A 71900-nucleotide genomic window follows, 5' to 3' on the forward strand; every position below is an offset into this window, starting at 1 on the left:
ATATAACACCCAGTGCTCCATGCAGAACGTGAAGACTGGTTAGCTTTAGAAACAAACACCTTCCAATGGCTCTTATTATAATAGCTAATCCTTACTAGGGGCTCATAAGACACCAGACACTATGCACGGCCTAATTTAATCCTCACAACAATCCTTGAAGGAAATACTGTTATCATCCCCATTTTACAGATCAGAAAACTGAGACACAGAGTGGTTAAGTAATTTGCCCAGTCACACAGACTGCACTTGCACCCAGGACTCTGACTCTAGGATCCATAAGCTTAACTTACACCATCCTATTCTAGAAAATCAATAAACTCAGATCCAACGTCTACACATTTGACTGAAACATCTAGAACTGAGAAGAGCATTTTCACCCCCTCTTTTTACAGTTGAGGAAATGGATGACCAAAGAAAGGAAAGGGTTGGCCTATGGGCACCTAGCCAGGACTGAGAGAGCCAGAATTTGAAGCAAATTCACCCCTCAGGACAGTGCCCAGAGACTGCACGTACAGAAAGATGGCACAGCCATGTTCCTCAATTTCCATATCAGCCTTTCCTACTATCTCTGAGGCTCATTAAAATAGGACAGTGAGACCTTAGCTTTTGGATAGATTTCCACAAGAAAATTTAGAGGGGAGTAATTAGCTACTTAATTAACTTTTTAATTTATCAGTCAAGGAGCAGGACCTAATTGAAGCTTCCTTTGGGTGACAGATTCAAGAAACCAACATAATAACTAGCATTCATTTAGCACACACAATGTGCCAAGCCTTACCCTGAGCAATTTACACATTTTCACTTAGCTCATCCTCACACAACTTGATAATGCAGTACTGATAAGATTATTCCCATTGCACAGGTGATAAGATAGAGGTGCAGAGAGATTACACTTGCTCACTTGCTAAATTTACCTAATATTTGTCTAACACTACTTCCGTATCTATTTTCTTCTTTGTTGTCATAACAACCTGAGGTCTCTTGGCTTAAATACAGGGAGGTTGGCATCTCCTTGGTGGTTGTGAATGATTATGTGGCCTCATTATCTATGTGCCCGAGGGAGCAAAGGAGAGTGGGTGCATTTTTACACAGATCTCATCAAAGACTGTTTAATTCAGGATGAGGCCTCTCAGATGGTGCAACCAGTCTGTTTCCATGGGCAACAAGATGGATGGTCTGGGGCCAGCTTCCCTTGAGGTGATGTTGAAGAAATGCCACAGGGAGTTCACGTGTGACAAGTCCGGGGGACGTTAACAAGGAGAAAGCCACGTGGTTCTCAATACAGTCCCTTTTGGTACGGAGGGTGGCAAAGAGGTACAGCCATCAGGCCACTCCTCTCAAGGTCCAAAGCAGCAGGGAAACTTCCCAATCACATGTGCATGACAAGATCAGAGGCTGAGGTCCTCCTGTTTTTCTAGGTATTTTTGGTTTGGTTTGGTTTGGTTTGGTTTGGTTTGGTTTGGTTTGGTTTGATTTGGTTTGGTTTGGTTTGGTTTTGCTTTGTTTTAGGCACTCAGTTCTGCTTACATTTAAAAGGGCACTGTGTTCTGGCAGGATTTACTTTTAAAATAAAAGGTGGGGAATAGATAAGAAATTAATAGGCCTCCCTCAGTACATGATGACCTGTCATAGTTTTGACACCCAACATTTGGAGAGTGGGGACTAGATGAAAAACAACACGGTAAGGCTTTCACTGACTCAAAAGGTTCAGAGGACTGGGTGTCTTGTCAGAAGCTATCAAACAGGGGCACCTGGGTGGCTCAGTCGTTAAGCGTCTGCCTTCGGCTCAGGTCATGATCCCGGGATCCTGGGATCGAGCCCCACATCAGGCTCCCTGCTCAGCGGGAAGCCTGCTTCTCCCTCTCCCACTCTCCCTGCTTGTGTTTCCTCTCTCGATGTCTCTCTCTGTGAAATAAATAAAATCTTAAAAATAAATAAATAAAAAGAAGCTATCAAACAACTATAATGTATTCAATTTGGAGAGATCTGGCTTTCTACCTATTACTAAAGTTATCTTTTTCTACCCAACACTAAATCTTCCTGTTCCAGGACCCCACTAGGAGTCCTGGTGTAAGGCAGACCCCACCTACACTATAAAAGCCTAAAAGGCCAGACATTCATCATCCCAGCTTTCCTTGTGGTTAAGTCACCGACCCACGGGCTTTCAATCAGAAGCCGGTAATGCGAAGAAGTAGGGCCAGTGGAAAAGGCCTTCTGGTGAGGCCAGTAGCAGTAGCAGCAATGTCTGGTATCCAGGCCAGTGATGGTACCAGTGTTATGCTGGTAATGTCCTCTGTGCCGGGGGGAGGCGGGGAAGTCAGCCATGTCCTCACTAGGCTGCTCCTTAGGCATCATTTTGGCCTTGGTCCCAACCGCCATCTTGCCTCCCTTGTTCCAGCTCATTTCGTAAGCCTGGGTCTTCCTGGTGATTCTGTGCACTCCCCAACAGGCTTTCCATAGTTCTTTTTCTTCTTAAATCAGCCAGAGTTGGCTTCTGTTGTTTATGATGAAGAGCTGTGATGGACACACTAGTTGCATGACTTAGACAAGTTAATCTCCCTAACCCTCAGCTTCCCTGTCTGTAAAATGGGGATCATACTCTTACGTCTTCCCTTTATTATGTAATCACTGAACACCTACTAATCATTAGGCACTGTGTAAGCTCTTCTGCACTCATAGATTTACAGTCTGATGGGAAAGACGGACATTAACAAATTATCATGGAAATAATTTATTAGAATTGTGTAAGATTCTGTGAAAAATGCATAGCAGCATAATTCGTAACAGCCCAAACAAGCCAAATGTATATCAACTGATGATTGAAGAAACAAAATGTGGTATGTGCATACGAGGGAATATTATTCAGCTATAAAGAGAAGTGAAGTACAGAAACATGCTACCATATGTATGAACCTTGAAAACATTATACTAAGTGAAAGAAGGCACGCACAAAAGACCACAGACGGTATGATTCTATTCAGATGAAATGTCCAAAATCGGCAAATCTATAGAGATAGAAAGGAGATTAGTAGTCTTCAGGTGCTAGGAATGGGGAGGAGTATTTGGGAGTGACTGCTAAAGGTGACAGAGTTTCCTTCTGGGGTGATGAAAACGTTCTGGAACTAGATAGTAGCGATGGTCGCACCGACGTGAGACTACACTAAGAACCACTGAACTGTACACTTGAAAAGGGTCCATTTTATGGTATGTGGCGTATATCTCTAAGAGGGCTCTCATTCCTATTCCATTCCTCATCACTGTTCGCTTTGTGCCCTGCCTTCTTTCTCTCTTAATGCTGATCATTTTTCTCAGTGCTGCTAAGAGAGCCTCTGGTATCCCTAGGTGCACACACTTCTGGTTTAGCAGACTCATCACAAGGACCCTCCCTCTCTCAGATCTAAGTCAATTCCAGAGAAGACTCTGATTGGCTCCACTTAGGTCACATGCCCAATGCCCATCTATGGACTAATCACTGTGCAGGACAGGGGGTGGGGGATAGGGACTATGATTGGCCCAGCCTGGTTACCTGGCAACCCCTATAGGAAGGTAAGTGGGCACGGTGAGTAACAGCCCCACTGGAACCATGCAGAAAGGGGGGAGTTTGCCCCAAAAGGAAAGTAGGATCTGTTACCAAAAGGGCGGGGGGGGGGGGGGGGGGATGAGATGGTGTGCTTGACAACCAATATCTATCCTGCTTCACCACGATTACTACGGAAACCAAGCTGTTCCAGGCATGCCAGTAAAAGTTCCATAGGAACATTTAATAAAAGACCTAAAGAATAAGTGGAAATTAGTCAAATAAAACCCAGTACCTGGGGAAGAATGCTACAGGTGAAGGGAATACATATGTTAATATACGTTAAAAGGTATCATCAACTCTTAACCACTAAGTAATGAAGTGCTTACTCTAGGACCCAGGAATCCTGCCTCCCAGACAAGGTCTCTCTGTGCTCCGGAGAGATGTGGCTTAGAACACATTCTGCCTCAGGTCGCCTGCAGAAGCTCCCCACTGAGACCTGTCACTGTGGATGAGCAACACACCTGATTCATGAAGACTCTCCGGCTGTTTCGTATCACAAGCAAAATAAATACCATTTCATGCCTAGTGTTCCAACCCTCTTCCCACATAAAAGTTGCAAGGAGATATTTTAATAGTCCTCACTTTCATCTAGGTAAAACCGTGCCAAGGGACGATAACATCAGCTCAAGCACATTGCTTGAATCTTGGAACACTCTGCACAGCAGGTTTGTTCTGTTTTGTTTTGTTTTGATGTTAAGAGGTTGGGGGAGGGAGGTTGCAAGACTGGGCTGACACAGATGCATAAACTTTATGGGGCTGGGAGAGGACATAAAAGTCATCCAGCCACTCATCTTAAGGATGGGGAAATCAAGGAGTACTGGAAGACTTCAGTGATTTGGTCTAAACCACACAAATGCTCCTGTCCCCTAAGCTGCCCATTTCTAGCTCAGGCAGGACCTATTTGGTTGCAAAAGACAGAAGCCAGGGAAAGTCCACAGGCAGGGCTGGGACTTGGGGCTCCAATGATGTCATCAGGACATACCTCATTCTGTCCTTGAGGACAGAATGTCCCAGTCTGCCCAGACTGAGGGGGTTCCTAGGATGTGGGACTTGAAGTTTTAAACACAGGACAGTCTGGGATCAGTTGGTCACTCTAGTCTGTATCCTCAGCTGGTCATCCTCTGTGTTAACTCCATTCTCTCCAGCTCCTCTCATGGAAGCAAGAAGGCTGCCAGTATGTCCCACCCTCTCTGCAACTCAGGCAGAAAAGAGACTTCTAGCACCATGACATGAGTCCTGCAATTCACTCTGTTTGGGTCACATGCCCTGAACGCCTCACTATATCCAAGTGGATGACTGGCTAAGGTTGTGCTCAGCCCCTCCCAGACCTTCTAGAAAAATGGCTACAGAAGCCCACACACTGGTCATCATTTCATGGCTGCCATTTAATGCCCATGTGTGATGCCTGGAAATACATAACAAGTTATATTTATGTAAGATGATTGAGAGATTTAAAAAAAAAAAACTATATAACAAGATGGTGCTGGTGGCCCAGTAAGAAATTGTTCCCAGAACCTCGATGTCAGATTGACACGAACTATCTTAACAAAGGCACTTTCTGCAAATCAGGAGTTTCAATGGGACCTCACCCTGGACAGGCAGAATCCCATCACCACAAATGTAAATGTATCTCTTAAGAAGAAACGGGGTGCCTAAAGGTGGGGCTCCCCCAGCACATCCTCCAGCCTGAAACCTCCTGGTCCTCTTTGCGGAGAGTGTACCTTCGGTGCTGGTCATAGGAAGTTGTGACATTTTGAATATTTAGGGTGGGGCCAACCCTCCAACCCTGCCCTGCGGAGACCTGCTTCACTTGGGCCACATGCCCACCTTATCACCTCCACACGCACACGTATTAAGTATCAAGGAGGGGTACTGTACCCCAACTTTCTGTACTGTTTAATCCTGCTGACAGATATTCTCCAGGTAATTGTGAAGGTGGGCCATGTGTTAGAAGGCTGATGCTTTAACATGGTGAGTGGAAGTCAGAAAGTCAGAAAAAGTGGGGGGTTCAACCTCCTCTTGATGCCTTACCAGTTGTGCTGGCTATTTCCCATTTGCCTTTCCAGACTCAACACTGTGCCCTTCTCTGACTTGCTCTGGGCTCCAGGAGGCTGCATCAGCGGGCATTCTTGCCCTCTAGCTTCTGGTTGGGTTTATCAATGGGAGGGATGGGTGGGAGATGGAAGGGCAGGAAGAGAGTCAGGTCAGGGTATTTATTCCCCTTTGGCTCCTTTGTCCCAAGTCTTGGGACTTGGCCATATCCCTTACCAAAGGCCACTGCTCCTCTCTGGTGTCCCTCTCCTACAACCATGGCTCCTCAATCCAGGTTCCTATAACTACTCCCTCCACTTGCCCCTGGAGGCCTTGCAGTGGGCATATTCCTCCCCACCTCTGTCCCCACACTGCTCCACCATCCCTTGTTGGTTTCCCTGCCCACAACCATTATAAACTGTCCCTTTACTAAACTGTTCTCATGTACCCCATCTGAGTCTGTTCCTTGCAGGGATCCTGAGTGATATCCCAGCTATGAGACCTCAGGCAAATACCTTAGCTTCCAGAAACTTTAGTTCTCACAGCTGAGAATGAGGATGACTATACTTGCTTCTCATGGTCATTATGGGATGACATATGGAGCCCAACACCTTGCCTGACACAAGGCAGACACTCAGTCTAAGGACACAACTATCTCCTTCACTAGTCTGTGAGCTCCTCCCAGACCAGGGACCTCATTTTATTCATCTTTGAATCAACAGCACCTAGCACCGTACATGGCCCACTCCATGTACTCAATAAATGTTATTTCATAGAATGTCGATCTGTTTTTTGGCCCCTGTTCCTTCCCTTTGGTTCTGGAAGATAGATAAGAAAAATAAGGCAGCACTTGACTCAATTCTCTGACACTCCTACCAATCCCAGAAGCTTATAGTGGTGGTCTTCATGTTGTATCTTATATTTTTGCTATGTCGCAAATATAGTGATTTTGTCACACATGATCTGATCTGTGTGTTTTCTCTGGAAAAGTCTTGCTGAGGAAGGACGCCACTTAAACATGTGATCCTGTACCATATTTGGAGACTGTACTGTGAAACAGCTCTCTGGATCCATTGGTCTCCCCAGCTTTAGGGGCTCCTAATGCTGCTGCAGCCTTTAAAACTGTTGAAAGCACAAGCCCACAGAGTGCCCATCAACAAGGAGAGACGCACTGGTTCCAACATGTCTCCAGTGCTGTAGGGTTTATGCAAGATGCTCACCTCACTTCTGAAAGGCTCTCTGCCCTCCATATTGTAGAGGAGGGTCTTCACAATCACGCTCTAACTTGCCTTCCAGTTTCGTTTCCTGTCTCCTTCCATGCAACCTCTGCTCCAGCAAGACTGAGTCAACACCTTTGCCCAAACACCCCGGGCTCTCACACTCCTGCACAGCTTTGCCCTCTGCCTGAATGTCATCCTCCCTTGTCCTTTCTACAGTGAAGTGAGGTTTGTCCTTCAGCTGTCTCCTCTCCTCTAGAACCTTCCATGACTTCTCCATAACAGAATAAGTTCCTTCCTCCTCTACACTCCTCTACTCTTTTGCACAGATATACCACACATTACATTTTAGCGCAATGGGTCTGTCTCCCCAATAGATGCTCATAATCTCTAGCATTTATTAAGCATCTACTACATACCTGCTGCTCCATGAACATCTCATTTTACCCTCATACCAGCTCTGCACTAGCTCCCTGAACTGTAAATGCCATGACTGAAGAGACCATCTGAGTATGTGGTTTGGGGTGTTGGTTTTTGGGGGCAGTTTTATTTGTTTGTTGGGTTTTTCCTTTTTTGCTTTGTTTTTCTTTTGTTTCGTGTATTTTGGAGAGTTTGTTTTTTGCATTTTTCCTTTCAGTCTTATACCTCCAATACCTAGCATTGGCACAATTGAAAGTGTTCAACAAACACTAGTTGAATGAATGAAAGTTAGCTTTTTATTTTTTGGGGTTTTTTTTGGGGGGGGGCTTTTTTTTTTTTTTTTTTACTTATGGAGACACTCAAAAGCAGAGACTGGAATGAATTTACCCATGTTTCTCTCCCTGCGCTTAGCCTGTGTCTGGTGGGCAAGGGCCACGCCCCTTCATCTTTGTTTCACCAATGGCAGGACTTTGTTTAAGTACAAAATAAAAACTTGAAGAAGGAATAAATGATGGAATAAATATGATTACTGTATATCCCAAAGGATTATAACTTGATGAGAGGCATCTGAAAAAGAAGAGGTAGAGTAAAAGCTAAATTCTACCCCATCAACTTTCTCATTTAAACTATAAAAATGATGTTGTCATAAGTAATGCTAGGAGGAAAGTCTATTTGCCTAACTTTCTTAGGTAAAAGAGACTTTTAAAATAGCTTCCCTCTCTTATTTTGTATTATTTCTGGCTTGCCTTCTTCCTGGAAAGCTTCACATAAATTGAACATTTGTAGATCAAATTGATTTAAATATTGTAGGAACCCTTGCTTTTTCAAGAAACACCACCTACACAGCTTCTGGGAAAATTCAGACCACTTCAATAAAATGAATAAAATGATCATTTTATGCTTCAATAAAATGAAATCAGCTCCCAATTTGTATCACACAGGGGCCCAGCAGGTTACTAAACTCTGCTCAAATGGTTTAACTTAAGAGGTTTTAATGAAGGGATCAGTTACAGAGGTGCAGATAGAGTTATGGGAGCCCACAAGAGGCGAGGGCAGCAGGAAGCAGCTCCTACCTCTGGGTCTTGGGGGCAAGAGGAAGAAAGTGATTTTCAGAGTCCAGTCAGAGCCGAAATCAGGCCAGAGCAGCTGCCTGGCAGGAACTAAAGTCGTGGAAGGGCTAAGCCTACGGTGCGGAAGCAAAGAGGGAGGGAGGAGGAAATCTTTCTCTCTCTCTCTCTTTCTGTCTCTCTCTCTAATTTTTTGCCAGTAACTTTCATTGACCAAACTCAATCAGAAACCAGAGCGCAAGGAAGCCCAGGTGAGGGGGTCTAGGTGCATTCAAGGGAAGGGAAGGGGAGCGATGCTGGGAGTAACCTGCACGATTCACCCCTTTTGCATCTACTCAGCATCCATCTTGCCCCTCATTCAGATGAAGACTGATAAAAGTCTCGTCCCCAACATTCTGGAGACCCAAAGTCCCATAAACTGCTATGTCATGGTAAGGAGAGGTCAATACAGTCACACTTTCTCTTGGAACCTATATTGTAACATACCCTTCCCATGAGGCAGCAGAAAGCTAAACCCCAAAAAGAAAATTATAATCAATTAGAGAAGACATGCATAACACCACCAATCCAAACTTCACTTGCTGCTCATGGGATGAAAATCAGCAATCCCTCCACTACCACCATTCCACCTTTTCCCTCAGCACCTCCACTCATTGGAGTTTTGTTACCTGATAGGATGAGTCAACTCTTCAGTTCCTGGAGATCAGCCCTTAGTGACCCCGTACTGACTGGATTATCACGGGTTTCCACTAACCATTATTATTGTATATGGCTAAGAAGTGCTAAGAAGTGACCCAGTGAGCCTTCTGGGCTCTGGATATGGTTTCTCTTGCCTTCATTGGGTAGCAGTAACCTATTTCCCTTGATAATTAGGATCAGTCACTCCAGTCAATACAGTAACCTTCTGTCTGCTTGTTGGTTCCATGGCAAGAGGAGGCTCAAATGGCTAGGGACAGTTTCAGCTTCAACTTTAATGGAACCGTGTCTGTGCTCGCTGGTGGAAACCAGAACCTCCAAGCCCACCAACCCAAGATTTCAGGGATGGGAAGCCAAAGTGCTCCAGGTGGGGCTTGTTAGGTATAATGGATTAAAAAATGAGATGGGGTTAGTCCCACCTCCCCCCTTCTGGACATGGGGGAAACACTATATTTACTGCATTCTGTAAGATGGGAGCCCTGAACTTTTAGAACATTATTCCCCAGCAGTCTTTAGAAGGTCATTCTACAGTTCTGGCAAGCTTCTGAGTGATGGGTTACAGTCAAATCAGCTCATTTTGCCAGCAAGCACCCAGTGCTATACTTCTTTTGTCATAAAGTGAGTCCCTTGGTTATTTAGAGGATGGATACCAAGACAATCGAGGTCCCTCCAGACTACACAATAGCAGCGATGACAAAAACCAGTTGGCCATGTCTCCGGTCCTGAGTCTCACTTACATGAAAGAAGGATTTTCTTTCTGAGGTCTAGAAGTCGGCTTTCTCTGTCCTTATTCTCCCTGTTGCCCTAACGTAAACTTTGGGAGACAGAATCATTTCATGGAAAGAGCACAAGCTTTAGAATTAAAAGTCCTGGATTGAAATCCCAGCTCTGCCACTTGTAAGCTTGTGATTCTAACTATGCAGGTTCCTTGTGAATAACATAAGGATATTATATCTACCTTGTAGTGTTTGGGTGGGGGGTGAATTAAATAAGCCAATGTAGATAAAAGTCAGGCACACAACAGGTACTCAATAAATGTTATTCCCTTCGTCCTGCCTTCAAGCTAAATTCCACACCTGAAACATCAATTTTAGAAAATGTTTGTAAGAGAATGTGTACCTTAGGGAAATTTCTAAGATATCACCAGTTGAACTTTCTCGGGGTTCAGGTTTCCTGCCCTGATGAGGTTCATGCCATGGATTTATAAGAAAAATCTATAGATCTGGGCTTTTCAATTCCTCATCTTTTACTTTCACACATGGACAGCTCAACATTCTTCTCTGTCTCCATGTTTCTAAATCTGCCAGTTTTGTGCAAGCTGAAATCCCCTATCTGGGCTTGAGTCCAGTTTCCTCAGCAGATGATTTCTTTAGGTAAGTCCTAATAGTTACAAATCATCCTCTCTGGTCTAATTCAACGGTTGGCCTGAGTGCACACATAAGCACATGAGACCACTGGGGCTTGGAGGGGTGATGGGCAGAGGAGACCGTGTGTTTTTACGTGACCCAGGCTCTGAATGCCTCTGAATTGCTAACAATTACTGTTAGCAAGCTACAGACATTGACCTTGGCTCTTCTAAGCACAAAGATTTTATTGGAAGACTATCGGGGTCCATAGCATCAGCAAGAGGCTAAAGAAACAGGCATGGGAAACTGAGGCAAGAACTGAGAGAGCCCAGAGGACCAGACAGCAAGGATCATAGCAAAGCTGCTACAGCAGGGCCAACCAGGGTCAGCACCTCTCCAAAGACACTGGCCAGGAATGCCCTCCCACCAGGAACCACCAAACCTCCTTCCATCACTTCTGCAGGAGAGTGTGTATGATTGGCCCAGCCCAGGTCACATGCCTGCCCCTGACTTTGACCACAGCAGGGAGAGAGAAGATCCGGTCCCTTTAGATCCTGCATTTGGAAGTCAGCACTACCTCTCACCAAGATACGTGAGGCATCCCCACCCTCCACCCCAAATCAGGGGGCTAGCAGAAGGTACAAACTGGATGGTAAAAATATATACATAAGAATATAGACATAAAACAAATTTTCATCACGCACCCGTTCACTTATTGGTTTGGGGCAATTTCATTCTTTGCTTCTTTGTTTAAAAGAAAGTTTGTTATAACTTATTTGTAGTGAGAACAGCACTACATATATATACACAACACTTTTTAAGGCATTTGAAAATGAAACATTTCATTTCACAGGACAGGACTGTGTGCTATAACCACTGGCAGGAAAAAAAAAAACAAAAAACCATCTTATTCAAGATGGATCAGATAGTGGAGGACAGAAAGAGAAGATCCCTTTTGAATGTTGTTCTAAATGGAGGTCCTCCCTCTTCCCTAGGCAGGCCTGGGCAATTAGAAAGAAGTCCCTCCCGCAACACAGGCAATCCCCCCAGGGCAGAGGAAACACAGAGTTCCTCCTGTTGGTGGCCCTAAAACCAGTGAAAGTGAGGTCTCACTCAGAACAGTCCTCAGCCTTCCACCCAACCATTTGTTTCTTCTTCCACCTAAAGTAGAATCTGACTCTTGATGTTGAGGTCATGAGTTCAAGCCCCACATTGGGCATAGAGGGAGGGAGGGAGGGAGGGAGGGAAGGAAGGAAGGAAGGAAGGAAGGAAGGAAGGAAGGAAGGAAGGAAGGAAGGAAGGAAGGAAGGAAGGAAGGAAGGAAGGAAGGAAGGAAAAGGGAAGGGTGCAGAAAGCCCTCCTTAGCATTCCCCTTTCTTCATCACTTGGATGGGATCAATCACCATTTGCTTCATCACTTCCTACTCATCCTTTAGGACTGAGCTCAGGAGCAACTCCTGGCAGCCTCACCTGATGGTTCCAGGTTGGGTCACATGATTTATCCTCTCAGGTGTCCCAACAAACCCCATGCAAATCCCTATCACTGCACATGCCACATAATTTTAGGAATACATATTTGTATGTCTCTCTCTCTCTATAGCCTATACGCTCCCTGAGAGTAAATGTTCTAAGTTGTTTTAGAAGAGTACCAGGAGGGGCGCCTGGATGGCTCAGTCGTTAAGCGTCTGCCTTCGGCTCAGGTCAAGATCCCAGGGTCCTGGGATCAAGCCCCGCATAGGGCTCCCTGCTCCGCGGGAAGCCTGCTTCTCCCTCTCCCACTCCCCCTGCTTGTGTTCCCTCTATCGCTGTGTCTCTCTCTGTCAAATAAATAAATAAAATTAAAAAAAAAAAAAAAAAAAAGAAGAGTACCAGGAACATAGCAAAGGCATGAGGTATCCCTGTTGAGACAAAGAATGAATGATATTCTATAATAAATTTTACAGCCTGTAAAATGATCAAAACCAGAACTAAAGATAACCACTCCTTTTGCTTGGTTGACAGAGGAGAGAAAAAAATCTAATTTATGCCCCATCTCTTCAATAAATACACAATTTGAAGACGTTTAGCAAAAAGCTTTTATACAATACCATTTTTAGCAAAGCAGATGTTTAAAAGACTGAATTATTTCTTAAATTACTATCAACAGTAAACCCTGGTTGAAAATATTATGTCCCTTAAGGGACTGGATTTCTCAGGCTGTAGTCAGAATGGGAAAGAAGATGAACATTCTGTACTTATTTTTAAATTACATTCTTCTTCCTGAAATGAATGTACTGTTGTTAAAAAAAAAAAAACCTCACGGGCTCATTATTGAATCATCTGAGACATACGGTAAAATGGTTTTCAGTTCATGGACCACAATTTCTAGGCTACAACTTAGAAATTCAGTTCCACATACACCGAGGCACTTTGATTCTTTGATACATGCCAGGCATACGGCATACTGTAGTGAGCAGAACACATCTATAGACTTTTGCTTTCTGTGGAAAAATGATGGGTATGACAGGCAGCCACCCAATAAGAAAGACAGGAGAGACTTGTGTTTTTCTATTTCCCAAAGAAAATTTGTAATCATTGTTAATGATCACCCTTCAATCAATGATGCCCAGAGAATCATACAACCATCTTTACAACAGGTATGTCTATCAACGGAAAACTGAACACCAAACAGGTTAAGTGACTTCTCCAGGATTTGATAATTCAGTAATTAACTCACATGAGGAAACACACTCCATGACTCATGAACCACTTCTCCAATCACCAGGGTTGACGAGTCAAAACATGCAGTGATTACAACAAGCTGTCAAAATGTAACAAGCCGCTGATCTGCATTCAATCTGATGGTCAGGTAAGTACTTAGAAGGCACCTGATTTTTCAACTCTGCTGTTTCTCTAGGATCCTGGGTGACTTCGAGGAGTAGCCTCTTTAGGGGATCAAGTTGTTTTTCTTGTACCCTCTGGAACAAACTTACTGATGACAAGTCCTAATAAAATCTTGATCACTGGAGTGTGTAAATAAAAGGATTTGAATTTTACTTGAAAATTTACATTTCTCAGGGACATTGGTCAGTCCAGCAAGATTAATGGAACATTCCAACCCTGTTGGTTTGGTCTCAAGGTGCCTAATTCCCAGGCCTGCGGCTAACTAGTTCTGTGTTCAAGTGAGTCTCTCTTTTACGGGACTTAACCTTCTCAAGGGTAAAAGGAGGGAACTGGATTAGGTAACCTCTGTAAAAGTTTGTTCTGATTTTTAAGCAGACCTGTGATTAAATGTTTAACATATCTGAGCCTTAGTCTCTTCATCTATAAAATGGGGATAAAAATACTTACCTTGCAAAGTTATATAAACATTAGTGATAATAAGTAAGTAACCCACAAGACACAATGTCTAGATGAATTTCAGTCCAAGCTATTTTTGTATATGAGAAATCTCAGAACTAAAACCTGTTACTCAACTATTCAAGATACCATTTGAAAGGTTATAGATAGGATGGTTTTAACCAATTTCAGGCACTGATATTGTATTTAAAACTTGACAGCCACAACAAATTTAACATCCTCATTCTAAAATGTGTTTTTATAAAAAGACACTAGAAGTCTGGGCTATTCATGTAAACTGTTGTGGTTTCATTCATTTCTCTATATTGTACAAAAGTTAGCAGCCTTGCCTCCAAATCCTACTTACTACTTATTGAAAGAAAAAAAAAGAATTTTCATTAAAATTGAACAACTGAGCTATGAAAGAACGAGGATTATAGCAAAATGCCCTTGACCCTCTCAAAAACAGAACCAGGCCCACATTTGAGGAATGCCAAATGATTCTCATTAAAGTAATGAGAATATTTTCAGTGACATGTGTCCGACCGACTTTAATTTAGTTGGCAGGACTCATTGCAGCCGGAGACCCAAAAATAACACACAGCCAACAATTCCTACTCAAACACACCTAACAGACGTAGTTCACACTCTTTCAAGGATGCCCCACCCTACACAGACAGGGTGTAGGGTCATATGCAAATTGTTGTATCCTGTGACAACACTGACAGGCTGAATTTAATATCCTGAGTTCCTCTGGCTCCCCCTTCATAAAATTCGCCCTAACTGGGACAGGGTGAGCCAAAAGATTTGGTTGATCCCAGCCCCCACCCCACCCAACAAGCTATTTTTAACTTACAACTACTGCTGATAAGTATTTAAAAAAAAAAAAAAAAAAAAAACCCTTTCAGAAAGAGAAACTATGAACAAACAAAATACCATTGCATTTTAGTGAGAAGTAGTCAGTCCCTCAGCCAAAACTATAAACGAATGTCATTTTGGGGTAGAAACAACACAGCACTTCGTATTTATCAAGTTTTCAATCCTTCCTACAAACAAATTCTCTAAACAGCCCTGTGAGGCAGTGAGCAGGCTAAAATTATGTTGGGTTTACCTTTGGAAATGTAGTCTTCTGAACAGAAAAAAGTCCATTTCCATAGTTCAAGTGCAATAAATAGGAACTAATAACATGCAAACTATCATTTCATTGTATAATGTGCTCCAACATAGGCCATTTTTCCCATCTGGAAATTAGTTGAGTGAGCTATGCTCCATGCCCTCAAAACTTAAAATTTGGTGGGTAGACATGAACGTAAGCAAGTAAAAGATGGAGGCTCAAATTTTGCCTAAAGGTAAGAATATTCTCTACCATTGGTGCTGGCCCCTTTATAAATACTTTATATATATCATTTCGATAAATCCTCACAATACCCTTTGAGGTGGATACTATCATTATTCCCATTTCACAAATGAGGAAACTGTGACACAGAAAGGTTAAGAAACTTGCCCAGGGTCACACAGCTATTTAAGTGGGGAACTATGATTTGAACCCAATCTGGCTCCAGTTAGGGTTGGAGATAGACCTGGGTACCAGCTTGGGTTTCACCACATACTACCTAACTTTTCAGACCCTCAGCTTCCTACTCTATAAAATAGGGAATAACCATACCCAGCTCACAGGCTTTTGTGAGGAGTATTAAATAGGATTACATTCGCAAAGTGCTTGACACAGGGTCTTTAGCATGGCTAGCACCTGTCATGAGGGGAACAAACATTTAAACCCTCAAAACATTTTTTGGGGGGCACCTGGGTGGCTCAGTTGGTTAAGCGACTGCCTTCGGCTCAGGTCATGATCCTGGAGTCCCAGGTTCGAGTCCCACATCGGGCTCCCTGCTCAGCGGGAGTCTGCTTCTCCCTCTTACCCTCCCCCTCTCATGCTCTCTCTCTCTCAAATAAATAAATAAAATATTTTTAAAAAATAAAAATAAAAACATTTTTTTTTCCTAAGATGCTACCTTTTAACCTCCCCTATTTGCCTCACCAACTGGTAAGGCGCCACCAATGGAGGGCTCAGCTAAGCAGGGTAGGATCCCTTCCTCCTCCCTACCTTGCATCCCAGAGTAGTTCAACCACATTTTTTGAGTTATTTATTGGTTGCGAGTCACGTAGCAAGCGCCCTAATAGGCACCATGGTGACTAAAGCACTAAGACACGGCCCTACCCACAAGGAGTTCGCAGCCCCATAGGGGAGAACACACATTTAAAAAAAAAAAAATCAAATACCCAGCATATAATGTGGGCAATCTGTTGCATGAAGCTGTTCGGGAAAGACAATGGCTCAGTGTCCATGCAAAGGGACTCACCATCGTGGTGCTCGCATGGTGTGCCCTGCTCAAACCATGAGGCCATGCTGGTCCTCCCCAGTCTGTGCCTTGCGAAACTCCCGGAGCATCCTTCTGCCGCTGTATCTTCAGTCCGAAGCTTTGCCTTGGTGGTTCTCAATGCTCAGTCAGGATAAGGTCCCCACTCACAGAGACTTTGCCAAGTCAAGCCAGGATCTGATAAGAAGGTAACTGTTCTAGACATGGCCTAGCACATTCTTTATCCTGAGGGGCTCAGCATGCCAAGGCTTCCCAGGAGAAACCATGTGTTTGAAGAAGTGTCAAGTTAGATTTTTAGTGGTGAGGGAAATCTAAAGCAGTCACTGACACTTCAGAAGAAGGCTGGGTTAAGATATGATAGCCACAACCTTTTTTTTTTTTTTTTTTGAGAGGGAAGATAGAGCTGAGGGACTAGAGACAAACACTGAGGTTTCCTGAGATTAGTTCTTATCCTCCCCCCAAAAGAGGTGATTTCCTATTTATGCTTGAATTTTAGAAGTCAAAAAAACTTTGACAAACTTTCAGCCACTCAACTCTTTGTAGCTACTGGCTACGGAACAAAAGACCACAACCATCTCCGGGGCATTCAACGATAAACACTGATTTCTTCCTCGTGGGGCAGCTGAGGTGTCTGCTCCATGTGCCCCATCCTGGGACCAAGGCTGGAGCAGTGGCTACCCAGGGCATATTCTTGCCATGGCATTCACAGAAACATAAGGGGACAAGACCAACCCACAAGCACACACACCATATCCTCTGCTCACCTCACATCCACCAGCACCCCACGGACCAAAGCAAGTCACACGGCCAAGTCCAATGTCAAGAATCAAAGAAGTATAGGGGCAGCTGGGTGGCTCAGTCAGTTAAGCGTCTGCCTTCAGTCCAGGTCATGATCCCAGGGTCCTGGGATAAAGCCCCACGTTGGGCTCCCTGCTCAGCAGGGGAGTCTGCTTCTCCCTCTCTGCTCCTCCCCCTGCTTGTGCTCTCTCTCTCTCTCTCTCAAATAAATAAATAATCTTAAAAAAAAAACAGATAAGTACATATCACTAGGAGGCCATGGGTCATGTGGGGAGGAGAAAAGAACTAGTACTGATAATCCCATTTACAACACTCTAAATAATCCTGAAAGGGAGGGCGCCTGGGTGGCTCAGTTGGTTAAGCGACTGCCTTCGGCTCAGGTCATGATCCTGGAGTCCCTGGATCGAGTCCCGCATCAGGCTCCCTGCTCGGCAAGGAGCCTGCTTCTCCCTCTAACCCCTCTAACCCCCTCTCATGTACTCTCTCTCTCATTCTCGCTATCTCAAATAAATAAATAAATCTTTAAAAAAAAAAAAAAATCCTGAAAGGGAAATGTTAGGGGCTCTATTTCTTTTTCTTGATGGCTCAAAAAACTGAGCCTCCAGAATTTAAGTTATTCATCCAGGTCAGACAGCAGTATGATGCTCTAGCAGAATGAGAATTCAAATCTCCTGCCTTCTGTGGTTTCTAGAGTGATGTAGCTTACTGACATGTAACTAACAGACATCTATAATAATCACATCCCTTAATTATGCTCCCTTGCAGATCTCAGTTCTCTCCAACAAAGGCCAGACCCAACATTGTCCATCTGTTAGCAAGATCATAGTGTTTATCATTTGTGTAGGATCTTCTACAGTGTTTTTACAAGCTATTTTTACTATTACCACATTAATAAATTATTTATGGTGGGAAACCTGAATCAGAAAACTCTGGCTACTTGAAAACAGACTTTATTAAAAACATCTCCTTCCCCCTCCAACATGCACCCTCCCAAGGCACACCCACAATTATTTTGCCCTACTCTAAGCCTTAGAGATTGCACAGAGTCTGTGGAACAGAAGACACTTACAGATGGCTGCCGAGAAAGGAATATGGAGGGATCGAGTTTGAAACTAATTCCTGAGCATGCAATTTTAACTTGCAGCGACTGCTTCGTGCAGTCTAATCGCCCAATAGATCAGACGGTGAAGCATCACAGCTAGAAGTCATGAAGGGCAAGCAGCTATCCTGACGCCAGCAGCCTCCCACAGCCTCCCATTCACCTACTCAAATAGTGATTGAAGGTCTAACTTTTGGCCTGGCAAGGTGCTGGGATGCCCCTTGAACCAGACCGACCAGCTCTCAAGGGGCTGACATTCTGCAGAGAGGGATGGAGAGGGATGGATTGTTACAAATGAAAAGTAAAACTGAACAGGGTAACTTCAGATTGTACTAAGGACCGTGAAGAAGCCAGCCTTACCAAACTGGGGAAGTCACTGGCTTAACTCTTCTCTGGGACCCTCTGTGCCCTCATCTGGAAGACCGTGCAGCTCCCCGCCCCCTGCCCCGGGCCCGCTCGCCCCAGTTTAAAACGATTAGGTTAAGGAGCTAGTTGGTGAGGGTCTCGGCACCTGCGCCCGGGCCGGGCCTGCTCGCCGCACTTCCTTTAGTCCCCGTCGGTCGGGCGGAGGGGCATTCTGCGTCCCTCTCCCGGAACGCTCACCAAAGCTAAACAAAACTCCCGGCCTGCCATTTCCCGGAGAGGAATTAACAGCCCAGAGGATGCCGCCCGGCGGGAAGGAGGGGAGGGTATAGCGGGTCCTCAAAACAAAAGCCCAGCCCCCGGCGCCGGAGCGAGGCTCGGGCGCCTCTAACGTGCTCGCGGCGGTGCTGTGCGGGGCCCGGCGCCCCAGACGTGGGCGCTGCGCGCTCAGGGTGCCGAGAGTAGGTTGGGGGACTGTCCCTGCTCTCCACTCCCAGCCCGCAGGCATCAGACGCCGCCCGGCCTCCCTGTCCTTCTCCTTCCTTTGCCACCCTCGGACTCGGGCCTGGCAGCGGACCCATTAACGACAGTTCGGAGGCTGGGTGGGGTGGGGGCTGCCCCCCCTCCCCAGGCCGCCTCGCAGGGGTGGCCCTCTTCCGCCCCAGAGCCGGGTCGAGGAGGGGAGAGAGGCCAGGAGGCTGTCGTCCCACTCCCCAGCCCTGCTCCCGGCCGCTCTGTGCTCCCCCCACCCCCCCGTTCCCGAAGGGCCGTTGTGATTGCGGGACTCAATGTGACAGCTCGGGGCTGGGGGTGGGGGGGGTGTATCCTTCCTTCCCAGCCCCGCCCAGGAGTGACCCAGACGCCGCTCGGGCCTCCTTCCCGCACCTCGCCAGCCCCGGAGCGGCGGGAGGACCGGGCGCGTCTTGCCGAGCGCTGGGCCCCGCTCTCCCGGCGGCGGCAGCTGCGCCCGGGGGGGGCCGGGGAGCGGAGGGGCGGCGGGAGCCCCGGCCTGGCAGCACGGCTTCAAGTTTCCACCGGCGCGTGGTTGTGCAAGAGCCGGAGGAGCGGGAGCCGCGGGCGCCTCGGAAAACAAGCCGAGCCCATAAACAAAGCCACGTGGGCTCGGGCGGGAGGGGGGGCCGGGCTGAGAGCAGGCGGCTCTTCCGGCAACAAAGGGCCGGAGCCCGCGGCCCGGGATAAATAGTGCGGCCGCGACGGCGGCGCCGCAGTCCCGCCAGCCCCGCGCGCCCTGCGGCCCTCCCCAGCGCCGCGCCCTCCGCGAGCACAGGCGCTCGGCTCCGCAGCCCTCCCCGCCGCTGCCCTGAAGCCGCCCCCGGTCGCCGGCCCCGGCACCCCGAGCGCCCGCCCCGGGCGGCACTTCCCCGAGGCCGCCAGCCGGTCCGGCCCGTCAGTCCGTCGAGTCCGTCGCGTCTTCCCCGGTGCCATGCCATTCCTCGGGCAGGACTGGCGGTCCCCGGGGCAGAGCTGGGTGAAGACGGCCGACGGCTGGAAGCGCTTCCTGGATGAGAAGAGCGGCAGCTTCGTGAGCGACCTCAGCAGGTGAGTGGATCCGCCGCCAACTTCCAGCCCCGCGAAACAGACCTGGGCTGGTTTCGGGGGCGCCGGGCGGGTGAATCGGCGGCAGGCAGGACTGGAACAGGGGGAGGAGGGGAGCCCCGGGCCGGGGGGTGGGGTGGGGAGTTGACAGGGTTTCTGCAGAGGTCGCCAGAGCCCGGGATTCGGAGAATTTAGTTTCTCTCGTTGTTCAAGGTCAGCGTCTCCGCCTCCGAGTGGGCACAACTCTACAGAACCCCGGTTCCTCTGGGAATCTGACGACAACCGCGGATCTTGTCCGCAAACGTTCAAACTTAAGCACACAACTTCAGGGGACCCCTGCCTTAAGGACACGAGGCGCGCAGTTTGCCCGTGCGGGGGCGCGGGCGAGTGGGCTGCGCGCCTGTCACCGCCGGGGCGGCGGGGCTCGGAGCGCCCAAGCGCTGTGGGCACAAGTCGGGTGACGCGATGGGTCCTGGGTCCAGCACCTCCAGGCTCTGCCCACGCGCAGGCGACCGCAGAGTGGGCAGGGAGGATGAGTAACCAGGAAGGGGAGGCCAGATGGGCCCCGGGGCACCGGCGCTTGCGGGGCGGACTTGAACCGGGGTGAAGACTTGCGGCGGCTGCAGAGCTGCGGAGGAGGGAAGGGGGGCGGGCATGGAACCCACAGCTTTGTGCTTCTGAAAGGACGAAGCATTAGCACCTGTTTCCTCAGGGGGGCCTTTCGGTCAGTTTCCTGGCCGCAATAATTTCAAGTGATGCCTATCGACTGCAGAAAGCCCACCTGGCTCAGGGGAGGTCCCACCTGAGCTCTGTCAGTCTGGTGGAAAAGCCGAGTTCCGCTCGATCGGGTGCTCCGCTTGGTTAATAACACAGGAGTGCTGTCTAATAAGTTAAGTGGTCAGGAATCTGTCAGTCCCGGCTCTCAACAGTCGACTTCCAGATCCCCGCCATATGGCACAGGTGAGAAGGGCAATGAAAGTGGGTCCAGGGCGCCTGGGTGGCTCAGTCGTTGAGCGTCTGCCTTTGGCTCAGGTCATGATCCCGGGGTCCTGGGATCGAGCCCCGCATCGGGCTCCCTGCTCCGCGGGAAGCCTGCTTCTCCCTCTCCCACTCCCCCTGCTTGTGTTCCCTCTTTCGCTGTGTCTCTGTCAAATAAATAAAATCTGAAAGGAAGAAAGGAAGGAAAGAAGGTCCAGAGGGGATCAGCGCGGCCCAGCCATCCTTGGGGGCCTTTTCTCGCAGCCTTTGGTTGAAACCACGGGCACCAGAGCCCTTAAACTGATTTCGGTGAGGAGTTCTGTAACCGGATGGGATTCCCGCTGAGATTTACCAGTGACCTTTTTTTTCTTTTTTTTTTTTTTTTTGGCTGAGCCCCTGGCACTCAATTTTAAGAAAACTATCAAGAAAGTATGGTTATTTTGGGCGCCTGGGTGGCTCAGTTGGATAAGCGACTGCCTTCGGCTCAGGTCATGATCCCAGAGTCCGTGGATCGAGTCCCGCATCGGGCTCCCTGCTCGGCAGGGAGTCTGCTTCTCACTCTGACCCTCCCCCCTCTCATGCTCTCTCTCTCATTCTCTCTCTCTCAAATAAATAAATAAAATCTTTAAAAAAAAAAAAAAAAAAGTATGGTTATTTTGATAGCTTGACCTCCAGAGCACCCCCTCCCCTAGTTTTCTGTGGTTTGTAAAGCGTTAAAACTCCTTTAGTCTTCCAATGAAAAAACAAAAAACCAAAAAGCATTTAATCCTAGGGGTCTGTCAGGAGAGATAAGAGCATATATAACTCTTACGTTAAAGATCCTTTGAGGCAGTTCCAGTGGAGTTTGGGAAGCAAATAAGAAATCTCATTTATGGAAAATCAGATCATTTACTTATAGTAAAAAAAAAAAAAGACCAACGGCTGTCACTAGACTCTTCCCTTTTAGGGATGCAAGTTACCAATTATGCCTAAATTATTCTTCCTAGACTAGAAGGCTTCTTCCTTCCTCCTTGTTCTAAGGAATGATGATCTGCTGGTTCGGTACTTTATTTCTGTACAACAGTTCAGATTCTCTCTGGGGAGGTGCAGCAATGATCTGCTGAATGGTGTCGCAGTGGCTCACCCAGATACAATTATAGGATGCTCTTCAGTAGGATGCAGAGCATTGGGCTCAGCAGGGGAGGATTCAAAATACAGAGCCTCTGGTTCCTATAAATATTCACACTGTATCTGCTCCAGGAGATAAGCTGGTTTCACTCCCCTTTAGGAGCAAATAGTGGTGCCTCTCTGGCCATAGTATGGGAGACCTGAAGATGGTTTTAATTTACCACAGAAGTTTAACCTAGGCTGGATCAGGTAGCTTTACACCCCTCTGTCCCCTTCATGAGCCGCCTTTCTTCCCTCCCATTTCCTGCCTTCTGAGGTGGGGCACTGCCGTAGTTCTAACAAATGGTGATCAGGGGCGCCTGGGTGGCTCAGTTGGTTAAGTGACTGCCTTCAGCTCAGGTCATGATCCTGGAGTCCCTGGATCGAGTCCTGCATCAGGCTCCCTGCTCGGCAGGGAGTCTGCTTCTCCCTCTGACCCTCCCCCCTCTCATGTACTCACTCTCTCTCATTCTCTCTCTCTCAAATAAATAAATAAAATCTTAAAAAAAAAAAATTATGATCAGTATAGGGACCACCTGTGGCTCTTGGATGAGTCAGAGTTTAGGAATCATCTGGTAGCTCCTAGCAAAGCAGCTGGCTGTTTGTTTGTGGAGTATTTTTTTTTCCCTCCATCAATTGTAAACAATCTCTTCCTTACTTAGCATGAGAAGTCTGCCAACTTAAAAGCGGTTGGTCTTCTGAGACCTAGGTTTGTAGTCTCAAATATCCCCACTGTTTTTAGCCTTGGTGATGTTTCTCTGTGATGTAAGGTTTGGGCTGAATGCCTGCCTACACAGGTGAAGCTGAATGCCTCTCCTGTTAGGAGAAAACAAAAGGCAGACCCTTTCAAAAGGGGGAGGAACAGGAACGGGTAATAAAACAGAGAACTACAGAGGCAGGGTACACTTCTCTAATTCCATGTACCATCCTGTGAGCTGCCTGAACAAGAGTAGGGAATGAAGGGTGCCTTTGGTGTGTCCCGACCTGGGGACAGTGTTTAGTGTTGACCACAGCATGTCTGCACAGCACACTTTCTCTGGACTCTGCTGGCCACTGTCTCTGTGTTCTGAGCCCCGTCCCCCTCCAACAGCAGAACAGTACTAAGCCCATGCCAGCTAGGAGCCCCTTCTCACCAACAACCTCCTCCCCCCACTCCCGCCTCACCCACCCCCAGGATGAGTAATCTCAGCGATGTGAGCCTCAGGCCCCTCTTCTCCAAGTCTACAGTCCTGCAGCTGAAAACCCCAATGTTGCTTTCCAGTGTACCTAAGGCTGAACCAGGAAGCAGGAAGTTTACCTTGGTACCCTGGATGAGTAGTGCAGGAGATAAAAATAATAGTTCAGATTTTTATGAGTGCTTACTATATGCCAGGAAGCCACTGCTCTATGAGCTTCATATATTAGGCTGTTTGTTTTACCAAAACAATCTGGGTGCTAGCCAAGGGAGTTTGACCATTTGGGTATGTATGGGAGCAAATTAGCATAGAAATCGCACTGGCCTTACTCTACTACTAAGCCCTTTGGGGCAGTGGCAGCTTTCTTAAATGCCCTGTTAATGCAAACAAAATGAGAAATAGGCCTCCTTTTTTCCCTTTCCTCCCTTTTTATCTCCTCTGCCCAAAAGGTCTTGATTTTGAAATCTTTCCACCTTTGCTAAAGTTGTCTTTCAATATCTTGGTATGTGTGTGTTGATAGTATAGGGCCGGGAGAAGTCTTTTTTTCTTATTCTAGGCCTGCGCCTATAGAAATCAAGATTAGTAAAAACTGACCACAAAATAGCAACTTTAGTGGCTATTATTGAATTTAATGAAGGAAGTAGCCTCTTTAAATAGTTTTGCTTTAAAAAAAAATTAAATGTCATGGTTCCTAAATGGCGGTGGCTTTTCTTGTTAAAATTTTCAGTTGTAATTTTCCATTGGCTTTGCATTTCCTTGAAATGGACATAATTGAACTCTCAAAATAAATTATTGCTTGACAGAAAACCTATAAGCAGGCAACACAAATAAATCTCATAGCCCTTCCTTCCAGGCCCTACCTCAGGAATCCAAAACCTAATAACCAAGAGAAAAGTGCAGGGTTTGTCTTTGGTTGAAGCTTTATCTACATTCGACAGTGGGAGAGCATCATCAACGATGTCAAATTCTTCTTAAACTAACTTTGGAAATGAGTCACTTGGGCTTAAAGCAGATCATTGTCATTTCTATAAGGAAGGCAGGTGCTCAAATTCCTTTGGGTAATGTTCTCAATTAGAAGAGAGTAAGATAAACTATAAATACTTAAAATTTCTGGGGAATGGCCACAGTCTATGGCCCAGGCTCTGAAAACTTTCTGCTAAATCTCAAATGTGTGATTAAGAGAATAAAACCACTTCATTTTATGGTTCTCTACAGGTGGAATTTAGGCTCTTGGTTTTCATTCATGGTGCATGAGTGTGTTTTCTCTAAAAATAAGCCTTCATGTGGCCTCTTTACACACAAAAGGTTCTAACTTTGCTTTCTAAAGCTGTTCTCAGCTTTGGTATGTCATGGACCAGTCAAATGACCTTCCCTCTTTTTCCCTTCCGCTCAACTTTGATTGAAATTTCTTGTTGGCTCTAAGGACTCAGAGTTCAGCTCTCCCTTTGTTCTGCCCCTCTTTTCCTGCTGAGCTGGGAGCAGGTAACTGGCTGCTCAGTGCTTCTGTATGCTCTAGTCATGCAGGTAGACAAGCACCCACTTCTGTGTGACACACAGCCTGGCCCCAAACATTCACCCTTGGCTTGCTTAAGAAACTGTCTCTAAGAGAGGGCATTTCTGCAGTAATCTCTGTGAAACCTAAAAATAACCTGTTTCCCCCAAATGAAAAGAAGGCTATAGATATTAGGAAACTCAGTAAATGGCCTTCCTAGGGCAGATTAACAAATGATTATCCATCAAGCTCCTCCCTATGGGTCCAGAAACACCGAGCATATTGTTGGTGATGTCACGTGTAAGTGTTTATGTAGAAGATACTTATTGAAGTGCTACTTGAGAAATGATTGCAGCAACAGGATACTGGAAATTGTTTTAAACCCTCTTTTCTCTCTTACTATTTACATAATGTCCATTGAATGGAGAAACGCAGGTGTGCCTCGTTTTACCCAACAGATGTATGTCAGAAGATCTAAAGCAAATCCCATTTTAAATTCAGCAGAGGAACTCAGAAAATTAAAGGACTCTGATATATTGGTGATAGAAGAAAAAGCCCCCAGTTTATGTTTTACCGGTGGGCATTATAAATCCTGCCTTGCTCATCCATACCCATGGGGTTTGGGGAAGCTACTCACTATTCCTGATATTTCTCTATCATCCCTTCTACAGAAACTCTTCAGAGATTCTCTGTAAAGTTACATGGTGTAATAGCCTAGAACTCAGCCTACTGACGGAAGTATGCACCTGACCCAAGTTGAACCTGTGCATCCTTCAGTGACCTGTGGTTAGGGCCCTTCGGTCTTTCCAGCCCTTATAAATTTATGAACTGTGAATTCAGCTGGTTTCATTTAGGACCCGAAGTCTTTACCCCGCAGCATGATGCCTAGTGTTAGTCACAGAATTACATGAAACTTAAACAGTTAGCACTGTACGCTAAACATCTCCTAGAAATGGAGGGTATAAGTCCGATTTTTGGCAAATGTGATCATGTTTCAAAGGCATGATAGAAGCATGCTCGTTAAAAGCAGCTTGGGTACACTTTAAATGGGTGAATTGTATGGTATATGAATTCTATCTCCATAAAGCTGTTTTTTTGTGGGGGTGTTTGGTTTTTTTTTTGGTTTTTTTGTTTGTTTGTTTTTTTAGAAAGCAGCTTAGGGTGGATGCTTTTGCAAAATGAAGGCATTGTGGACTACAGTGATACCAGTAATCTTCCCTCTCCCTCCCCACTGCAGTCATCCTTTTTGCTTAAAGTAATATTGTGGTGCCCGGCATTGCCCTTAGTTAAAGGGGGCAGGCTGTGTGTCCAACACAATGGCAAGCACTGTTGGAAAGTCAAAAGAAGTAGAAGCCCCCATCCCTGCCTTCCGCAGAGCTGCGAGAATATTTCATCCCCAAAGAGGGAGGTCTGTGCCTGAACAGACTTCTTTTCAAGGGGGTTTACTGTTTTGTTTGGGAAGATGTATGTTTTATAACCCAGTAAGTTATTTATAGAAACAGCTCTTACTAAAGTATAGCTGTCACAGCTCATCCCCTCTTCTGTTGTTCTTAGTTACTGCAACAAGGAAGTATACAACAAGGAGAATCTTTTCAACAGCCTGAACTATGATGTTGCAGCCAAGAAGAGAAAGAAGGACATGCTGAATAGCAAAACCAAAACTCAGTGTAAGCCATTTGTTCTGAACTTGGAAGAAAGCTGTTTGAAGATCGTTAGGATGGGTTCTTGGTCGGGGGGGGGGGGGGGTTGGGGGGGGTAATTAGACCCCGAATGTGAGACATCTGCTTTAATGCTGACTGTCCTTGACAGCGGTTACTGGGATCTCTGCACTCCGACTGGCTGTGCGTTTTACAAGCAAGATTAATGTGTTCTTTATAGTCTTGTTTATAAGTCAGTTGGTAGTTGGGGTGTTTTTCTCCTGCTTGTCACTTACATCTGACATAGTTAATTTAGTTATTATACAGTGATATGGTCAGCTGAATCAGTTCCAGCATGTGTTTTTATTTGGCACTGGGCTTTGAGGCTTTGGAAATAGATTTGTTTCTCCCTCTTTCCTTGTACAAATACCATTACATTTCTAGATGCCATATGTAAGAGTATAAAGTTCTATTAATAAGCGGGAATTATAGATCTTTAGTTTAATCCACCTGTACAAGATGATTTCCTCATGTTACCTGCTTTATTTCTTTTTATGGCCTTGTATAAGTTGTAGGCTTGGCATTTAAAACAACCTTGTCCTTGGGTATTTGGTTTTTTTGGTTTTTTTTTTTTTTTTTTTTTCAAGTTGGAGCTTTGGTCTACTAAGTCTGATGATCAAAGATTTGGAGCGCTTCAGACCAAGCGAGCTCTAACACCTGTCTGTACGCGCTGCAGAAGTCAGGCTTCGGCAGCTCGTGGGTTGTTAGTAGAGTCTTCGTCTTGTTTGTCAAAACGTTTGACACTTGGGAATACATAAAAAAGAAACAAGTTTAAAATTTGGGGCATGTTGCAAATTTTAAAGCTGTGTGGGGTTTTTGTTTTTTTTTTCGTTTTTTTAATTAATTAATTAATTTATTTATTTATTTATTGCCTCTGTAGATTTCCACCAAGAAAAATGGATCTATGTTCACAAAGGAAGTACTAAAGAGGTGAGCATCCATCTGCTTATTAAAGAATATGCTTAGCTTTAGGCCCCTCCCGACAGCGTAGGGAGGGAAAGTGGGCCAGAATATTACTTCAAATCACGGCTGTCTTCTTGGCTGCAGCTGGTGGTGACTAGCGGCCTGCCACCCACCCAACCATCAGGGTTTAGGGCTACAGAGAGAGTGAGAAGCCGAAGTTGCTAGGTGGACTCCCCAGTCATTCAGTGAAACAAGTGTTTGGTGGTTAGCCCTTCTTTCCCCCTTCTTTTGTTCTGAGATCTCTTCAGACTCCAACTTTGTTAAGTTTTAGCCCTAGAAGGGCTAACCACTAAACACAGCAGAAGTTTTAGCGCCTGCGCAGGGGACAAGACACGGTAGTGAGTACATTTGCGTGGCACTTTATAAGACCCTTTTGTGTACATTTTCTCTCTGCACAGGCATCTGCTCAGATACCTAGAATACAACACAGTATGGCAGAATGATAGAATTTCTGTCACTGTCAGGGACCTTGGTGAATTTGTACATCCTTGTGTGATTTGAGGCCCTGCCGGGGGTTCAGGAACATTCCTGCGACCACCCAGATACTTGGAGCAGAGCTGGGACGGAGTCAGGGCTCTCTGCTCCCAGTTCCTTGTGTGTTCACAGGTAAAAGATCAAAACTTCTTTTTGCTTCCTCGTGAAGCCTTAAAAATGCTTCTGATGATCACAATGAGAAAAGCACTAGAGATACGAGGTAGCACGCAGAGCTGACACCAGGAAAGGTAATTCCCCTCCCAGGGGATGTTATAGTGACCAGCTGTCATCCTGTCACCCATCAGACATCCAACTCCTGACCTTCCCTTGATAAGCAGCTACTTATGATTTTCCCATTCAGCTTTGTGCAAGGGCTCAAATGGTAGAAATCATGAGGAGGAGGGGTGTTTAACACGTGAGTCATTGACTAAAGCAGCTCTTGGCTGCCCTGCCCATCGTTGTGGCTCGCAGGGGGTTCCCAGAAAGAGCTGCTCATGGCAGGAAAACCACAGATGGCCACAGGTCACCTGAGACAGGCATCCGGCTTGTCAGTAGAGTCCAGGGGGATTGTTCTGGAGAATGACCTCTGTGCCCCCTGTCTTCATGTTCAGCGCCATGGATACTGCACTTTGGGGGAAGCTTTCAACAGGCTGGACTTCTCAACTGCTATTCTGGATTCCAGAAGATTTAACTACGTCGTACGGGTAAGTCTCTGTAGGTTTCGAGTCTCGGTTGAATTGTCTTTTCAGGTTGTCTTGAGGTAGCTTCCTGCCCTCCCCCCAAAATAACTTCTTAGGACGCTGGGAATTTTGAGGAAAGCAGAAAACAGACTTGTCAACTCCCCTCTCTCTAGATGTACTTCACGTCCTTACGTGGATCCCATTAGGATGTCCCTGACATTGGCTGTGACAGACAGCAGTGGCCATAATAATAGCTTGTGAGCCACTCCCAGCCCACGGACGAAGGGGAACACGCTGCAGGCAGCAAGGGCTCTGGCAGCAACATTAGTAAGAGCGAATTCATAGTAAGCAAGCCGGGAAAACACCATGGCTTGTTTTAAAAACCTTCTGTGCCTCGGGTTCTTCTCACTGTCCTCCTCCTTGTCCTGCCTCGGTGACCCCAAGGCAGTCGTGGTTTAGGCTACAAACCAGATGAGTTCAGAGCACCCCAGGGCTTCTTGCCCATGACTCCCTTCCACCCCCATGGGATAACCTATTCGATCTTTGGTCTCGCGTTCACTAAAACTTGAAACTACCTGTTTGGACCACTTGCTTTCCATTTGAAACCCTATATTGCGGGGGGGGGGGATTTTTTTTAATAATGAGCTTTAGCGAAATATTCATGATGAATGGAGTAAAGCAAATGAGTCTAACCATGCCCCTCAAGTCCATGATTCTTTTTAATCGGTTTATTATTGTTTCCCCCACTCTTAGCTGTCTTGTGCATTTCTGTCAGTGGTTCAACCGGGGAGGTCGTGGCTGTTTGGGTGTTGGTTGGTTGGGTTTTTATTTTCTTTCTCCCTGGTTGTTATGCTGCTCCGTGCCAGGTCACTGAGTCAGATGATTGCACAGCTCAGCCAGAGCGATGACATCAAGCCCCCTTGAGGCCTGGATCATTCACCTGTCTTCTGGGCAGATGCAGGCCTGGCCGTCCCAACGGACCTGATACCCAGGCCTCCTTGGAGGTCAGAAGCTCTGAGCTGAGCATGTGACCACATGAGCAGATCTGTCCGCTCTCAGCTGAGCCCTTATTGCCATCCAAAAGGGATGAACATGAGAGAGCTTCTGGATGAGATGTTCGTGTCATTCAGTGTGACTCTGCCCCTCCGGGGGGATCACTGTGGCCCGAAGCCCAGCTCAGGCTGGGTGGAGAGAGGCCTGGCAGGAGCTGGAAACTCTGTTGCTAAGAATATGAATAGTTTCCATGTTCTAGGTGTCAGGGGAGGACACCCAGTGCTGATGTCTTCATTGCAAACGGATCAGCAAAACGGTCCGTTCTTAGCTGGTTCTCCTTCCTACCTGTTTTTCCTTTCACAAGAAATAAAGCAAAGGGACAAGATCACAGTAGCCAAAATCTATTTCCGCGTAATTATGTGCACTCACCTTTATCCTTTCATTAACCCTATGGAGTGTGGGGACTCGGATGATCTGTTTAAACAAAGGGGAGTACAGCAAGGTAAAACGACGTGCCCAAGGTCACAAAGCTACATAAGCCACAAAATCGGAATCCAAAACCTGGTCCGTCTTAGAGTCCACACTCTTAACTGCTATAGGGAGTCCTCTGCAAACAGAGGATGGAAACGTACAATGGTCTGAGGTCAGGCGGTGTCTCCACTACTTTCAGGCTAGTTCAGCCTCCCTAAGGCTCCGCTGCCCCTTCTATGAGGATTCACAACAACCTCACAGGGTAGCTATCCACTCGGTAATGTGTTTTCTGTGGAGATACCCTGCAAACCAGAATCTGTTATTCAGGGTCAGGTACAATATTTATTATTACCTACTAACCAAAATTATTATTGATTCTCCCTAATATGCCTTTTCAGGCCAGTTGATAAATGTTTTTCTCCTTAAAAAAAAAGAAAGAAAATCTTGCACTTGATAAAGACCCAGCATAGAGAACTTGTATGTGATAGTATCTAATTGTAAACTGTGAGCACTTTTCCTTAAATAATCTTTAAGTCAGAGAAACTGCTCCATGCTTTCAGAGTTGTCAGGTTCAGCGGTAGTGGAAAAATGTTTCTATTTTGGAAAGAGCCATCTTTTTTTTTTCCCCTTCACTGTTAGAGTCCTCTATAATTTGAGAAATAATGTTATTTTTATAAAGCGCTTAAAACATTTTAATGATAGGCACCGCGTTCTGAGGGTTTTCTACTAAGGAACTCTATGCACATCTCATATATACTTCTTATCCTAAAGCCAACTTTGCAAAGTAGCTTGCCAATATGTCCTCCCCATCTTACTACTTCCACCTAATGGTTTCTTAATACAGTGCTACAGTGATTCCTTAGTTCCAGTGAACGACTGAACCAGCTTTGAAAGCCTTAAAAAAAAAAAAAAATTAATTTCTTTAAAGCCAAGTACATTTTTAAAAAATGTGTTGTGTTCATGCTGGCTGTCATCTTCAGAAACAGACCATGCAGAGGGAATAAAAGAGATGGCTAACAGTGCTATCTTAAGATTTCATCATTTTTATCAGTAAGTATGAAAATTTTGTGGAATGTTTTGAATCAAAACTTTTGAATATAAACTGGAAAGGTTTTCATATGGCGTTTGTACCTTATTTCGATAGGCTTCAGGTTCTACTCACTGCCTTCACCCCCTTCCCTACACACCCCCAATGGCTTAAATACAATTTTAACTGTGGGTTTTAAAGAGGATTTAAAATCTTTAGAGGCAACAACTTACCCATTTTATGAAAGGTCGTTTTAAAAATTGGTTTACATTGTGCCTCTGGGCCAACACGTTTTGGAAATCCCCCTGGGGAGCTGGTGAGGATTCTAGGGGCTGGGCTGGTGGTGGGCTTGGCCCTTGGTCACCACGAGGAGGTGAGTGCTGATTAATGGAGCCAGGGCACAGAGAGGCCAGTGGGGAAAGTGGGTCTCCAGTAAACCGGGAGAGGGTTTTGGAGATCACACACCGACTCATGGCTCTCTGAAGTGAGCCTGCTAATGGCCCACTGGTTCTCATTTGAACTGGCTGCATGTTAGAATAGCCAGCAAAGCTTGTTGGTCTACAGAAGCCCACCTCTAAAGCATCTGATTTAATTAGTTGAAGGTGGTGCCCACACCTTGCTACTTAAATTTGTCCTTCAGGTGATCCCTGTGTTTTCAAGTTTGAAAACCAGCTCAAAAAACTACTGGGAGCCCAAAAGGCATATTTTGCATGTGGCGTTTTCAAACAAGATACAGCGAGGCACACAGGCAGGAGAGGATCTTAATGCTTTAATGCCAGAATGTCCTCTGACCTGGTCTCCCAGCTCTCTCTAAGGGCTGTCGATTTCCCCCTCCAGACCAGCAAGGTCCTGGGGAACCTTGAGGGCCACTTCCTGACTGGAACGAACGGACCCATAGGTGCTAGCAGATCAGAAAGGACAAGCAAAAGCTTGCAACCCCACTCTCTAGCCCTCTGCAGCAAAAAAGAACATCACAACCTAAACCCAGGCACATTCTTATTTTTTTCTGCATCACCACCCTAAGATCATTTGAATGTTTCCAGCAAGTTACTGCATTCCTACCACCCCTGAAAGTCTTTTCCAAAAACATGTTTTAGTTTAAGTTGACTGGCGGTTTGGCAAACAAAAGGCTGAAATATGGCACTGTGACTCAAATTCAAACCCAACGCCTTAAAATTAAGGGCGTGCTGTTGCCAACCCCCTGGTGGGTCATGATGTGCCTGAGAAGCCTGGCCCCTTCACTGGGTTCCTCTGCCGCAGTGACCTTGGATTAATTTGGCACTGCACAGAGCCGGCGCCTTTCTCAGATGGAGGGTGGCCCCTGCCACCTGGGTCTTAAAACCAGGGGTTCTTTTTTTCCATTGGGACAGAGAAGCTGGGATGGAGGGAAGGCGGCCAGTCACCCCAGAGGCAACAAATCAAAAGAACAGAGCCGTTGTGAGCCTATTTGAAAAGGACTCGCAGAAATGGTTGGGAATTGTGAGAATCCACTGCAGGGCATTAACATTTGAGGGCACAGGGTGGGGTCCTTCAGTGACTGCGGATTAGGCTGCCAGTGATTTTTACAGGAGAAAGTCTGTGTCTCTTAGAATTCCTGGTTTTCAGTCCTAACAAGCACTCAGGCTTGCATTGCAGATCCTGCAATGTCTGGGTACCTACAGAAGTGGGGAGCTATCTGAAGAAGTAAGGGTGCCTGCAGAACCATGGGAATAATGGAGTGCATGCAGAAGTAGGAGGGTGCTCACGCAAGTGGGGAGCACCTGAGAAAATGAGGGATGGCCAGGAGCCCAGAACAATGGTGTCTTGGACCATGGACTCCTAAACAAACAATGTAAGCATGTACTCTCCATTTATGTGTGTTCATAAATTCATCTGTGAATCACCTACCTATAAAAGGTGCTAATAATGGTATCTGCCCCATCATGTTGCTCAGAGAATTAAAACTGAATTTAAATGCTTTCCAACAGCGCCTGGTTACATGGTAAGCACTCGATAAGAATCACTTATTGCCATTAATATCCTCATCTTTCGGGTCCTGATTACAGGCATTAGAAAACACACAAGTAGAAAGATGATAGAAATAATAGAGATTAAAGATGAAATGGAGAGATTGATGTTTTATGGTTTTTCTGCCTGCTTTCCTCTCCCATCCCACTTTGGAGACCTCAGGATCAAATTTTTTTCTTCAGGACTCAGAATCTAAACCTATCCCACCATGGGCCCAGAAATATATTTTATACAAAAATTCTGTCTAGTTTCTAGGTTAAGTCAGGCGCTTACTATGCAGGGGGTGGGGGTATGAGAAATTGGACAGGTGAGCTGACTTTTAAATACCAATCAGCAGACTTTTTTCCCATTCAAGGAGGTAAGTTCCTAAGAGCATCTGGCACTGTATTCTAAGTGCTCCGGTTGAGGGTAAAACAGAGGGTTTTTTTTCCCAGTATCTGTAAGCTAGGATCGGAAAGCCCCTCAGGTCCACTGATGGAGGAGCTCCAATAGGAAGGAGTGACAGCATCCTCCTGCTAGATCCCCAGAGATCACAGACTCCTTCAGGTGAATGCTTTCACATTCCTAAACAGGGATTTCTCCATGCAACCCGTAACATTTCCCTAGTGTTGCCAAAGCCACTTGAGAATCAACAAACACCTGGCCCTTGCTTGTCGGGAGCTTCTGGGCTACTCCGGGGGACAAGGTTCAACCACTGAGATGGCAAATGGGGTTTTGGTCCTGTCTAGGAGAGTGGATGAAGGGGGTATTGGAGACAGCTTCTTGGAAGAGGTAGAACCTGAGATTGAAGAACCAGCCTCCTTCCCTGAAGGATGGCCAGGATCTGGTGAGGTAGAGAGGCAAGTCGCAGGCTTTGCAGGGATGAGTGGCAGGAGCAGAAATCCGGACGTGGGAAAGAACGGGAGTGGAGGGGAGTGCAGGTGGGCCAGGGACCAAGGGCGATGTGACATCCAGCCTCATGGAATCCTAGGGTAGAGGTGACGAGTGCTGGAGTAGACGGGAACCTCAGTTTAAGCAGGAATACTGAGGCAAACAGAACTGTTCCAATTGATGCAACAGGGAGCAGGGCACCATTACAAGTTCAAAAATATCTAGGACAGATAGAAGACAGGCGAGTTTCTCTCCGATGAGAATACAATTAATGTGTATAAACTTGGCCCTCCTTCTTAGGATTTTAACGCCCTCCGTTAGAGAGATGTTTCCCTTGCAAATAATATTTACCCAATCTTGACATGCCTGAAGATTATTAATGTTGCTGAAATGTTCCCTCTTCCAACCTGTCCGTGTTCAAGCTCAAAGTCAGGACAAAACTTTCCAGGTTTTTAATCTGTGTTCTCCCCTGAATAAATAAGGGTCTTGAAAGTCCATGGCACTCGGTACGAGCAGAGGTGACCAAGGGCTTCCTGCAGAAGACAACAGCTTCCTAGAGACCCCCAGCTTGGTGACTGAGCACGTGAGAAATGGCAGGCTTCTTGCAGCTTCTTTCCTGCCTTTGATAACCCGGAGGCTCATTTCTCCATCAAGACCTGTAACTCAAACTTCAGGGCCCACTGTCCTAAGAGATGGAAGAATTTAGAGATAAATTATGTTCCTAACCACATTCAATGCAAGCTAGAGTATGCTTTGAGCACCAGCCTATGGGTAACCTCCATGTGGTTTTGTCTCAAGCGGGCAGGGCAGCTACTGCGTCTGTGGATGCTTCTGAAGCCCTAATTTTAGTGTCCCACTAGATCTCAGCTGCTTGCCTCCCTGGCAGGTGTCTGTCATATGTGTGCACTGTAAGTGATTTAACTGCTGAAACATCAGCGTGGGACCAGACCCCGTCTGACTCCCAGCCTGACAGTCCACAGACCATCTGCCATTGACCGTGATGGTGTCATCTGACTATTACGAGCCGCCGCCTCTGTAGAGGAGGGACTTGGGTATGCTCGTGCCCAGGTCCCTTGCAGTTACAACACGCATGGATTCTAAAAGACAGATGTATTAGAAAACAAATAGCGGTCACCCGCCTACCACGTTGCCAGGCCGGGGGTGGAGTGAGAGGGAAGGAAACAAGCCTTGCTGTCTTGAGGTTCGGATCCCAATTAGACCGTCCTCGAATGAGGACACAAGATCATTGCAGAGATAGGTCAGTGGCACGATGAGACCGGACGGTTCCCGTAGAGGAGGGTCTGAGCAGGTGACCTCCGCACTGAGGCCTGAAGGGTGGGTTGGAGCCAGCTTGGGGAGACGGGGAGACGTGACAAGGGCAGAGGCTGGGGGGCGGACCTGACCTGGCCCCGTGCAGGAAACCCAGGACGGGCTGTGCGGCTAGAGCAGAATGAGTCGGGGAAGCGCAATGCAAAGTGACGCTGAAGATGGGGCATAGGCCAGATCAGGGAGGACCTTGCCCCGGCCACAGAAAGGAGTTTAGATTCTTCTCGAAGTGCAAAGGGAAGCCACTTGAGGGTTTCAAGCAGAGCAGTGACCCGAGCTCATGTGTTTTGTAAAGTATGAATGCTCTGATGAACTGAAGGGGAGAGAAGAGAAGACACCTCTTTCTGCAGCAAAGAGAGAAGGGAAATCTCCCTTCTGCCCAGTCGCGGTCCACACACCACTTCAAACTGTGGTGGTATCCGCTCTGAGGTTTGCTATGCGATATTGCTTGCAACTCGATTTTTCTCCTACTCAACGTCTCCAAAACCAGCATGAGCCAAAGCTGAAGGGCAGGATGCGGTTTCCGTATGCGGTGACCACCATCCCTTCCTCTGGTAGCCCAGAGCCATTCCTGTGACTGCACACCTAGGCACTGCAAATCGTGCCGGATACCCAGACTGCCCACGCGGCAGTGATGCCGTGGAATTTGGGGGCAGCCTGAGAGCCCTCCTGCTCCTCGTCCTCCTCCTCTTGACCCTCTCGCTCCCCCTTAAACACGGCTGCAAATTCCTGGCACCTGGGCTGAAATCTGCCCAGCAGAAAAGAAACAGCTATTTCCCAACAAGACATTTCCTCTGCTCCCTTGTGGCTGGGGGCAAAGAATCCAGTTGGCTAAGTCCTCTTGGTAAATAAATGGCTAGCTAGGGTCCTGCTCCCCTAGGCACACAGCTCTCTTAACACAGAAGTGAAAGGAATCAATTCTGTGCTCTTTACCACTAGTTCCACATAATACTGCCTACCCGTTCAGGGCCTGCCGAGTTCTGCTGATGTGGAAAGTAGACCTAAATGGTTTACCAAAAGCAACTGCCCCATCCCAATCGTGCTATTAACACTTTCTGGGGATTATTTCTCCCTTCCTGGTTAAAGCTGATCACCTGTCACCATGTCATATTAATAGAGAATTTCTAGACTCTGTCTTCTAGAACATAGCAAATATTGCTACTAGTTTTAAAGTTTGGCCCTAGGTGTAAATTTAATTGACCCTGAAAAGCTGAAGTCCTTAAGTGATCAAAATACATGTTCTCTGTTAAGACACAAATGGGCACAAGTCTTGGCTCTACCACTTACTATTGCTGCTGTGACTTGAGGTACTTAATTTCGTTGAGCGACACTGTCCTCTTTTATCAAATGGAGAACCCAACTCATCGGCTCACCATGGAAGACTAAGCAAGATCAGATCGTACATGTAGCACTTAGTGCAGTCACTGGTAGGTAGTAACCCCCCGTATTGTTAGCCAAATAAGACCTCGCAGTAGATGCAGCTATGTAAGACATAAAATGTATCAACATTAACTCTCATCAACAGGGAGCTATTAAATGGATCACAAACATAATAAAAATGACAGAAAGGAATATTAAAATTTGGAACCATTTAAGTATTTGATTGACAATGAATAAAATTGAAATACAGGGATTCTAAAGATCTTTAAGCCAGCTCTACTTTAGTAATTCACTATCCCCTCCCTAGCAGTAATATTACCTAGTAATAGTCTCTGTATTATGATAAAAACTAATGATAATAATTTGAGTATATTCTTTGTACCAGACACTGTTGTGAATGCTTTATGAACACAGTCAATCTTCATTGCAACTCTGAAGTGGATACTATTATTCACATTTTACAGATGGGGAAACTGAAGCAGGAAGTTTGGTTCTGAAACCCTCTTAAACTCTACACACACACACACACACACACACACACACAAACTTCATGATATATCTATGATATATATTACATTTATATATATCAGAGATATAGATCAGAAGTTGGTAAACTAGGGCCCAAGGACCAAGTCTGGCCCCCCACCTGTTTTTGTAAATAAAGTTTTATTGGAACACAGCCACATCTACTCATTTACATATTGTCTAAGGCTGCTTTTGTACGACAACTGCTGAGTTAAGTAGTTGAGTAGTTGTGACAAAGAGCATATGGCCCACAAAGCCCAAAATATTTACTATCTGGCCCTTCACAGAAAGTTTGCTAAATCTTGATATGAGCTGTAAACTTCACTAAAAGATTGGGGTCTGGAAGAGGATGAAATAATATCTTGTAATAATAATGCCTTGTATTTGGTATTTAGAGTGGCTTTTCACATATTTATATTTTTAATTCTCCTAACAACCCTGTGAAGTAGGTAGTCTTTGTATTTCCATTTTAGAAATGAAGAACCTGGGGTTTTGAGAGGTTAGCAGACTTACACCACAGACTAGACCATAAACTCCATGAGTCTAGGCATCGTGTGTCTTTATTGTCACATCCACGTCACCTACCACAATGCTAGGGCAGTGTGGGCACTCAGAAAATACTTGCCAATGGAAGAGAGTGGTAAAGGTCACCCGGCTGGAGAAGCTGGGTCTCCTATTCCCTAGGGTTTTTTCTCCCGACCCCACACCTCCCTGGCAGTGGAAGGAGGGACTTTCTCTTGAGATAGGGCTGAACATAGGGTGCTTGATATGTCCTTCTGCTGTCAACTGAGAAACCTGGGCTGCTGCATTCCTCCTCCTGCTTAGTCAGACGCCATCTCAGTCAGACCAAAGGGCTTTTTGTTTTCCCTCAAATGCATAGTCATAGCCTGGAGAGTTTTCCTCTCCTTGTGATTGGTGCATTTTTAGACAAGATTAACACTGACGCCTTCAAGAGATGGTAGTCACATGGAATCTGGGTTTTGGATGGATTTCAGGCAGAACGCTGCCCGCCCTCCCCCCACCCCATGATGAGTCACAGTGCACAGCCAACTGCCCTTCCGAGAGGGACTCAAGGCTTTTGTTTTCTTTCATCTTGCTTCATGCTGGTCATGTGAGGCGCAGGGTATTAATAGACCATCGGGTTGGCCTTCTGAATCTGGTTGTTGTTGGTCAGGGAGATAAACGAAAGGTCTGGCCAGTCCCCGCCATTTGTCACTCCTCTCTTGACTGTCACATGCTGGTTGGTGACAGAGCTGAACCAGACAAGCAGAGGTCATCCAGTGTGGTCACCGCCCACCCATGGATGTAGCCTCTACAGATGAACAGACTTCTTGCCTCTTTTTGTGGGCGCTAGGGCAGCTCCTGACTTCCAGCGCTGGATCACCAGTACTAATCTTAACAAACCAGCCTCAGCCTTTCTTCACCTCCTTCTCCCTGCGTGTGTGAGAGATACATAAGCCAGGCAGGGAGAGGTTTCGGAGTGTTTTATTTGTTTTTGTTTTTTGGTGGGTTTTTTGTTTTGTTTTGTTTTGTTTTTACTTAGAGTAAAATTTTACTTAGGGTAAAATTATGTTCAGGAAATTAAAAGTCTGTATGTGGTTTGACAGGCTCCTAAGGGCTCCAGGAGGACAGAAGTTTTAAACAAATGCCTTGGAATTGCTTAGGGCTTTGATCCAAGAGTTTCAGTTCTCCTCTGCAGCCCAGTGTTTGGAATGTCACTTTGCTAGTTCTCTCAGCCTTGATTCCAGAGCCCGAGGACAGTGTCACACTCGGTGTTTACTGACCTGAAGTGAAGTTGGGCCGGGGCCTGGCCAGCAGATGAAACTCCCTTGAAAAGTTTCCTAGGGGCAGAAATTCAAGCTCTGATGTAAAGGAGGGGTCTTGGTTCTAAGTCTTAGGCTAGCTAGTTTTAGTTGGGGGCCTGCTAGGCTCTGGTAAAATTATTTTCACTTTACATCAACCTCTTTTGTTTGATGACTTTATGAAAGCATGGAGTGTATTGGGGAGGTCTCTGCTGAGTCCTCCCACTGCTTGAAGTTGGTGAGACTTAGTCTCTTGAGCCTCACTTTGTTCATCTACTGAGTGGGTTGATCTACCTGATCTCTAAGATGCCCTTCCAGTCTTAAGTTTCATTTTTCAACAGTAGAATTTTTAATAGATTTTTTTTTAATATTGCCACATCTGTAAAGAATTTTGCTACCAAAGAAAAAGCAGACTAAGGATGCACCAAGTTAAATTACTACCTTTCTTTCTTCTTGTTTGGAGATAAATGGGGTAGTGGGATTAGGACACATGCCTTCAACAAACCAACCAACCAACAAACCAACCAGCCTTGATTTTCCACGTGATCAGTGCCAGGCACTGTGCCTTATGGACGGGCATTCCCTCATTCAAAGCTCTCAACAGTCTTGAGGACTCTGAGTATTATTAGTACAGATGAAGAAATGGGGGCACGAAGAAATTGAGTAACTTGCCCATAGTCACAGAGGATCCTAGTCTCTAAGTAGAAATATGTATATATACTATACAACCCTGAATTCCTCTCTCCCTGTGATTGGCCTCTTTCTACGGGAAGATTAAGTGCAATGGGAGATTCTAATTAACAGACATTTTTACTGAACACTGCGTGAGCAGGAGATTTCTGGATAAGACTTGCCCCTTCCTTGGAAAGTACCCATCTTGCTGACCATGAGCTATAATGTGCCTTGAGAAAGGTTGGTACCAGTGGGGAAGAAGTTCAAGTAGGGGTAGAAAGATTCCTGCTGGGAGTGACTGTGTAGAACTCAAACATTTGCAGGTCATAGGCGACTTTGTTCCCTTCGGAGTCCCTTGGCGTCACTTGCTGAAGTAGGACAAGCAGAATGAATTCACCCTGGCTGAAGCCAAACTCTTTATATTCAAAAGAAAAAAAGCAATTAAATATTCAGCCTGATTCCTGGGTTTTGAATTACCCCCATTTGTCTTCCACTGTGAGCATCTGCTTTTTATTCCACTGTGGGCCCGCCTGCCTTCTGTCTCTCCCCGTTGGTCCGTATCTCCATGTCATGTGACTCAAAAGCGAAGATTAGAGGAGAAAAATGTCTCTGTGTTCTAAGCCTGGCAACTTCTATTTTTACCCACAGCTGTTGGAACTGATAGCAAAGTCACAGCTCACGTCCCTGAGTGGCATCGCCCAAAAGAACTTCATGAACATTTTGGAAAAAGTGGTACTGAAAGGTGAGCTTTACCCCCCACCCCGCCCCACCTCTCTCCCCTTTTTATAGAGATGGGGATGGACAGATGGATTTTCCAATAGAGCAGACACGTCATGAGACATGGATGGACATGAATAACTCCAGATGCATTTCAGGGGTGCCAAATGCCAGTTCAGAAAGGAGTGTGCCACTCACGTTCAGGACGGAGGGGAGAGACCATCATCCTCCCATCCTTTTATCAGGAGCATCCATTTGCCCTGCTACACACCTCTCACACTTCTCAGTGTGGTCACATGTCCCAAGCTTGGCTACCAAGCCTCTGGATTCCAAATTCCTAGAAAATTGAGCTATGTACAAGGCAGAATAGATCCACAGACTATTTGATCTAAAAGGAACTTTAGGTCTTTGGCTCATCTGAGTCCTTGTGCATGCAGGGAAACTGAGGCCCCTAAGGAAGAGTAGTTTATCCATAATCCCACAAAGACTCAGGCAGACAGGATCACAACTCATGTTCCTAACTACTGACCACCTACACAGGACATCACTGCTGGGCCAAAGAAACTGCCTTCAGGTCGAGTGAGCCAATTGGTGCTGGTGAAACAATGAAGAGAGAAAGAGTCTTTGCCAGAAACTAGGGAGAAGAGAACAAAGAGGGACCTAGATAATGGAAACTCTCCCCAGTCACCTCAAGTGTAGAAGCTTGGTCAGGTGTCGGATAAATAAGAGCGAGAAAGAAAACCACATCCCCAGAGGCAGTTACCCACGTGACAGGAGCAGAACGAAGAAGAAGAAAGGCCCGAGTACAAAATATATACCGTGTCCCTGTATCATAACTGCTCATGCTTTTTCTCTCCCCCACTTCAAGTCCTCGAAGACCAGCAGAACATCAGGCTAATCCGGGAACTGCTGCAGACTCTCTACACGTCCTTATGCACACTGGTGCAAAGAGTCGGCAAGTCGGTGCTGGTCGGGAACATCAACATGTGGGTGTACCGAATGGAGACGATTCTACACTGGCAACAGCAGCTGAACAATATCCAAATTACCAGGGTAAGCAGGAACGCGCCGGCCTCCTCCTAGCAGTAAAGACTTTGTTTGGTGCCTCCACCGAGAGGCTGGGCGGCCTCCCCAGGACTTTTTAAAACTTCTCTGGTGGTCAAAAAGCCTGGACTGTCCCGATCTGGATGCTCTCTCCTGGGCGCTGAGAGTGGGCTGGAAATTCCCAATAAAGAGGGGGTGGGAAGAAGAAGTTGGCACAACAGGATCAAAGTATGTGAATTGCAACATGGTAGGAAAACCGGAAGCTTGGATTTGGGAGTGGGGGGGTGAGGGGAGTTCTCTCGTCTTTCCCATTTCCTCCTGAAGACCGTGTCCTTTACAGCTGTAGGAATGCTTCCTTGAATACAACAGAGCTCTGATGGCAGGGGCTTGGAAAGTTGGCCCCAACCTCTGCAAAGTCTAGTTCCAGTGATTAATCATTATGACAAGTAAGCCTTTGGTTAGAGACCGCGAACATACACGCAGGGAAAGAAGAGAGCGAGTCTCACTCAAAGTGGAAAAAAACCCAAAGAGGCCCTGTATTAGAGCTACACTTCTGTTGGTAGTGTCTTTTGACTTTTTGAACCTAACTTGGCCCTCAGCTCTTGTCCTTTTAATAGTGAGCAGGAGGACTGAGGCACACAAAAAATGTGAGAAAGACACTGCTGTAATCTCCTAAGGCTCGCTAATGGACAGGCACACTTAGACGGCTCACATAGCGCTCGCCTCGCTTATCGCTGACTGCGCTGTTCTAAGTGGTTCCGGGACCCAAGCTGATAAAGTTTGGGTCTGCCCCATCTCTTGAGAAGGTAACATGAAGAAGCCTCTTTGACCTCTTTTAAATACTTATTTTACTATATGAAGTTTTCAAAATGCAGCATCCTTGACTTGGCTGTTAATAACCTCTCTGTGCCTCTTAGTTTAACTCTGAAACAAAGGGAATAATGAGAAGCTTCAGAATTATGTGACTTCCTTAGAATCACTTTGGCTACAACTCACACACACACACACACACACACACACACACACAGCACAAGCCCAGAAAAGCTATCTCAGTTGTTTAAGAGCGTGTATTCTGAACATTTACCGAATTTATTCTAATAATTTACCCCATTCTCTTCTCTTAAGTGTAGACATAGTTTGACGACGTGAATTTGAGACCCAGATTCCCAGCTTATCTCTCACAGAAAACCCACTTAGACCTTCTACCTGATTTCTGGTATTCTGTGCAGCCTGGACGTAACACTTTCTTTTTTTGGTCCAAGCCCAGGAGAGAAGTATCCAGCCAGTGATCTAAATGAGCACATCCCATCTGTCCCAAGGGTCTCTTTCCTCCAGCAACTTCGGAACACTATTTAGGTGATCACACTTGGCCAGATCTTGTCTCTGCTGCCTGCATCCCAGGAGCCTCCCTGGCCACAGCCGCTCACGTACTTTGCACGCCCATGGGCTTGCTTACCTAGAACCCCCCCTTAACTGATCCACAAACACACCAGGGAGGAAGTAGCCCTTGTAGCTGCTATAACCCTTCAGAGACAGGAGTGGGGACCAGAGAAGCCAGCGGCTTAGACCAGGACCCAGGACTCCTTATTCCTCACATGGCAGAGCTTTCTTAACATCAGTGGTTTCCAAACTTCTTTTCAATCCAGCTTTCTTCCAACTGTGTATTCAGTGATCCAGCTTTTTGCAAACCCTTTACATCCAATGCAGTCCCGTGCAGGACAAATCAAACACTAAAGTTCATCTCACCCTCCCCTCTGCTCCTGGCACTCCAGCCAGGCCAAGCTCTTCTCTGCCCCATGCCAAGCTTGGCCCTGCCTCCCCGGGCCATCCAGTCCACTGGAAATGCTCTCATCTCGCCTTCCTCAGAGGAGTGTTGCCATCTGAAATGATCTCCAATGTGATACCACTTCCCTATCTCCATCCACTGGCTTATGAGCGCCATGAAGAAAGACTACCATCTTGCTCCCTGCTCTGTTCCCTCCGCCTTGCACAGAGCAGAAGGCAGTCAATAAATTTTAGATGAATGAATGAATGATGAATGAAGGGTAGTAATGCCTATCTCCTAGCCCCGGTGTAAGATTTAATAAGCTAACATATAGAAAGTGCTTGGGACAGTACCTGGCAAGTAGTAAGTCTTTAAATGTGTCAGCTCTTATTATTACGAAGGGCTCGCTCTGCAGCAGACACTCTTCTAAGTCTTTCACATGTATTCATTAACTCATCCAGTGAATAACTATGAGTAGGGGTCTTTATAATAGCTGATTTCCCCTGGGCGCTATGCTAAGTACTTCTATGCATCATCTCGTCCACTCTGCCCAACAACACTATAAGATATGCTTTTACTCATTTTATAAATGAGAAAAATCAGGCTGAGTAGTTAAGAATCGTGTGGCTGGGGGCACCTGCGTGGCTCAGTCAGTTGAGCGTCCAACTCTTAGTTTCAGCTCAGGTCGTGATCTCAGGGTCGTGGGATCGAGCCCCGCATCGGGAGGCACGCTCAGCAGAGTCTGCTTGAGATTCCCTCTCTTCCTCTCCCTCTGCCCCTCCCCACTGGGCTCACTCACTCTCTCTAAAATAAATAAATCTTAAAAAAAAAAAAGAATAGTGTGGCTGGTGCCTCGATGCAGGTAAGATGCAGGGGACTGAACCCAGGCCTGTCTGCAGAGGCTGCTCTTCTCCCCACTGCAGTCTGCTCCCTGCTGCCCTCCTTCCCAGCCCTCCTCGCTCTGAGCCACATTATCTTGAGAGCAGTGACAGGAACCCATGGAGCCCTAAAGAGCTTGTCACACAAATGCCCAACTCTCCAGAGGAAAGAAAGATCGAGAGAGAGAGAGAGAAAAACAGGACTTAATTACTTCAGTCTGGACTATATTTCGGCAGCACATATACTAAAGCCTACTTTTTAACAGTTTGGACTAAAGGGAAGTATGTTATTCCACAAAAATGTTAAGGTGACATTTACAGTAATTGCTTTCTATTTGCCAAAGTTCTCGCAGTATCTTCCCGGCATATAATCTTGTTTTCCTTCAAAATTTCATATCTAATTTTATGGAGCCAATTTTTATTGGCAAAAATAATTAATAGAATAAAGAATGAAGGGGGAAAAATGAAGAGAACTGGTTCGGAGAGGGAGAAGTCAAATAGAATCACTGTGGGTAAGGCAGTGTTTGGGGTAAGGCTGTGTTTGAAGCCGAGAGAGGGCAGGGTAGCCATAGAAGGATTATAGCCAAATGCTTGATTGACTTATTGTTCTTTTATATGTTTATATTCCAAAAGAAGGCGGCATGCAAGCAGTTAACCATTTATCAGGAGTAAGGGCTCAGCATGGGGTCTGGGCAAGGATTTTGGAAAAGTTCAGGTTTGAAAATTTGAGCGTGAACTCTGCCAAGTGGACTTTAATAGGAGTTCATGTAATAATTGGCCTGGGAGTTTTAACCAAAAAAGTAGATGCTTTGAAGTGCTGGAAACAAAAAGAAAATTTCATGGCAGTTTTATTAGCTCATATGATCAGCAGCAGATGATAAACGACAAATAAGTGTAGAGCCTTCAGCGGTCCAGCAAAAGTCCTGAATTTTGCAAACAATTGAAAATTCAGCCCAGCAGCCTGAACAATTTAAACTGTCAAGTCATAGACACTTCTGATGAGTTAAGAATCAGCTGAAGCTGATTCAAATCTGAGATTGTTAGAGCTGGAAGGGACCATGAGAGCCTTCTAAGCCAATTCACTTTGGACATGGGAAAACTGAGACCCAGAGTTCCAAGGGCACCTGGGATCCAGATCTGCTGCTTGTCCATCCCATGTTCCTCCCATGCCACCTCCCATTCTTCTCCATAGTCCGGCTTCCCAAGGCCCCATGCCTCTTCCCACCTTCCCTCTATACACCTGTCCTGCTCTGCAGGGGACACAGGTGGGGATTGGTGAAACCACGCATCCCCCCGGAATCCTGTGCGTGTGGGCTCTGATGTGCCTTGAACAGAGTAGTTCCCTAAAAATGTGAGGATACCCATTGACAGGATTATTTTCCCCTGAGCTAAGGAAGGGCTTCTTCATCCTATATTTTTTTCCTGTGACCCCAGAGGTGACAGAGCACCAAGCTAAAAATGGCAGTAGTCCAAAATCAAGAGCTCACCCAGGTCTAGCATGAGAAGAACAAAGAACCCCAGTCTCAGGTGATTTGTGCTCACTTCTTACCCAAATGGCAGCATCAATTGCTGTTGAGGACCGATCAGTAAATACTAGTGAGGACCTCCCCTGCACAGATGGTTCCCAGAGCACTCTGTGCTTACTTCCTGGATAGCACTTAACATATTGTTCTATAATTATTTGCTTATGTTTCTGAGTCTCTTGCGAGCCTAATGAACCCGTTCCAGCCCCAGTGCCAGGCCTTAGTAGGCCCTCAAAAGAGGTTGTTTGTGCTGGGCTCGTCTGCAAGGGATATGAAATTAGACCCCACCTTCAAGGATCTAGGTGTGGGTGGGATAACATAAGCCCATCAAAATTTAAATAATAAATATAAAATTAAACAATTAAATACAAGTTGAGGGTTATAGCAGGAACAGCTCCTGATTAACTGTCAATGTATTATCCACAAATAATTTTTTTTAAATATTCCATGGAGCCCTAGGTTTGAATAGAGATGTTCTAATGGATGGGGGCACTTACGCCAAAAGTTTCTGGACCAGCCATTCCTAAAGGACACACATGCGCGCGCACACACGCACAAATATACACAACAAGCACAGGGTCTTTTTGTTGTTGTTTTTTACCCACTTAATTATGAGGGTTTCAGTCATCCCTCAGATATTTTTTGGGTACCTACTATATGCTAAGCACTCTTCTATGGAAAAAGCACACAGCAATGAAAAAAGACAAAAAGTGCTGCCTCCCTGGAGCTTACGTTCCAGCAGGAATGTTCCATTCAAGCTTCCTTTTGGAAACAGTTTGCATTACATAACAAAAAGGGGCTGGTTCAAAAAGTCCCCAGAAGAGCTCATAGAATTCCAGGAAGATGCCTGGGGTACCCACAGAAAACAGAAAAGAAATTCCCTTTCAGAGAAAATAGGTATAAGCTGGATCTGAGGAAGAGCATCATTTGGATGGGCAGAGCGGCGAGGGGAGAGCGGGGGGCCCAGGCGCAGCGTGTTTGGGCACAGGCAAGAAAACCCGCCTGGAGGGATCCGTGGCCAGGAGGGGTGATGGGAAAGCCCGCACAGGTGGCAGGCCGGGGCGCTCTGTCCAGGGCACGGGGCCCTTTAGGAAGGTAGCGAATCTGGTCACTGAGTGAACTGAGTGGAGCAGAGAAATCCAACATGTGCTGTTTGGAGAATCATTAAAAGTATAAAGCTTTGTGAAACTTAGGAAAATCCCTCTGGCACCATTCAGCTCGAGCTGTTCCAGGCTATTCCTGTGGGCCTCAGCCACGGGTCCTGTTTCTGCCCTCCGGGTGGGGAGAATTGCAGCTTTGGATCTGGGATCAGTCAACCAGCTTGAGGGTGGAGGACAAGGGGACACCTGCATCCTCAGTGTCACCTGGTGATCTGCGGCCCGCCCCCCACAACCTGCAACTTAACGTCATCCTTCTCCCCACAGCCTGCCTTCAAAGGCCTCACCTTCACTGACCTGCCTTTGTGCCTCCAACTGAACATCATGCAGAGGCTGAGTGACGGGCGTGACCTGGTCAGCCTCGGCCAGGTGGCCCCCGACCTGCACGTGCTCAGCGAGGACCGGCTGCTTTGGAAGAAGCTCTGCCAATACCATTTCTCCGAGCGGCAGGTCAGGGGGGCCCTCACGGGCAGTCCCTCCTCTCCCTTCTCTGTCCCCCACCCTCAAACTTCCTTGGCATTCTTCCTGAGCTCGAGGCACGGGTGCCCACCCTCCAGGGGGCTTCCCGGCTGACTAGACAGCAACAATACGAGGAGTTTCTAAATAATGTATGTGGTTCTAGTGGAAAAAACAACAACTTACATTCTTAACCTATATGCACACTTCACAACTTGCTTTAAAAAGTTCATAAAGCAACACCTGTCCTCCTCTTCTATAACAGAGTAACTTACAAAAGCAACTTATCTTTATATTTTATAGCTAAGGAACTTTTATAGATATGTTTCATTTTAGTCTAAGAACCCAGGGCGGGGTAGGTATCTTGATGCTCACTTTAAACAGATGAGGGGACTCAGTCCACAAACTAGGGAAATGGCTCTCAAGGGAAGGAGACTGGCCTTGAGTATGAATTTGAACTGGGGGCTTCGGACACCAGCTCTAGGCCTGTTTCCCCTCCTCATGCTGCCCCAGACTTTTTTTTCCACCCTCTTTATACAGATGTGTGAGTTCAACAAGTTCTGTTCATGAAGCCACTAATATTTAGATATAAAATAGAGCCACTGTGCCAAGCAGGGACTGCATCTCCCTGGAAATAATCACTCAAGTCTACAGCAAAGAAAAGATTGAAGGTGTTTATTGAAATCACCTAAACTTTAAAAGACCATCCAAATACAACTTAGTAGAGGTCAACAATAAGATGTCACCAGCCCCCTGTTTCTTTTAAAGACTGGTAAAAGCTACCATTTCACTGGGGAGAGCTCAGAAGGACCTTCTTTCTATCTGGGCAATTTTTTCCCTGGCAAGTGCAGGGCATAGATGAACAAGTGGGAAGGAGAGGTGGGAACAGAACTTTTCAGAAGCACAAAACCACAAACCATCTTCTTGATGAACTCTCCTGCAGTCGTGTGCAATTATCTGTATTCGTTTGCAATTTAGATCCGCAAGCGATTAATTTTGTCCGACAAAGGACAGCTGGATTGGAAGAAGATGTATTTTAAACTTGTGCGATGTTACCCACGGAAAGAGCAGTACGGAGACACCCTTCAGCTTTGCAGACACTGTCACATTCTTTCCTGGAAGGTATGTGTCTCGAGGTGGCTGCCACAGACCCCCTAGCCCAGCCCCTAAGAGCCAAAGGCACCAGCATTGCCATGCGAAAGCCCTTCCTACTTCTTTCCTGCACTTCCCTACTGCAGCTGAAGGTGTAAGAGACACTGATTCAGTCCCTGGGGAGAAAAACTTTGAGAGTCCTTAATTTCCTCCACCCCTATTTTTATATGTGTGTGTGTGTGTATATATATATATATTTTTTTTTTTTTTTGTACACCCACCCACCTGCAAATTCTCCCATTCTCTTTGCGTGTGGGTGTGCGTGCACACACACACACACACACACAGTTCTTTAGTTTTTGCAGAACTTATGGCATTCTTTTTTTTTTTTTTTTTTTTTAAAGATTTTATTTATTTATTTGAGACAGAGAGAATGAGAGAGAGAGAGCACATGAGATGGGGGAGGGTCAGAGGGAGAAGCCGGCTCCCCGCCGAGCAGGGAGCCCGATGCGGGACTCGATCCAGGGACTCCAGGATCATGACCTGAGCCGAAGGCAGTCGCTTAACCAACTGAGCCACCCAGGCGCCCAACTTATGGCATTCTTGACAGAGGAATGTTGTTTTGAGCTTGGGCACAGCCTCATGGGGCTACAAGCCAACGCGATGCTTCTGAGAACTCAAACCTAAAACCATGATGTTCCTTTCCAGGGCACTGACCACCCGTGCACAGCCAATAACCCAGAGAGCTGCTCCGTTTCCCTTTCACCCCAGGACTTTATCAACTTGTTCAAGTTCTGAATCCCAGCATGGGACAACACTTCCGAAGGGTTCCCCAGCTGATCAGATGGTTGTGAATACAGAGCTTGGACAGTTCATTTGTAAATAGTGTACATTTGAAACGTTGGCTCAAAACTTCTGAGCTAAGTCACTGAGAGGACATTGGAAGGGGAGAGATGCAGTTGCCGGCGGGGAGTTGAAGAATACGGACTTCTCGTTAGAACTGGTATGGAAAAACGGAAATACTGTAAATAAACTTTTTTCTAACTATTTGCCGGAAAGACTGTAAGGGCAGGAATTCAGTTTCATCGGTGAAAATGGAATTCTCCTCATGTTCACTGAGACGCCTTGGTAGTTCCCTAGGGATGTGGAAGAAAAGGGCAGAACTCGAATACAAGATAGAACACTCTGTTTACAATGTGAAAATTTGCTTAAAGAAAGAGAAGACGACAACATAATGCGAAATCCCTGCGCTTTGGTTTCAATTGGGGGGGGTTGTTTTAAAAAGGCAAAGGAAGCACCACCCATCTTAAACCCGCGAGGGCATAGGGCCTTATCTTGCAAATATTATCACACAATAAGTCTACCTCGGAAAGTATGCAGTGCTCCCTCCGCCAAAGTGCATTGTCCGGTAGGCAGTGTCTGTTTTTCTTGGTTTTTCGTCACATGAAAGTGGTTTCAATAGGAAGGGATCCTGGAGGCAATCCTCCTCATGTTGCAGACTTCCTTTTTAGATGAATAGGCACTCTTTGGAGTTGCCTCTTTTCTAGAATAACTCCACAGCACATATGCCTTTTTTTTTTTTCCTTTCGTATTATAGCTGTGTTATAGCTCATTCGGGACAACATAAGACCGATTAAAAACAGTCCCAGAGGAAGTCCTACTGCAGAAAAGATAGAATGAGTCACCCAAAAGCTGTGAAGACTTTCTTATTCCTGTTTAACTTCTCGGCTTGTCTGGGCTTCCCAGAATATCTTCACAGATAAGCGTTATCTGTGGACTGGTCGAAGCCAGAGTGCTGATAAAGGCTTGTAAAACAGGTTTTACGTATCAGTTAAACGTTTTACTAGGGGCTGTCCCTCATGGCAGGTGATGGGCCGAGGAGCTTTCTTTTCTTTATGTCCAACATCAAAATTTACTCAGCCTAAGCTAGGATTTTTTGCGAGGATGACGAGATAAAGCCCGGAGTTCCAATCATAGGGAACAGAAGTACTGTGAGTTCATCCCTAAACTTGCTCCATACCCCTGGGGATCTTGCTAGGCAAATATCAGCAGATAACTGTGTGGAAGAAAGGAAATCTCAGGACTTAATGAGGTCATTGTCAAATATTCCTGGGATGGGGTAGGGGATGTTTTTGTTTTTTACTTTTTATAGAACTTTGCTTTTCTACAACAATGTACATATTTTGGCAGTTGTATTTGCTTTGTGCTTTTTTTCTTCTTTTGCAAATAAAGTTGCCACCCTGCATGCCCTTGGCAAATAAGTGAAGCAGAAATAGGAACTTGCTCACATTCACAGTGGAGAACAGTGTATCCTTAGGGGTTGAACCTTGGGGTGACCTGGGGAGGGGAAAGGTGGGTAAGCACGTACAGAAACAAGGCCAGGTACCAGTCGGTGATGCAGAGCCCCTTCCTGCCCTCCCCTCAGTGCACAGCCCCAGTATCAGCATGCTGAAGAGAAGTCAACTCTCCGTCAACCCTCCTCACTGTGCCTACACACCAGGGTGTCTCCGTGTTTATTTTCACTACCCCCCACCCCCATCAGGAGAAAAAATTAAATTGCATTTAAATTCTCCCCACTGAGAAGAATTAAACATTAAAGAATGAGATCTTGTTGGGTAAGGTTGAGCTTCCGGAGCCCCTGTAATACCGAATGGGTTTTTTTGCTCTCCCCTCCCCCCGAGTCAAAGTCACACCGAGGAATGCAGGGCCTAGATGGTGGAATAAAAAACAAGCGCTTCCAGAATTCAGACAACTTCTCTCAAATGTCTCCGCTTCCTGAAAGACGTGGGGCGGAGCTGGGTTGATTGTTACTCTGAGATCTCTGGAACCTTTGACTCTGACATTTTTAGGTGTAGGTGTTCGTGGCCTTCCACATCTGTCCATCAACTCGTGACCTCTGCCCCTTCGTGACGATCAGGGAGGTGGGAACTCCCGGGCACCCTCGGGTTTGCAGTCCCAGAAGTCTTGCCTGCTTTAGGTCATCAGCTCAAAGCTGGCAAACCAGTCTCCTTTGGACGATCCGCAGTGCCCCCGACTGCCTCTCAGACCCCAGGCAGCGAGGCACATCTGTGCAAGATGACTCCTACCACAGGTGGTAGGGTGATGGTTTTCTGAGTTGTTTCCCTTGATGGTGCCTCTGGGCTCTCCCCATCTCTGTTGGCATTTTTGGAGGTGGTGTGGTGACAAAGTCAAGGAAAATTTTTAAGGAAAAAGAAGAAACCAACATTTGTGGTTCTCTTTCATTGGAAGAGGAGACAAAGAAAGGAAATGGCAGGTGGAGAGGGATGGGGGAAGGAATAGAAATGGCCTATCTTTGATGCTGTGGTTTGTGTGAAGGCCAACGGAGAAGAACATGGCGGTGAGAGCATCTGTGTTGGTGCCACGTGGCAGCTATTAAGCATGGCCAGAGCCTCACATAAAAGTAAAGTGAGTGAAAAAGAAAATTCTCGTTCCCTGGGGACTAATCGTCTTTAGAATTTCTATTGGCAAACCCTCTGGGGACAACCTAACCTAAAAAACAAAAACAAAGGATCCCTGTCTCAAAACTGCGGGTCTAAAAGCCAGAGGGACAGGACAATGGAAAGTGCTGGAAGAGATAGAAGGCTCCCCTCTCGTTGCTGTACCTACCTAACCACCCCGGACCCCATAACGTAGAATTTGACTTTGATGTCAACTAGGAAGTAATTTGGACTTGCAGAGAAGGAAGGAGGGTGCCCAGGGCAGTGTGAGTGAGCACAAGTCCACAGGGATGTTAGGTATGATCTGGTCCAACGTAAAGGTATATGAGCAGCGAGCCCGGAGTCTCTTGAGAGTAAGGCACAACATTGGGGAAAGAATATGTGAGTGTTCACTTCATAGCAAGATCCGGAAAAAAGTCCAATGACATCTTCAAGTAGAGGGCATGATTACTTGATGCTCTTACTCTGAGTAGATGGATCGGTAGCATGGGAGGGCGAGTGGCAAAACCACAAAGTAAAAACATCCCCAGGGTGTCAGCCGTGAGATGACATTTGTTTAGTGATGATCAATTTTATACTGAAGTGGCCTAGAGGAGATAATTGGAGGTGGGCTGGGTTGATACTGCAAAACACTCAATACAGCAGTGGGCTTTACTGGGTGATGGTGAAGGAAGGTCACAAGCAGGTATGGTGTTATTGTCATGATTCTCTGTAGATTCGAAAAGTGTTTTTCATGAGGAGCTTAAAATTTAACAGAGTCTCCTTTTTTGTGTTGTTTCTATGTGGGAGAAGAGAGGGAGCTTAAAATTTCATTTGTCTAAGCTTTACTGGGTGATGGTGAAGGAAGGTCACAAGCAGGTACGGTGTTATTGTCATGATTCTCTGTGGATTCGAAAAGTGTTTTTCATGAGGAGCTTAAAATTTAACAGTCTCCTTTTTTGTGTTGTTTCTATGTGGGAGAAGAGAGGGAGCTTAAAATTTCATTTGTGTGATTTGCAAGGTCAATCATTTCAAGACATGTTCAACCGTATATCGTTTGTAGCATTGAATACAATGTTTATCATAAAATACGCACCTGAGTTTATAGTTTTCTGCCAGGCTATAGGGCAATGATGTTTTGCTATGCACTCTATTTTATGTGTGTGAATTTTTTTAATTGTAATTTTATGTGTGAATTTTTTTTTAACTAAACTATATCAACATTTTCTATGTGGACATCTGGGTGTTTTTTGTTGTTTTTTTTTTTAATCTATTTCCAACTCTCTGAGTCTGTGAACCATCCTTCTGACTGGATCCTGGCCTAAAATCCTATTAGTGTTTAAACAGACCTCAGAAACACCCCGAACCTCTAGACAAATGCAAAGACATGGCTCTTTGATATATCTTGGGCTCTTGATGTCTTCAGTAAACAAGATCATAATTCCTTTAAACTCCACATCTTCTTTAGATGCTTTCTTCTCTGTTTTGTTAGAGTGAACCCTTGTGGTTTCCCAAAAGAAGGAAACTCCCATCCCAGACTTCGGTGCTGGAAGGGAAGTTGAAGATGGTGGAGTCTGGCATTCCTTCTGCCTTTCAACATGAGGTAGGGGGTCCAGAATATTCAGGGGACATGTCTGAGCCTATCTGGTCCTCAGTGGTAGACCTGAGTATGAACCCGGGACTTTCTGAGGCCTTGACTCTGTGCCCCCCTACCCAGCATCTGTTGGTGTTGTCTGGAGGCACGTGACACCTGACCCGACTTCTCAACACCTTCACTGTGGAAGGCAAGCTTGAAGGTCCAGTGTTACGCATCCAGCCATTATCATTTCCAAATACTTTAAGTCCCTGGTTCTCCGTGGAGAAGTTAACATTTCTCCCCGGAGCCACTTAACATTTTTACGAACCTCTGAACCTGTCGCGAGAGTACAGCATTCTAGTGGGTACAACCTGCTCACCATAGAGCAAGCAGCATGTTTTGACAAACTCACTTTTCCCTGGTACTTAAATTTTAATTACAAAAGTGGTCCTTAAGACAGCTAGATAATGGCTGAGCAGCCAGCTTGCTTTCTAGAAACTGAGGTTCTGATGGTAACCAAGCAGGTATTTCCTCTCAGACCAAGAAGTACATTTAATCCATCCCCTTCATCTCCCCACCCTCCAGCACCTGCCATAAGATCTGGTGAGTTTCTATCGGGGGGGGGGGGGGGGGGGGAGGCGGGGGAGAATCCTCCCACTCTCTGCTAAACTTCATCTTCACTCAGCAAAGACAGATTATTTTATTCCAAGAGGCAGCAAGGAGCGAGGGACCACAGATATTTGTGACTTTGTCTGCTGGACATTTTTCAAAGTGTCCCTGAACTCAGCAAACAAAGCTTCCTGAGTAATCTCCCAAAATTCAGGCCCTGCTCCATTTGTCCAAAAATGGATGGCTGCTCCAAATCTCTGAACTTCTTAAAACTCCATCTGCTACAACATTACTTCTGGAGTTTGAACATGACTTTTTCTGTCTTTGAGTATAGCAATGTTTGTTTAATTAACGATGCACAAGTCTGTTAAACAGAAGGCTCCAAGGATTGCTCTACGCTTGAGAACTCTTGGCACCATCTTTATTCTACCAAGTGCCAATAACCCTGGCTAGAGGGGGTGTTTATGAAAGTCCATGTCCTAAGTTTAGAAGCTTTACTCCTTTTAATAAAAAATGCTATAGGGGATTGAACATGTAACTAAAAGTACAAGGTTAGTCTCATTACATGCAAAGATGTTTAATATTGTGTGAGCTAAGTCCTTCTGTATAAATTATTTGCACACTTTCCTTGCATGATGAATTGATTTTTTTATAGTTGTTTGTACCAGACGGTGGCATATTTTTGTAAAAATTTTTTGACACTGAATTGCAATAAATGTTTTTCCAACAACACACGGGTGCATTTTTGGTGTGTGCCAATTCAAGTTGGCTTTTTAGCATACTGAGTATGTTTATCTTTTGCCTCATGAGGCTTAGATTCCTTGTCCCAGAAACTTATCATTGTTATAAAATTTCTAGGAACATGTAGAAAAATAAGCTTGCTGCTGAGTGCCAAACTCAGTAAATAACACAGCACTGTGCTTAAATGGGATAGTTCCACTTACTGTATGTATACTAGAATGATTAGGGAATAATGAGCTGTGAAATCAGTATCAATGTATTCATCAATAGACATTTATTGAACAGCTATTATACACTGGACCCTGTGCAAGGCACTGGGAATAGGACAGTGAACAAGACAGACAGAATGCCTGCCTTTATGGAATTTAGATTCTAGTAGGAAAAACAAAGACAATCAAAGCAAGTAGGAAAACATTTAATTCATAATAAGTGCTATGGTAAGAATAAACAAGGGTCTGGGATGCAGAATAACAAGGGAACCTGCTGATGACAGGCTGAGCAGTAGGTCTCTCCAACAAAAGATAGTGAGGCTGAGACCCAAAATGTAAGAAAGAGCCAGCTGCAGAAAAGTGAGGTCTTGAGCATTCCAGAAAGAGGGAATGGCTTGAGCAAGGTTCAGATCATGGTCCTGCCACTTACTACACTGTGACCTTTGTCCCCTTAATTCCTCTAGGTCTCAATTTCCTAGACTCCAAAATGGTGATAATAAATCCATTACTTATGGTTGTGAGGGCTAAGCAAACTAATGTGAGTAAAAAAGCATGGAACCAGGCACACCACACGTGTTCCATAAATGTTAACAATCATGATTCCCCAAGCAACATTGCTCTGCATCTCTAGTTAGGTGTGATGTGCTCAGGTGACCGACATGGTAGCTGAATTAATAATACATTTACTCTGGAATGCACCCTGATCCTGCCACTAACTCTCCATCAGAAAAAGACATAAAAGGCATATTGGAGTAATCAGATTTTTTTTTTTTAATTTCCACCAGGAACACAAAAGCTCAACACTCACTAAATATCCCAAGCATTCTTTGCTCAGGCTGCTCTATCCACTAGAATATTCTTCCCCTGCCTCTGTCTGGTAAGCATCTATGGCTCCTTGTGACCAGCTCGTCCCTAAAGCCTCCTCCGACTGAGTAAATCTCACCTCCCATAACACTTTCCTGCATCTGATCTGGGGCTATGTCATCGTACCCAGCACAGTGCTGGGGCTGAATGAATTAATAACGCACACAAACCATAAGAGACTCTTAATCTCAGGAAACAAACTGAGGGTTGCTGGAGTGGAGGGGGGTGGGAGGGATGGGGGGGCTGGGTGATGGACATCGGGGAGGGTACGGGCTATGGTGAGCGCTGTGAATTGTGTAAGATTGATGAATCACAGACCTGTACCTCTGAAACAAATAATGCATTATCTGTTAATAAAAAAAAATTTTTTTTTAAATAACACACACAGACATTCACAAAATGCTTTTGAAAGTCTCACTGATCACATGCTTACCCTCCACTTGAATAAGAATCAGTGTGAGTTTATGGGCATAGACAGAACTATTTATAGCTTCTTGGTTAAAAATTAATGGTAGTTGAAAAAGTAACAAATGTGAAGACCTAGTTTTCATTAAAGTTTAAGTTCAACTACATCTTTACAAGTCTAGTACTGTTTAATAAGCTCAAATTGAACAGACTAAAGTCTCTTTAAAAAAAAACAAATCCCTTTTATACACTTCATGAAAATTCCTTGGAACCTCTGGGTGGTGCAATCGGTTAAGCATTCGACTCTTGGTTTTGACTCAGGTCATGATCTTGGGGTTGTGAGATCGAGCCCTGGCATGGGGCTCTGAGCTCAGCTAGGAGTCTGCAAAAGTTTCTCTCTCCCTCTGCCCCTCCCCATGCTCACTCTCTTCTCTCTCTCTCAAATAAATAAATCTTTAAAAAAAAAAGAAAATTCCTTTAAACATGTTAAAGCTACAATTATAAATCTAACACATATGCTTTTTTTTTTTATAAGCATTTCAAATACCTGCTCAGGTAAGCATCAACCCTAATAAACAAAACATTCCCAGGTAAATTAATAACTTATAAGTTAAGCATAAATATATCTCAAAAACTCTAGCATTGTTACGAGTAAAATTATTATACCTTTCCATTTAAAATCATATCTTACACTAATTACTTATTTTAAATGGAAATCATAAGGCTACTAGAGTAGGCAGAATAATGACTCTCCAAAGATGTTCACATCCTAATCCCCAGATCCTGTGACTATGTTACATGGCAAGGGAGACTTTGCAGGTGTGATTAAGTGCTTTGAGATGGAGATTACTCCCAACTACCTGGGTGAGCCCAATCACAAGGGTCCTTAAAAGTGGAAGAGAAAGGCACGAGAGGACAGTGATGTCACGGACAACAGGCCCTCCCGCCATTGCTGGCTTTGAAGAGGGAGAAAGCAGGCCATGAGCCAAGGAAGGAGAGCACCATCTATAATCAGGAAAAGGCAAGGAAACGATTCTCTCCCAGAGCCTGCAGAAAGGCATGCAGCCCTGCCAACACCTTGAACTTAGCCCAGTGAGATAGAGGATCAGCGTTTCGAAGTCTCCCCAAGAAGCCATGTTTACAAAGCAGCAGTGTCCTGGCAGGGGGCAGTCATTCAGAAGTGTGAGCCCAACCCCCGCCTTCAAGAACGTCCATAGATCTGGTCAGCGGGGCTGGGAGGGGCAAGAGAATGTACATCAACTACAACACAAGATCCTTAGTTCCAAGCACCCTGACTGAGGTACAAAGTACCAGAGGAATTCAGAGAGGAAGGACTGAGTTCATGCTTGTGAAAAGGAAGAATGTGGGATAAGACAAGCCCACAACATACTCTTCCTGAATCAGTATAAACAAGGGCTCCTCTGGAATCTGGAAGCCAGGGACTGTGGCTTAAAAGCCAGAGACCAAGACTTACCACCCAAGCCTGTTTGGTGCTGTCAGTAGGTTTCTTGAAAAAGACGAAACAAAACACTGAAGGTTGGACAGGTTTCCCTTCTGAAGGGAACTGAAGAAGTGCTCTGTGTTTCCTGGGGTCCCAGGGCCTGAGCCTTGTCGTTGTTCTCAAAAATTAACAAAAGCTCAGTGAACCCCAGGTCCTTTCAATGAACTCTGTGATGATCAATTTTGAGCCAACTTGGCTAACCCATGGTACCCATTTGTTAGGTCAAACACCAATGCAGACGTTGCTGCGAAGGTAGTTTCTAGGTATGATTAACATTTAAATCAGTAGAGAGAACAGATTAGCCTCCGTAAAGTGGATGGGCCTTAGCCAATTGTTGAAGGTCTTCAGAGGAAAAGGCTGATGTGCCCCTAGAAAGAAGGAATTCTTCCTCCAGACTGCCTTTGGGCACAAGACTGCAACATCAGCTCTTCTCTGGGTGTCCAGTCTGTCAGCCTTCCTTACAAATTTTTTTTAAAGATTTTATTTATTTACTTGAGAGAGAGAGAGAGAGCAAGACAGAGAGAGAGAGCACGAGCAGGGGGCAGAGGGAGAGAGAGAAGCACTCCCTGATGAGCAGAAGTCTGACGCGGCGCTCGATCCCAGGACCTCGAGATCATGACCTGAGCCGAAGGCAGACGCTTAACCAACTGAGCCAACCAGGCACCCCCAGCCTTCCTTACAAATTATAGACTTGCCAGCTCCACACCTGTGTGAGCCAGTTCCTTATAGATAGATAGATAGATGATAGATAGATGATAGATGATAAAGAGATAGATAGATAGATAGATAGATAGATAGATAGATAGATAGATGATAGATAAAGAGATAGATGAAGATAGATGATAGATAGATGATAGATAAAGAGAGACTGTGTTTATCTATATATAGAGAGAGGGAAAGACAGAGCAAGAGAGAGAGATGCATCCGATTGGTTCTGTTTCTCTGGAGAACCCGGACTAGTACAAGCTCCTAGAAAGAGAACAAGGGCAAGGAAAGTCTGCAGGAAGGCTTCAGAGGGCAGGAGGGAAAGGGAGAAAACCCAGAGAGAGAGCGGAATCTAGTGGCTCTAAGGGGCTGTCAGCCAGCTACCACATCCTGAGAAATCATATTTGGCAGATGCTAGAAAATGCAGCAAAATAATCACTCTTACCCCACATAAAAGTGAGTTGGCTCCCCTTTCTTTGTACGTTTTAAACTGGCATTCAATTGTTTTAATTATATTTAGTTCTTTCTTTTTCTGTGTGTGTGAAAGAAATGTGAGCCTTTCTATATCCGCTTAGCACCCAGTTGACCTGTCAGCTATCTTTTTTCTCTAGTTTTTATTTAAATTCCAGTTAGTTAACATACAGTGTAATATTAGTTTCAGTGTACAATATAGTGATTCAACACTTCCATACATCCCCGGGTGCTCATCACAAGTGCCCTCCTTAATCCCCATCACCTGTTTCACCCATCGCCCCCACTCACCTTCCCTCGGGTCACCCTCAGTTTGTTCTCTGGAGTTAAGAGTCTGTTTCTTAGTTTGCCTCGCTCTCTCTCTCTCTCTCCCTCTTTTTTCCCCTTTACTTGTCTGTTTTGTTTCTTAAATTCCACGTATGAGTGAAATCATATGGTATTTGTCTTTCTCTGACTTATTTCATTTAGCATAATACTCTCTAGCTCCATCCATGTCGTTGCAAATGCTAAGATTTCATTCTTTTTATGACCAATATTCCATTGTATATGCAGACCATATCTTCTTTATTCATCAGTCAATGGACACCTGGGCTCTTTCCATCATGTGGCTACTGTAGATAATGCTGCTATGAACATCAGGTGCATTATCCCTCTGAATTAGTGTCTTTGGGTTCTTTGAAATATACCTACTAGTGTGATTGCTGGATCATAGGGTAGTCCTCTTTTTAACTTTTTGAGGAACCTCCATACTGTTTTCCACACTGGCTGCACCAGTTTGCATTCCCACCAATAACGCGCAGGGGGGTTCCCCTTTCTCCACATCCTCACCACCAACACCCATTGTTTCTTGTGTTATTGATTTTAGCCATTCTGACAGGTGTGAGGTGATAGTTTTGTCTTAATTTCAAAATTATTCCAAGAAGCCCCTACTTCCTTCAGAGAGGTAGCCCAGCATAGTGATTAAGAGCGAAGAATCTGAAGTCAATCTGCCTGCGTTCCAACTCTGTCCTGCCTCCTCCTTGTTATGTCAGACAGACTGCTCAACCTTCACATGCCTCAGTCCCCTTATATGTCAAATGGGATGGTAACAGTACCTGCATCATAGAACTGCTGTGAGGAGCACCTGAGTTGATGCATTTTAAGCAATTAATACATTTTGTGTGGTTAGGGCGTGCTTAATGCATAGTAAGTTTTATATAAACATTCATTATTATTATTCACTAAGGCCACTTTCCATTTTCTGTTTTTGCATTGTGCTCTAAGCAGAAAAACCATGTAGCCTTCACTGTCCATAAAGAGAAGCATAATTACCACAATTGTAGCCTTTGCTTATTGTTTAAACCAATGGTCTCCTATCATCCCATCAGTAAGCATTTTTAGCATAAACCCAATATGTGTATTTATTAAATATAGGCAGGGGCGCCCAGGTGGCTCAGTCAGTTGAGCGTCCGACTCTTGGTTTCAGCTGAGGTCATGATCTCATGGATCGTGGGATCAAGCCCCATGTTGGGCCCCGCACTCAGCAGGGAGTCTGCTTGAAATTCTCTGTCTCTGCCCCCTCCCCCCACCCCTGCTCACACTTGCTCTCTTGGTCTCTCTCTCAAATAAATAAATAAAATCTTTAAAAAAAAAAAGTATAGGCAGGCATTATTATCATTAATATTTCAAAGCATAATGAACACTCAGGAGGACAGTCAACATTAGTAATGATGGAAATAAACCCGTATTTCAAATAGTTGGGAGCATTTTGAACTTTTGAGTCAATTTTTGGTCAGCTCTCATTAGCTTGTCATTGTAGCAGAAACTGCAACCAGTGAAGAGACCCTCCTAGGAAGAGCCATGTTAGCGCTGACATTTTCCTGTTCCTTTATGTGCAAGTGTGGTATCTTCACTCTGCTGTGTCGCTACAAGAACCTTCTTAAAGCATTTGTGCATTTTGTGAGATTTAATTTAAAACCAGATTCCATAATCCATAAATCCGTGTAGCCAGGCAGACAATACACCAAAAAGGAACGACTGAGGGTACCACTGGCCTCCGCTTTGCATTGGGGTCAAGGTGCCTCGGGTACTGACTTGACACCTGATGTCTGACAGGTGGACAGAGAGGACCATTAGCAATCTGGATATTAAATATTTGTAAAGCTTCTGTGCTGGTTGTTCTCTGTTTGTCCCCAAAGATCCATGTCCAGCTCCGTGCCCCGGAGGACTGACTGGAAAGGGCTGCATCCCCCAGCCTCCATTGCCATTGGATTGGTGTGTGGTTGGGTTTGCCCAATGGGAGGTGCCAGCAGAGACCAGAGAGCAGAGAAAGAGAGAGTTTGGGGTCTTTCTTGCCCTCTCCCTCTTGGCTGGCCACTCATCTCTGACAGGGGCTGTCTCCTTCCTCCACATAAACCCTCCCAATGTCTCCAGCTATCATGGGTCTTCTCTCCAAGCCTGGGAGAAGCAATGCTCATTGTTGCTCACCTCTGGGGCCCTCCACATCCTTTGTGTCCCCTTAACCCAGCCCACACCTCTCCAAGTCGTCCCTTCATTCATGTCCCTTCCCTTCAATTCCATAAGGAGATTATTTCCCATCAGAAACCACAAATAATTGCTTTATTTCTTCCTCTTCAAGAAAGCAGTCAATGGCAATTTTCATTTTTTCCTTCCAGGACCTCACTTCAGAAACCACTGGTTTTATGTCAAAGATTTATCTATGTATTTTGGGGGGCGGGGGATGGGGCAGAGAGAATCTCCAGCAGACTCCCTGTCAAGTGCGGAGCCAGACGCAGGGCTCGATCCCAGGACCTTGAGATCACAACCAGAGCCCACACCAAGAGTCAGACGCTCAACCGACTAAGCCACCCAGGCATCCCTGAGACCACCAGTTTAAATAGCTATTCTGAACAGTAAGCCAAATCATTTTCCTGACCAGTGTGAATATAAGCCTTAGATTCCCCATTTCTTCTGTCACTCTCCAGGGAAAAGTTTTTGCTTGAGCCAATAAACACCTGCTGAAAAGGGGAGGACTCCCAGAATGAGCTCTGGATAGACAGCCACTCAGCAGCCCTGGCCTCTACCCAGGGGTCTGTCCCACCAGGCTGAAACTGTGGGAAGCCACTTTAGCTCTCTCAGTTTCCTCATCTATAACATGAAGGTATGTTGGATCAGCTAGTCTCTAGGTCCTTTTTAGCTCAAATATCCTTTTGTAATTTTAGGAAGTCATATAGTAGTTCAGAGGAAACTATGTTACTTGGTATTTTTGTTTTCTTTTTTGTTTTTCTTCTTCAACACCATCCCACCCTCCTCTCCAAAACAAGGACATACACTCCTCCATTGGCTAGAATGTTTCTTGAGTTAAAATCCTTTAAATTTCATAAACTCCTAAGTAGGGGTGCCTGGGTAGCACAGTTGGTTAAGCGTCTGACTCTTGGTTTCGGCTCAGGTCCTGATCTCAGGGTTGTGAGATTGAGGTCCACATCAGGGCTTGACATTCTCTTCCTCTCCCTCTCCTTCTGCCCTTCCCCCGGCTCGTGCTCACTCTCTCTCTCAAATAAAATAAATAAATCAAATCTTTAAAAATAAATAAATAAAAATAAACTTGTAAGTAATAAGAAAGCCCAGACATAATATCAATAATCAATTGAATCCTGTGCTTTCAAATCAGAGCTGATTCTTCAGCATTTACCATCATACTCTGGCCACACAGTTACTAAACCACAGAGCTACGATTTAAGCTCAAATCTGTCTCACCCTAAACCCAGTGTGCTTTTTATGACACCACAGCCATCCTCCCTGCACAGCACCTAATACTGTGCCTTGGAGAAAGTCATTGTGAAATACGTATTTCCTGCGCCAGATACCCAGAGGTCTCCTGGATACATTTTCATTAGCCTTGCCATTCAAATGGGCTTGCTATTAGATGAACACTTGCCGACAAATAACTGAAAGAATTCTTGGCTTGTGCGAATAGCCCTGCCACTGGGAGATGGACTGGATTATACACAGAGCACTGCTTTGTTTCCATTCCTTCATATGTATGAGCACAACCCTCTCATCTCCTCTCCTAGTTAGGACTATCCCCCTTTCCAGGTCTGGCTTCACAACCAGGAAATGCCTTGACATGACTGTGATCTTAACTTGAGACAAAACAAAGGAGGGAAGAAAACCTTGAATTCAGGCAACCCTAAAACCATGAACTTCACAGACTTACAGACGTTAAACCTGACAGAGACCTGAAGAGGTGATATGGTCCAGCTTCTATCAACTTCTTATAAGCATACAGCCCACCCCCGCCCCCCATTTCACTGAGACAACTGAGACCTAGGAATGTTCGGTATCTGCCCCCAAAACAATACTCTGTAACTTAGTAATTACTATAATAGGATGTTGAGTGGGGTTTCTCTGGTCCCAGAACTTTGCTTTTGTTTTTTCCTAGTTGATTGATTTTAACTAGTTTCACTAACATGGGTCACCTCATTTCCCAGCTCTGGGGACATCTGTGTCTTTCAAGTATTTCTAACATGTGCCATATTTCTTAGCTCAAAAAAAAACTGCCTGTGTATATAATTTGGAAAAACTTCCAATGACTCATTACCAAAGACATACAATTCACAAAGTCATAGCTTCAGGTATGAGGAGAAAAGAGGATGATACACATTAAATTTTATGGTCTGTTTCATAGAATCGTTTACTAAATAAGCATCTCCTAAGTTATCTCTAGAAGATTTTTTTAAGTTTAGAAACATCCCTAGTTTTGTTTTGGTTTTTGCCCCAGCTTTATCCAGATATAATTGACACATAACACTGTGTAAGTTTAAGGTGTACAACTTGACGATTTGATACACATGTATACTTGAAATGATTACCACAATAAGGCTACTTAACATTTCTACCAACTCACATAATTACCATTTGTGCGTGCGTGTGTGTGTGTGTGTGTGTGTGTGTGTGGTGAGAATATTTAGGATCTCTAAGATTCTCTAAGATTATAAAATAGAGAATCTTTAAGATTCTCTTAGCAACTTTCAAATATAGAATATAGCACTGTTAACTACAGTCACCATGCTGTGCATTAGGTCTCCAAAACTGATTCAGCTTGTAACTGGAGTGCATTAGGTCTCCAAAACTGATTCAGCTTGTAACTGGACGTTTGTACCCTTTGATGAACAGCGCCCCATCTTACCCCATACCTCTGGCAACCAGCATTCTAGTCTCTGTTTCTATGAGTTCAGCTTTTTTAGATTCCACATATAAGTGAGATCAAACAGTATTTGTCTTTCTCTGCCTGACTTATTTCACTTCGTGTAATGCCCTCAAGTTTCACCCATGTTGTCACCAATGACAGGATCTCCTTTTTCATGTCTGAATAATATTCCACCATATGTCTATATACACCACAGGGGACACACACACACACACACACACACACACATTTTCTTTATCCATTCATCTGCGAATGGACATTGAGGTTGCTTCCATGCCTTGCCTACTGTGAACAATGCTACAGTGAGGTCCCAGAACTTTGGCTAACACCCAATGCAGAGGACGAGTAGCACTGAGTATCCTGACATTCGAAGTCCAACAGGTGGAGCCAGCCACCTCACTGCAGGGCTTTTGGAAAGGCCAGAATCAACCCTCCTGAATTAATATAAAGGAAGGAGTAAGAGAGAGGAGTTCAGCCAGGAGTGGAGGGCAGTGTTCATGGAAAGAGCCTATTCCCTCCCTTAAGTCACAGCCAGGACTCCAGGAGAATCATTCATAAAGCCCAGGGGTTCCAGCCATATGGAATACTGGCATTTCATTCCCCCATGGTTGGCTGCTTGGGCAACAAGCCTGCAAATGTTGCCTGGCACTAAGGAAAAGAGCCCTGGAGAAGACAGGCCTGGGAGACAGAGGGGCAGAGAGGCGGCCTGCGCTGTACCCAGGGGCATGCAAGGGTGTGCGAGGTTCCCTCCGGTGGGCTGGACGCTAAGAAGGTAATGAGGCATGAGCTCTTTCATGCATCTCATTGCAGTGGGGGCCTCAGGTAAGTGGACCCAGCAGCCACTGATGGGCGTGAGGACTGAAGCAAGGTCATGGGGAAGAGGTTTCGCTGGAACCAGATCTCCAAGCAGGGAAGTGTGTGGGGAGAGACTCCCAAAGGGGACTTGGAAGGACTTGCTCCCACAGCCCACAGGAAAGCCAGCTTTAGAACCTGCCCCCAAGGGAACTGACCACAAACCGGTTAGCTAGAGAAGCAGCCACAACCCACGGGGAGAGGATGGATACCTCCTCTTGCACTCAGGAAGAGCCTCTGCCTCCTCCCCGTTCCCGCCCTCCCACTGCCCCCCCACCACCACCTAAGCTCCAGGAAGAGGGAGGGCCGCAAGGAAACCAGGCGGCTCCCAGAGCCACCGCCTCCCCTTGCCCTGGGGTGGGGGGGCAGAGAGGAGAGCTCAGATCTGAGAGATGCTATAAAATTAACCAGGCTGAGGCTCGCACACTGGAATGAGACTGCTAATAACCAGCAGGAGATGGAAAGCTGCAGGACTTGGCCTGAAGGTCACCAACGGAGCCGTTCCCATGAAGCCTCGGGAGGAGCCATATAATATCGTTGGGAGCCGCTACTGAAAAAGAAATCTTTTCATGGTGATACTGAGAACTGAGACTTCCCATTCAGCCAGTTCCAACTGACTCAACATTATTTACCTATTGTGCGCCTGGTACTAGGTCTAGTAAGTGAAAAAAGACAACTGGAGTCATATTTCAGGAACCCACATATTTAAGGAGGAGACTCACATATATGAACTGACAGTTTTAATATTCTACAATCAGGTATACATGAGGTTCAGCAGAGACACAATAATACTTATATCAAATAGAGTTTTCTATGTTTCATTTTCCTCACCTATAAGATGGGAATGACAATAGCACCTACCTCATAGGATGACTGGTTGGATTAAATGAGCTATTTTATGTAGAACAGTGCTTGGCACAGTAAAATGAACACTTGTTAGTGTTTAATACTGCAGTTATTATTGTTATCTTATGTTAAATAGCGAGGCACTGTTCCAAGCAAGCTAAATGCTTGCTTATCTCAACAATTCTATGAAATAGGCACTATTTATTATTCCCATTTTACAGAGGAGAGAACTGAGAGGCACAGGAAGGATAAGCAGCTTGCCCAACTACACACAGTAGAACTGGGATTCAAACCGAGGTTGTCTAAATCCAGAGCCTGCACTCACAGCTCAGGGGTCTCGAATGCCCAATTTTGCTGGGTACTTCCGGGAACGCAAAGGCTAAAATGGTTTTTTTCCAAAACAGCGACCAATAAAATGTAGTCCTAAAATAACTTGCAACAAAGAGGTCTGGCTCTGCCTGAACTTTCTAAAAAACGTTCACATGAATTCTTCAATCCTATTTCAAATTAGAAAAGGCAAAAAGTCATTTGGGGGGCCCGGGGTACGCAGATACAATCTCCCCAGCTGGTATGACTGGGGCCCCCACCCTGGCATGTTGATCCTTCAAGCCTGCATCTGGCTCTTCTTGCAGAAAGCTGCATCCTGCCCCTCAGCCAGGTGCCTTGTTTGATTTGGATGCCATGCCCTCCAAAGGGGAATTTCAGGTCCTCGAAGTACGGCCTGGGCAAGCAATGCTTGCTCTTGGTGTTTATATAACCATCCCAGCTCCAAAACAAGGGATGCTGGTACTCTAATTATAGGCTTTGCAGGCCTGTCACTGAGGAGAGAAAACAAGGATAATAGCTCCATCTGCCTGTGGAATCCAAGCTCTCTCTAAGAAGCCCAAGAAAGCTCCCGGAAAAGGATGCAGGAGGCCAGATCCCCTAGCACCACCATTCAAAACATCCATTTTTATTAAATAAACAGAATTTGGCTGCTTCTAAACTGAGCATGACTGTGGCGTTGCAAATGACATCATCACATCTGGGTAGCATTTTGATAAATTGAGAGCTCCTTTAAGTTCCCAACCACATAAACACCCCCCCCCCCCAACACGTTCTTTAATCAAGAACAGCAAGAGTTCAACTTGGGAAGCATAAAAAAGACACACTCATTAATCCATATCATGTATCAGGATTCCAGATATCAAAATCTTGCTTCTCTTTTACAAACCACTAAACTGTGAGTTGGTGTCCAGTATTCCCATGTGGAGTTGGCGGTCCCAGCTTTTAATTCTACTGCATTTCACCAATTCCAAGATGAACATCCTTTTCATTCTTAATATCTTTGAATTCAAGCTGCATCTTATAACCACTGGCATCTTAGATTCAATGAAGCACAGACTCATGACTAAAACTCATGTACCCCATCAATTCTACTCTTCAATCCCTCCCTGATGGTTCCCCTCCTTCTCCACTGCCTCCCCCAACTAGAGCTGTCAACATTGCTTGCCTGGAAGTCTGCAGAAGGTATTTATCATGCTCCCCCCATCTCCAGCTTGAACCCCTCCAACACATCCATCTTACTGCTTCTAGAACACATATCTAATCATATCTAATTGTTGGATCTGGGGGATAGGTAAATGAAGATTCTTTTCACTATTTTTTTTTTTTCTATTTTTGGCAGGTATTGTGGTCTCAGGCTGCTATAACAAAATCCCCTGGACTGGGACCTTAAACAATAGAAATGCATTCTTCCACAGCTCTGGTGGCCGGGAAGTCCAAGATCAAGGTCTGGCGGCGTCCGGTTTCTGGTGAGAGCTCTCTTCCGGACTTGCAGAGAGCCTCCTTCTCCTTCTGGCCTCACACAGCAGAACCCTGATCTCACATCTGAACTTCCTCCCATCTCCAAACAGTCACCTTGGAGGTTAGTAATGGCTTCAACATGAATTTCAGGGGGACGCAATTCAGTCTACAGCAGTAGGTTTGAAAATATACATAATAGGGGCACCTCAGTGGCTCAGTCAGTTGAGCATCTGAGTCTTAATCTCAGGGTCATGAGTTCAAGCCCCATGTTGGGCTCCACGCTGGGCATGGAGCCTGCTTTAAAAAAAAAAAAAAAAAGAAAATATACATAATAAAATATGTAACACATCAGTGAGGATGCCCCAGACTATTAACAAAGGTTACCTCTCCGTTGCGGGGGGCGGGTGGTAGGCTGATTTGGATGGACACAGAAGAGAGCCACGAAAGGGGACTTTCACTCCTCAACTGTTAAATGACTCTGGGTTGTTTGAAAGTTTGGCAAGAGTTGCTTTTGTCGTTTTTATAATAATTTTTCCAATCACTTCAAGGCATGTCTTGGTACTGGTCTAACACTGAAGCGGACTGAACCACAACATATAACTAAGTCTGTAGTCGTTTTGCTCTAAAAAATAGTCCAGATCTCAGGCACCTGTTTTTCACAATACTCTCTGGGGACACATTTTTTTAAAGATTTATTTACTTATTGAGAGGTGGGGGGCAGAGGGAGAGAATATCCAAGCAGACACCCGCTGAGCGTGGAGTCCAACACAGGGCTCGATCCCACAACCCATGAGATCAGCACCTGAGCCAAAACCAAAGTCGGGTGCTTAACTGACTGCGCCACCCAGGCACCTCTGTGGGGGCACATTTTAAAAAGAAAACAGATTCACAGTCCTCAGCCAGGCTTACTGAATGAGAATCTCCAAGGACAGAATCCCCAGATCTCTAGAATCTTAAAACATCCCTGAGAATGCTGATGTCGTCAGTCCAAGGACAGAAGTTTTGGGACCCCTGTTTTAGGGAAAAATACGAAAAAGTTTAGGTCAATTCATTCATGCTACTGTGATGTCAGCCTGTTTTTGGCTCTTATATTTACAGTAAATGATAGACTAACTTTAACATATCATTTGCTTTGAGAACTTGCTCCATCACACCGAGGAGTGAATTAGACATTAGAAACAGGTGCCCTGACATCATGTATCTACACTATAAAAATATGAGGAAAACCCAAAGAAGTTGGGTCGAAGGCTCTGCTAGAGAGAACTCACAAAAGAGAAGGCACAGGTAAGTGAGGGAACCACTCCAAACTTCCTGCTTTATCGTAAGTTCCAGATAAGGGGCAAACTGCTCAACCAGCACTGGCCTGGATATTTTCCATTTGCTGCTCGAGATCTGCTCTCCACCCTTCTCCCCACCCTTGTCCATCCTCTTTGTCGCCCGAGAGGATGATCCATGTGAACTGCATCATGGGTCCCCTGCCTGTAGCTCTGGTTCGATGAGGCCAGTGGAAGAAAGAGAGTTCTGGGTGGTGAGACAGGGTGAAGGGAGAGCCCTTATGCCCACCGACACCTTCCTGCCAGGCCATGGCGGCTGTCAGTGGACCCTCTCCTGTAGCTTTCTCCCTGGGTCTGGTCACGCCCTCCCTCCCCTCACTCCTTTAGGGCGTAGGGGCTGTAAAGTTTTCCTATTGCTGCTGTAACTACCTACCACCGACCTAGTGGCTTAAAGCAACATATTTATTATATTATAGTTTTGTAAGTCAGGAGTTTAAAATGGGTTGGCAGGGCTGCGTTCCTTCCGGAGGCCTTGGGGAGAATCCATTTCTTTGCCTTTTCCAGTGTCTAGGGGCTGCCCACATTCCTTGGATCTTGGCCTCACACAGTTCCCATCATCCAATGGTCTCTGACCATCCGGCCTCCCTCTTGTAAGGACTGCTTGGTCCCAGCCACCACGGTCTTTGGTCCACACCACCTCAACAGAATTTTTATCCTGTCTAGTCCACAGCAGCAAATCAGATCACATCACTCATCTATTTAGGACCCTTTGGTGGGTTTCCATTACACTTCAAATAAAACCCAATTTCTTACGAAGAGCGGATAAGACCCTCCATGGTCTGCCCCTGCCTATCCTTCTGGTCCCACCTCATCCCCCCTTCATTGTTATGCTCCAGCCATACCCCTCCTCTTTGAGCCCCTCCAACTTGTTGAGCTCTTTCCCACTTCAAAGCCTTTGTCTGTATTGTTCCCCTTGCTAGGCTCTTCTTATCGTTGGGTCTTAAATGCCACCTACTCAAGGAAGCCCTCCTTTCCTACCCCAAGCAAAGTAGGATCTGACCTCCCCTTTCCTGTCCCAATCCCATTATTCTATATCTCAGCCCTCTGATGATTTCCTTGGTGGCACTTTATTACAATTTGTAATTATGCCATTACATTCTTTGGGTTTTAATGTATTCCCTACTAGATTGCAAATTCCACGAGCACAAGGCTTATGTCTAGTCTAATATTGTCTCCCTACGGAGTCTGACAAAGCAGGCCCTTAGTGTAATATTTGTTGTATGTGTATACGGCCATTTCTTAGACTCTAGGAGGCAATGCGTCATCAGGCCATGAGTGTAGACTTTACTGCAGGGTGGGCCAGTTCCCTTCACTTGTTTACCAACCCTCTAACCTGATCCACTGTCCGATCACGTACCTCCAGCCCCACTAGAGCGCCATATGTACTACATGCACTGAGTAGAAATCCTCACCACCGCTATTCATTTCGACTCACTAGCTACTTAGGAACACTAAGCACTGTGTGTCTTACATAGCAGAGATGAGTAGCATCACCTACTTAATACTGAAGAACAGCACTAGGATACTTATACGTGCAAATAACAGCAGGAATTCACTGTGATCCTTGTTATAGGCCAGGAACTGTGATAAGTCTGTTACACGCATCATCCCATTCATCTTCACAACAGCCCCACAATGCTGTGGCTCGCCAACAAAGAGCACAGGTTCTAGAATCATACTGATTTGGGTTCAAATGCCAGTTCTGCTACTCTTGTGAGGTTCCTTAACATCTCTGTGCTTCTGTTTCTTCACGGGTGAAATGGGGAGACCAGTTGTTACCGAATCTTAGCGTCATCAAGAGGAGTAAATGGGATCGTGTCTGTTCCCCTTGCTAGGCTCTTCTTATCGTTGGGTCTTAAATGCCACCTACTCAAGGAAGCCCTCCTTTCCTACCCCAAGCAAAGTAGGATCTGACCTCCTACTTTGACCTCCTGCTTCGCTCGGTGTGTGGCCCACAGAAAGCGTTCCATAAATGCCAGATGCTTCTTCTGAACTTGCTCTTCTGCAGGACACTTTATGGCCTGCAGCATCCAACTCTGCATCGAACACAGAGGGAGAACGAATGATCCGGGCTGAGCTCCTGCCCTTTGGGAGCACACAATCAGAGACAGCTGTGAGCACATACTTAGAATCCAGGAGAAGGCAGTGAATGTGTTCCTCCAAGTGGCTGCATTCATTTTATGGTGTAAAGCACAGTAACCCCATGTTCTCATTTCCTCTTTCACCAAAATAGCTATCTCTGCTCCCTGAAGAGGCCCTGGATTATTATAGTCCCTTGAATGCCCTGAAATTCTCAGGAGAGTAGGAATGTTTTTTCAAAGCAGACACAGCTTGGAGCTAGAAGACAAAAGGTTAAATTCTCTTAAGCTACGACAATGTAACTCATTTCCTGTTTTTCTCAACTGTCTAGACACAGATCTCATAAGCATTAGCCATGAATCCCACCATCACGTTAAAAATAGAAGGTTTAAATATGAAATGCTGTGGTGGGGGAAAGATTGTAGGTTTCTACCTTCATCCACAAAATGACTACTTTGAAACAGGACTTTTTGTCTTTGGCGTCAGCTTTCCCCTAAATCCCGTGACTCTGTATTTCAACGGCAGGAGTAGAGAACACTGCTTTTTCTACAGAATATATCTGCCCTTCAGTAAAGTGAATGCAATTTTCCCTCTAGGTTTGAAAAGCCATTTGAAGACGAACTTACGGAAGCTTCTCTTAACAAGGAATGTGGTCACATGTCAAAGTTTCCAGGTTATTGCAGAGACCAACGTTTCGTCCCAAATCAATTTGTGCAACAGAAAAGCCATACAGGTTAGACGTGCTTACTTTTTCTTATTATTATCTTCCCCTCCATAAAGTTGTCTGACAAATGTTCTCTTCTGAAAATATATTTTTTTCTGGAAAACGCATTTTTTTTTAAACTCCTGTAATAATTCCTGGGCAGTGTTACACAAGTGTGGGGGATCTACCATGACAAGTCTCCCAAATTTATTGGACCACAGAGCCCTTTTATCATAAGGCTTTTAACACCTCCCCAAACAATATTCCATGGAATAGCAGTTTAGGAAACATGCACTGGATACCTCTATGATTCTTTATTTCTGGTTTCAGAATTACATAAGGTTAGACCTCTTCCCTAACAATCTCAGCTATCTGAATTATAACACTGGAAGTAAACTAGTACTATTGACTCTGC

General features: G+C 45.5%; 1 protein-coding gene and 1 long non-coding RNA gene across 2 annotated transcripts in view; both read left to right on the forward strand.

Annotated features, from left to right (window-relative positions):
- Window positions 1-19313: 19313 nt before the first annotated feature.
- On the forward strand, window positions 19314-54534 carry FBXO32 (F-box protein 32). Its single transcript, XM_078072045.1, has 9 exons — window positions 19314-19873; window positions 26216-26328; window positions 27239-27288; window positions 28407-28499; window positions 40197-40290; window positions 41134-41318; window positions 46900-47082; window positions 48067-48210; window positions 48889-54534. The coding sequence occupies exons 1-9, from the start codon at window positions 19758-19760 to the stop codon at window positions 48976-48978; spliced, it is 1068 nt and encodes a 355-aa protein (XP_077928171.1). The 5' UTR covers window positions 19314-19757; the 3' UTR covers window positions 48979-54534.
- A 12736-nt stretch (window positions 54535-67270) lies between these two features.
- Window positions 67271-71900, forward strand: part of LOC144381819 (uncharacterized) — a 4745-nt gene continuing 115 nt past the window's right edge. Inside the window, exons 1-3 of the long non-coding RNA XR_013447703.1 lie at window positions 67271-67490; window positions 68507-68653; window positions 71379-71900. The exon at window positions 71379-71900 is cut by the window's right edge and continues 115 nt beyond it. This is a non-coding gene — a long non-coding RNA (uncharacterized LOC144381819). The remainder of the gene's footprint in view (window positions 67491-68506; window positions 68654-71378) is intronic.

This window comes from Halichoerus grypus, chromosome 5 (assembly GCF_964656455.1).
Source record: "Halichoerus grypus chromosome 5, mHalGry1.hap1.1, whole genome shotgun sequence".
In the NCBI taxonomy this organism is placed as follows: Eukaryota; Metazoa; Chordata; class Mammalia; order Carnivora; family Phocidae; genus Halichoerus; species Halichoerus grypus.

Bases quoted from the DNA above. Each gene is read 5' to 3' on its own strand.
- FBXO32 (XM_078072045.1), top strand. From the start codon at position 19,758: ATGCCATTCCTCGGGCAGGACTGGCGGTCCCCGGGGCAGAGCTGGGTG. The intron at 27,289-28,406 runs GTGAGCATCCAT...CTTCATGTTCAG, and splicing joins ACAAAGGAAGTACTAAAGAG to CGCCATGGATACTGCACTTT. The intron at 40,291-41,133 runs GTGAGCTTTACC...CCCCACTTCAAG, and splicing joins GGAAAAAGTGGTACTGAAAG to TCCTCGAAGACCAGCAGAAC.